The sequence below is a fragment of the Alosa pseudoharengus genome, unplaced genomic scaffold (genome assembly GCF_046254945.1).
Source record: "Alosa pseudoharengus isolate Yale_2024_CS ecotype anadromous, Long Island Sound unplaced genomic scaffold, YU_APseudo_1.1 YU_APseudo_1.1_scf_21, whole genome shotgun sequence".
In the NCBI taxonomy this organism is placed as follows: Eukaryota; Metazoa; Chordata; class Actinopteri; order Clupeiformes; family Clupeidae; genus Alosa; species Alosa pseudoharengus.
In genome coordinates this window covers 15,715,240-15,787,328 of record NW_027468674.1, presented here as the reverse complement: position 1 = coordinate 15,787,328, position 72,089 = coordinate 15,715,240, and the positions used below count along the sequence as shown (strand labels likewise).

General features: G+C 43.5%; 1 protein-coding gene and 3 long non-coding RNA genes across 5 annotated transcripts; 2 read left to right on the top strand and 2 right to left on the bottom strand.

The window, feature by feature from the left end:
* The first annotated feature begins 12,712 nt into the window (after positions 1–12,712).
* LOC143137710 (serine protease 33-like) lies at positions 12,713–24,126 on the top strand. Of its 2 annotated transcripts, none has more exons than XM_076298001.1 (4): positions 12,713–12,795; positions 15,430–15,450; positions 15,599–15,758; positions 22,582–24,126. In XM_076298001.1, the coding sequence occupies exons 1-4, from the start codon at positions 12,741–12,743 to the stop codon at positions 22,595–22,597; spliced, it is 252 nt and encodes an 83-aa protein (XP_076154116.1). In that variant the 5' UTR covers positions 12,713–12,740; the 3' UTR covers positions 22,598–24,126. The 2 variants fall into 2 exon arrangements, with proteins under 2 accessions (XP_076154116.1, XP_076154115.1); XM_076298000.1 differs by having other exon boundaries at positions 17,955–24,126.
* A 2,900-nt stretch (positions 24,127–27,026) lies between these two features.
* Positions 27,027–42,614, bottom strand: LOC143138457 (uncharacterized). The gene is made up of 3 exons (XR_012990223.1): positions 42,526–42,614; positions 28,567–28,878; positions 27,027–28,477 (listed from the first exon to the last, which is right to left on the bottom strand). It is a non-coding gene; the product is annotated as an uncharacterized LOC143138457 (long non-coding RNA).
* LOC143138455 (uncharacterized) lies at positions 38,207–40,425 on the top strand. The gene is made up of 2 exons (XR_012990222.1): positions 38,207–39,349; positions 39,860–40,425. It is a non-coding gene; the product is annotated as an uncharacterized LOC143138455 (long non-coding RNA).
* Positions 42,615–60,923: 18,309 nt separating the features above from the next.
* On the bottom strand, positions 60,924–61,546 carry LOC143137709 (uncharacterized). The gene is made up of 4 exons (XR_012990072.1): positions 61,478–61,546; positions 61,258–61,398; positions 61,094–61,163; positions 60,924–61,013 (listed from the first exon to the last, which is right to left on the bottom strand). It is a non-coding gene; the product is annotated as an uncharacterized LOC143137709 (long non-coding RNA).
* Between the last annotated feature and the right edge of the window lie 10,543 nt (positions 61,547–72,089).

The window sequence follows — 72,089 nt, the reverse complement described above, 5'->3', positions numbered from 1 at the left end:
CATGGTTCATGTCAGCCACTTATGATCTTGCTTATTAAAGGAATTTACCGATGAATAATGCCATATGGTGGCAGAGGATGCTGTGGTTTAGAATTCCATTGTGACACAGTGACTTCTGTAGCCACTTCCAATCCATTATGACACATTTTAGCTAAATCTGCCAGATGATGTAATGTTATGTAAATGGGATATGTCTTTTATTTTTCATAAATTTACAAAACACTCCATACACCTGCTTTTTTGTGGAGTGTTGGAGTAAAAATGAATTGAATCCATTTTAAGATGAGTCTGAAACATAACAAAATGTGGAAAACTTGAAACTTAGACACAACCACCACTTTGCTCCATCAGCATCTCTGCTCTCCCCATCACTCAGAGTCTGGTCTATTCTAATGAACAGTGGCCCAGCTTAACCGGTCCGGTTTAGCCTGTACCCAACATGATTCTGTCTCCGTTCATTTGAACGTATTAACTTTTTCATCTCACCTTGGAATTCAGTGGGATTTCCATCAGCAGGTGACCAGCTGTCGAAGTACGGCATTGTTTGTTTATGTCTTGGCCGCGTAGCGAGTCTGGTGTCTGTTGTCCAGCCACCGAGCCCTGTGACTTTGACACAGTTTCCCCTGAAGTCCTCCCTGATGTTATCCTCTTGGTCTGAACTGTAGACTCTTGGACCGCCGACGTTGGCATGGATCACACCACTGAGATTGCTGCCAGCGCAGAAGAGTTCAACACCTCCTGAGTTTCTTGCCATTGCTGTTTAGATAGACAAAGCAAGTTGTCAGCTTATCATCTCAAATCAGTCAATCAGTGCAGATCTGAAAAGGTAGATTTGTTTCTTTCTACTACATTTCCAAGGATGGTGAATCCACATAAGATGGGGCTAGAAAAATATAAGTCTATGCATTTATTTTTCAATTCCAATGGAATGTCCTTATTTTGTCCATAATTATTTTCTGTATGGAAGTTTCAGATTTGGTTCAGTATATAGTGTTAGCCAGGTTAAGGAAGGTGCCTCTGTCTGTACGGAAGTCTAGGTCCAACACTGTGTTGGATGAGAGGTGCATGTCGGTTGACGGCTTTGGTGACAGGCTATGGCCTCTCGCATTGCCTGAATGGTCTTTCTTGCTCATTGTCTGCTTCTTCAGCAGGGTCTGAGTTGTTAGTCCACTCACTGTCTGCAGCAGCAGCTGCAGCGGTCATAACGGCTAGTCTCGGTTGTTTGTTGAACTGTTCTATCGAATTAGAGTACTCCCTAAAACACTTTTTCTCAGCAAAGTCTCTCGAATAAGAGGGTGAGTCTGTGTCTCAGAGTGCCAGAGAGCCGCAGACAACACGCCAACAAACATGGGTATGCTATGGCTATTCAAAATGAGGTAAAAATGATGTAGACTAGGCCTACCAGAGATTGTTGAATCATATCGTTGCAAATTTTATACGATGATGCATCATTCCACAAAATGGTTTGTCTTCTCGATCAGGAAGTTATTCAATAAGCTTCACAATAAACATATAGCCTTAACTCAAAACAGGCTTATGCCATTTTGATCTGTAAAAATGTCACATACAGCCATGCATAAATTCTGCTTACTGCACACTAATTATAGGCTAATATATTATAATATTCAGTATTCATTATTGAATGCTTAGCTGGAATGATGGTTTTCCTTATCATCCTATTTTTAAAGCAGGCATACCTGCGGGCATGTAATTGGGCTACACGTTTTCCACAGGAATGGCATGTTTGAATGGGCACTGCACTAGTAGAATAAATAACCATTATGGTTTTGCATAGTTATTTCAGCATGCATAAGATGAGACAGTTCTTTTTGTTTTTATACACAAATTTCTCCTCTTTCACACACATTTCCTCCTCTTTCATTGGTGGGGATTTGTCAGTCTCCCTGAGATATGGCATCTCTTGATCACCTCTTGTTTCCGCCACACCCACTACCCGAAATCAAAATAGAATTCTCATTGTCCACCCCCACGCATGTGCTCAAATTGATATTTATCTTTCACATGTCCTCAGTGAAATTGTGCTGGGTCAGACTGACAAATGCATGGGACACTTTGGGGCCTTTATATCACTCTATCTCCCTCTCTCTCTCTTTCATACACATATGAAAGTGGATTTGGCTACCTTTGTGTGTGTGTGATAGTCAGGTTGTGTTTTCGTAGCCACCCCTCTCCCTTTAGTGATGTTTAGGCATTGATCCACTTTTTTTATAAGCTTTAAGTTTTTTAAAGGGACACCAGGCAAGCCTGATGCTTTTTCTCTACAAAACTCACCCTCGCTCGGTCTGAAGCTCTTTTCCTTTTCTTTGCATCTTCCGTTTTCGCTGCTTCTTTGCCGGCTCTGCCATTATACACACGTTTGCAACAATCTCTAGCGTTTCGTTAGCCTCCCTCTGTGCTGTGGATGCAGGATGGAAACTGAAACTGCTTCGGTCGCTGGGTACGATACACTGAACTTGCAAGCGGGATATTCTTCCTACAGGCAGTAGGGGCGGGCGAGAGAGTCTTCATTCGCCCTGTAATGAGTCATTTTAACCATATACCGACTTACGAAGATGAGTAATTAACACAAAAACGTTGCCTGATGTCCCTTTAAACTCTTTGTATAGGCTTTGGATTCTTGGCAGTCAGGTTTATGCATGACACCCTGACACTGCAATCCAATTTGTATATGATTTGGGTGTATTCACTTTTTATTTTATTCACCTTTTGACAGGCAGGTTGTGCTTATGACTCGGTGTCAGCACTTTATAGCTTCTGTCCCTTTTCAGGGCAGAGAGAAACAAAAGGGATTTTCGTTATCTCACACCGCCTTATAGTATGAGGAGGCATTCACAACGAATCCACTCCTTTCAGTCATGTTTCAACACATGTTTAGTGTGTTTATAGTCCAGGAAGAGGTTTACACAGCCACTCCACTCCTTCCTTTCAGCCATATTTAACACATGCTTAGCATGTTTATAGTTTTGGCATAGATATGGGAAGGGCTCACCTTCTGGGTATGTGACGAGATCTCCGTACTCTCGTAGGAATACTTATGTCAGAGATTGCTCACGTCTCTCTTTCAGCTGTGACTGCATTCACTTTGTGACAGTCTGGCTGTATTTTTTAGCTGAACTGCAGAGGAGGAGGACCTCACAAGGCCACTCTACTCCCTAAAGTTGATTCAGGCTTCAAGTTTTATTCACTCTTTGCCATCTGTTTATTTTATTACCGTGCATTTTGAGACTGTCAATTTATCTCAGTCACAGTACGCATGTATTTAGAGTTTTTCCATTATGTTTTATTCACCAAAAGTGTAAAGGCTTTGAGTTTACGCTATATCCACCATTTTAATGCATTTTCATAAAAATGTTTTTTTGAATCTTGTTTTCCAAGTGATTTCAGTGAAACTGTATTTGGGTCATTGTTATTTTCGATTTATCTTTACTCAATAAAAACACACAGTATTATTGATATTACCTGAAATACACAATTAAATCAACATGACTTATGTTTTCAAAAATGTATTTGTAGTGTTTTGGAAAAGAGCTCTTCATTTGCTCTCTGACATTCAGATCGAGCTCATCACATCACTTTTCCTTTTGCGTATGTGTCAGGCAGTTTGGTGCTTTCTGAATCGGTGTCAGCACCTGGCAGGTTCTGCCACTTTCTGCCCCTTTCCAGTGCAGAGAAAGAGAGACACAGGAGATGTTCCGTATCCCACAGCGTCTTGTTGACAAGAACAGACATTCTCAGGAAATGTACTCCTTATTATTAACACAGGGTTTTGTGGGTTTTAAGGTTTTTTGTCACAAGTACAGGTAGGACTCGCCTTCTCACGTCACTACCCAGAAAGCATTGAGACGTTCATAACCAGCCTACGAGTGAACGGGTTTTCTACATTTTTTAAATAAAAACTAATATAAGTACAGGACTCACCTTCTGGGTTTGGGAAGGTTACACTATAGCAGACTTCAGCAGTGATACAATGATGATACACAAAAGAGGGAAAAAAATATAAATGCAATCAGGAACACAACAAAAATCTAAATAGATTGGACTTTCTTTGCTCGATCATCACCAATCATCCAGCTTCATTAATATACAAAAAAGGTTAACTGTTACAAGCAAGCAAGCTAAGCGCTCTAATCAAAATCTTCTTCTGCTTCCCAATACACAATAGTTATACTGGTCATATATATATATATGCCTCCAAGGGGTAGGGCTAAGACACAGAGGCACCACACACCTGATAATCAACAACACACACACAGCAGTGACCTTGAAAACATGAAAATGCTTTTGGGTGTCTGAACTGGTTTAAAGCGGTATTCTCTTATCAACAGTCATGTAGCTGCAGAAATTCATGTGTCAAGATTTGTCTGGCTCCAGACAAAGACGACCTTTCATACATATTTTAGTAGTCAGGAGGCCATTCATCAGCCCATATATGCCCTCCATAGACAGCTGGTCCGGGTTGGGGGCGGTGATTGTGTAGTGGTTAAGGAGCCTGGCTAGATTGCAGTAGCCTGAAAAGTTGTGGGTTCAATACCGTAGTGCCCTTGAGCAAGATGTTGCTCAGGGGAACTTGCAATGTAATCCCTTGTAATATAGTTGACATAATATTCTATTATGCATTATGAATTAGGCAAGTCACTTTGGATAACAGTGTGCTAAATGAATAAATGTATATGTAAATCACCTGTGGGACAGCAGGGCCTCTGGACAGCGGCGGAGAAGTCCTTTGGGTGGGGATAATGATTGTGGTAACTCTGAGTGTGGTGGTTGGTTGCAACGGAGACTGTTTCCACGGGTCCTGCGTTTCTCCTCTGTTGTCTCCCCCCGCGGCGTTCCCGTTTATCTCTGGATCTGTTTCCCCTAGAGTTTCCACGTCTTGGTATCTTAACAGTATCAGTATGGGCAGGTTACTCCTGAGCAAACTTCAGCAGCGATGTAGCAGTGAGGCAGAAGATCAGGAAAAGGATAAAAATGCAATCAAGAACAGGATTAAAACAGACTAGAGTGGAATTTCTTTGCCCAATCTATTACAGATCCAGTTTTATTAGCACACAAGAAAAAGCAGTCCTCCGTTACAAGCTGGCAAGGGAAGAATCAAAAAGCTAAGCTGACCAACAATGTGCTCTCTAGTCGTGTATCATAGCAGGGCAGAAAGCAGCCCAGTGTCTCTGGTGTGGAAATTTACTGGTCGTGATGACTCTTCGCACATTCCAAGGTGCCACTGCCAACCTTCAGACCTTGGGAAGAGTTGTTGATGTCTTCGAGACTGGTTCAACGTGGCACTCTTATCAACAGATGGTGCAGCTGCAACAGATTCTTGTTGATCTGTCCTTCTGGTGGCTGTGGGACCCCAGCACCCCCCTGGCCCTGTACACTGCTGTCTGAATGTATGTTAAGCAGTGGGGCTCCAAACTATAAACTTATAATTAGTGTGGCTCTTACCTTGACAATTGGCGGATCCACCACAACATTAAATACATTGCAGGCACGCAGGGTTGCCAACTCTCACGCATCTGGCGTGACACGCTTTCAGCACCAATCTCACGCTCTCACGCACACGCAAGAAATGTCACGCCAAATCCATTTTTTTTTTTGCAATCCGTTCATTTTTTGTTGATGACTAGACTAGACCACAGCATTGTTTCTAAATAACAAGAGACGAGTTTAAGGCATACATATATGTCTTTAGACCAACAGCAGGTAGGTCTCAGCGCAGTTTTCTGTTGATTCGCTGACTATTTTAATCCGGTCTGCGACACACCAACACGTTGCTATTTAGACCTATGAGGCAGACGGATGCAAAGTGTGGCTGCCCATTCTTCTCTGTTGAACTACTCACAAAGTAGGCTAGCCTAGTCATCACACAGATATCATATTAAATAACTTTTATACGGTGCTATAGCCGCTATTTGCTGTGATAAACGGTTCGCGAGAAAATTAACTTTCAAGAAATAATCATCTACAACTCTGTGCTCATCTCAATTCATATAGGGTGGAATAGCCTATCTCACAAACTTTTCGTTCAACTACATGACAAACCGTAAACCAGAATAAACAGCAGAGCTTACCGAACACAAAGGTGTAGGCTAATGCAATCCCCTGTACAATAAACTGTTCCAGAGTAATCGGTTTTGAAATGGTAGCAAATTTCTATATGGTCTCCAACTTTGGGCTTTAAGTGTCTTAAAACTGAGCTGTGCTTAAATACCTATATATCTGTAAATATTAAAATCAGAGGATATACAGCTCATGACTAAGAGTTTGTCTATGTAGCCATATATTTTTTTTTCACAAAATGCTAAGCATGCATGTATTTAAGTGTCTTAAAAAAGTGTGCTTAAATTGGCCAATGCATGATTTCATAACAGGCCAAATAGAAAAAATAAATGTTAAATATAGCCTAGATATAATATTCAAATTAGATGATATAGGCTAGTATAGAGTTGGATGGCTCCAGAAAGTTGGATGGCTCCAGAACTCACACCAGTGGATTGTGTCTTAAAGGAGCCACACCACTTTTATGACACTAGGTGTTTTGTTGTCCTTTAGTTTTGTTGCTACTGGGCATGAAGGGCAGGCCAATTATGAGTTCTGTCCAACATTGATGGCATAGGTTTAGGAAAAAAGTCAGCACATTTTAATCATATCGCAATAATACCAATAACCGTGATCATTTTGGTCATGATTTTTCATCAAATACTGTATCTCTAGTGGCTGGTAAAAAAGTTGAGTGGCTGGTAGATTTTGGAATCCCCCAGCCACAATGGTAGGTGGATTTTTTTTTTTTATTTCCATCCCTGATACATACGTACACTCATACACACATTCATATTTGTAAGTCTCAATCAGTCCATTTCTTTCCACAAAACTCGCCAGAAGTCATCATTTAAGGGTTTTTTTTTTTTTTTCTACCGGGGGGGCATGCCCACGGACCCCCCTAGAATTGCTGAGCTACTACCTTTTTTCAGGTGGGCAGGGCGGCCCTTTTAATGTCTGTGCCCAGTGGCGCAGTGGCTCATAATCCTTCCATGCCACGGGGTAAAAACACTGGTCTTGTTTTCAAGTGTAATCAATAAATTAATTACATTTACATTAGTAAATGTACATTTTCAAAAGTACATTTGGAAGAAACTTTTCCATTCTATTAGTTTTTTTTAACATAGGCCTAAATCAGGGATTATACATAGCAAGAGTCAGGGAACAAACATTTTTTTAATTAGGTTTAGGGAAAAATGTAATGCACACGCACTATGACTTCACAAAATCTCACTCCAGCCAAACACCCAAAGTTGGCAACCCTGCAGGCACGTACCATACATGTCTGAATAATAGTATTGAATGACAGTATTATTTAGCTGGGTAGGTCATGGCATGGAGTAAAAACATTTCATTCAAAATATGCAGGGAGACCCACAAAGAACACAAAAGACAAAAAATGAAGCATGTAAACACTAGTAAATTCAGAGAGAGAGAGAGAGAGAGACCCACTGCAAATCAAGTTTCCCTCAGTTGGACAATTAAGACAACCTTGAACCTTGAGAGAGACATAGGCAGACAGTACTGAACTTACAGTATGTAGCGGTTCCCAATGTTGTATTTTTAGGTAATTCTGTAAACAGCCACAAGAGGGAGGACTAACACCAAATAAGTTTTTGTCATATTCAAATCAATGACTCATGAAGCAATGACTCCCTGACTTTTTGTACTATATCATGAAGTAAAAAAGATTATTTGAGTGCTGTGTCTCCTCATTACAAAGTCTCTAGGCTCATTCGACTTGATGCAGTGCTGCACAAACTTAACTTGATGCATGCCAGATTGAACGCAATACATGCTGGTTAGAAATGTTGTCTGACTTCCTCAGATGGGACAGGAAGTCACCATGATGTCACCATGTCACATGACCTTAAAATGTCACGGGAGCAAAGCACCTGCATTTAGTCTCTGCAGTTGCTCAGCACAAACTTCAAAAACTAGACCCCGCCCTCATCAGTGCATCTCTCTGATTCGCTGAATCTTCTGTAGCAGTGGTAAAGAAAAAAGATTGTATACAAAAAAATAAGTGACAGTCCAAGTCCAAACTAGATAGATAGTAAGATGCATAGATAGTGATACTTTATTTATCCAGAAGGAAATTAAGGTGTCCAATTGCTTATACACATCATACATACACGTAGGCAGACATGTGACATCCACGCACACATACATACTACAAAAATACAAAGGAAGATCAATAGTGTGCCATGCCATTACAGTAAAGTTAGATTGTACCGTGTGGAACGGTGTGGAATAAAATGCAGAAAGGTGCAGTGGTATCATAGTGGGAGTAGGAGGGTTAGCTGGGGGTGTAAGTGGAAGACTGTGGGGGGTACCCTGGGCTAGAAGGGAGTAGGATGGAGAGGTCGGAGAGTAGGAGGGCGAGGTGGGTGCGTAGCTGGGGGACGTTGGGTTGTAGGGGGGAGAGGTGGGTGCGTAGCTGGGGGACGTTGGGTTGTAGGGGGGAGAGGTGGGTGCGTAGCTCGGGGACGTCGAGCTGTAGGGGGGAGAGGTGGGTGCGTAGCTCGGGGACGTCGAGCTGTAGGGGGGAGAGGTGGGTGCGTAGCTCGGGGACGTCGGGCTGTAAGGGGGAGAGGTGGGGCGGTAGGGCGACGTCGGGCTGTAGCTCGGGGAAGTCGGGGAAGGTCCGTAAGCTTGGTTTCTTCTGGTCCACTGTTTTGTGAAACTGAAATAATATCTGGAGCGGGACCCATCAGAGTTGTCTTTGGAACGACTTCTGTGTCTTCTAAAACCACTCTTAGCATGTTGGTGTGGTCTTCCTCGGACTACCCCTCTCCATCTTCCTCTCCATCTTCCTCTCCCTCTGATTCTCCCTCTACCTCTGCCAACTTCGGCAGCTGGGACAGGTCGACGCCCAGATGACTCCATTACTGTCAATATAGTAGCCAAACATGAACTGTTAATTAAATATGTGTATAGTTATTAAATTAATTGTTTTAACTTGTATCTGGTTCACTAGAAAACCATGTGACTGTTTTGGTGTAAGCTATTTATATATCAAATAAGTTCCATTGTGATTATGTTGATATTGGAAAACATACTTACCTTTAGTTATGTCTTGTGGCTTTTCCAAATAAAATGGCTGTTCACCGCTGATTTGTGATAACATCCAACCTACAGTATACAAACACAAAACACTTAGTTAGAAATAACATGCAGTAGTTCATATTATGACTTGTCAGTTTGACAGTCTGATTTCAACTCTGCTTGACAGAACTGTCAGACTCTTATGTGTTATTGCTGTTAGGAATGACAGCTTTAATCCCAGATATGACAGCACATTGTCACATAGGACTCCACCCTCACCTCTGCCTACCCTGTTTTGCACTTTTTAACCCATGTGTGATGTTCAGGTCAAATTGACCCATTTCATAAGTTGATCAGGTGAAATTGATGTGAATGCACACAGACACACAGAAATACACAGCAACACGCACACCACACACACACAGATACACAGAAGAATCCTCACAGAGTCAGTAGAGCATTCCCACAGTCAGCCACTGGAGGAACCTCACAGAGAACCACTGAGGGAACCTCATAGCAAGCCACTGGAGGAACCTCACAGAGAACCACTGAAGGAACCTCATAGCAAGCCACTGGAGGAACCTCACAGAGAACCACTGAAGGAACCTCATAGCAAGTTGGTAGATGAACCCCAGCCTGGCAGCTATTGGCCAGTACCTTATTATATATATGCTATATTCTATATAATATTCTCAGCCATTGTACTGTATTTTCTGACCACAGTAACATGAAATTGTGCTGTTAAAAATCAATTTGCCATGAAAAATCCATATATTACTTATATATCATAGTACTGGCAAAATGTACAGCATAGCAGTGTACTATAGTACACATTTTACACCAGTGAACCCCACAGTGGAATACTGAGGCTGAGTGAGTGCCTAAAGAATAGCCTGATATTAAACAACTCAGTCTGAAAATGTCTAGTAATTCTTTGTATTAGTGCAAGTGTGAATCAACCTACCGCACAGTAATATGAACACTCTCTTGTGTCTTTGCACCTTGTCAGTGACTTCAGTGTGGAGTGTCTGTGTGTGTGTGTTGTGGCTTTAAAGGTGCTGCTTGTTCTCTCCACATCCATTGGTCTTTTATATCTCATGAGAAAAAATCAGCTGACATCTGTGGGCATGAAGCCTGATGCTTCCTCCAACTGTGTCCTTGTTCTTTGGGTATGCAAATCACACCAATGCAAATTGCAAAAATAGTGTGTGCTTGTGCCATTCAGTGGATGATTACTCAAAGTAACACACCCATACCATTGGTCATATTACAGGATATGGGTGTGTTATGATCAGAAATACATTCACAAATAATAGCTTGGTGTAGTGTCCTTGTCAGTTTTGTTTCTGAAAAAATGAAAGTGGTCACATAACACTATGTGTGTGCATTTTCCCATGATGTCATGATTCGGTCAATGATTTTATCCCAAGTCACCGTATTAACATTCTTCACACTTTTTTCCATAATCCAAATAATTAGTTAACATCTTTTAAAATATTCTAGGCTGTAGTACTTGAATGAAAGACGTGCATAGGATATAATCTTCTCTATTGCTTGTATACAGAACACTCAAAATCAATACAATATGCTAGATTTGGCAGTGAAATAAGGGCAGCATTCTACTTTATAGCATTGAGGTCCTTAAGTTTGTTTATTTTTATATCCAAATTAACACTATCACTCTGACTCCTGCATATACAGACATCCATAACTGCAGTCGCTCCCTGCTGGTGACTGCTGCTGGAGTGCTGGTGTCCAATGCCAGGCCGATGGCAGGGTACCTGGCTGATCTGTCCTCCTGGTGGCTGTAAGCCCCCACCACACCCCTGGCCCTGTACACGGCTGTGTAACTTCTTAACAACTCTTGTTAAAGTTGCAGTCAGCGATTGCACAGGAAGTCACATTTGTTTATTTTTATGTTTTTTTTAATTTAAATTTATTAGCAGATGCTTTTGTTTAAACCTTGTTCAATCGCTGACTGCACCTTTAAGCTGTGGGGCTCCAAACAATAAAGCCATAAGAACTTTGGGTCTTACCTCTTGGCTTTTATGTTTTGATGATAGTATTAATCAAACAAATACAGATTGTATGGTGCCTATTCAGGTGTGGTTTCAGTTACCTGGAAGGAAAACCATTTACTTTATCTAGGTACAGTAGGTCATGGCATGATGATGCTTCTTGGTACATGCAGTCGAGATCAGTTTCATTTCTGACTGATATGAAGTATGCACAGACCTGGACAGTACAGCCAGGAACACGCCCATGTAGGACAAGATTGGCATTTTCCTAAAGAATCTGTAAGAGCAAATTTGTAGAGCAAATATCAATTCAACTTCACAATTCACACTAAATGTAAGTATAACATTTCATTCAAAATGAGAAACACACAAAGAAGACAAAAGGAGAGTGTAAACACCAGTAAATTCAAAGATAGAGAGAGCCCCCTGCTACAAATCAAGTTTCCCTCGATGGGACAATAAAGACAACCTTGACCCTTGAGAGAGACAGCCAGACAGTATTGAACTTATATAGCAGTTCCCAATGTTGCATTTTTATGTCATTCTGTAATCAGCCACAAGAGGGAGGACTAACACTAAAAAATAAGCATATTTATACAAATAACTTTTTTGTCATAATTATGCAAATCAGTGCAATGACTTTCTGAGTTTTTGGTCTATTTCACGTTGTAAAAAAGTAGCCTATACTAACAACAATAACTCAGGCATGATTTTAAAAATGCCCCCAATAGGACTGTAGCTGCCTTGCTGCTGGCAGCAGCAATTCGAGCTAGGTGGCACCGATTTTCTTTTTTCATTTCGTACCGACAGTACTCTGTGACCTTGAGAAACAGAGATCTATGTGAAAAAACTCAGAAATTCTCCTTTAAGGTAGATCTTAAGGTATAACTCATGAAATAAGTATAGCATTAAGAAGGTTTCAGGAATCCAGGTCCTGACCCTGATCAGTAAGAAGATAATAGAAATAAAACACACACACACACTCACACTGAGGGCTCAAGCTAAGAACTGCACCTCGTGTGTGTGTGTGTGTGTGTGTGTGTGTTCTCCAAGGCTGGTCACTCACTGTGTTTGTCTCATATTCTGAAAGTGAAGATAGATGTTCTTACACTTACTTTTTACTGTTAGTAAGAAAAGTAGGACATAATCAGGAGAGTTGATATCCACACACTATCCTCACTCCAAAAAAACAAACAAACAAGACTTCAGAATAGTCAGTTTGTTGATTGCTTTGTTAGCAGGATTATGAATCAACTGGGCCGATTTTTGTGGAACTATGGAGAGGTGTGACATGGGCCACGGAAGAACCCTTTCACTTTCACTTCCATTGTGTGACGTGACATTATATAAACCTACAGTTTGAATGATGTATATTCATATTATTTATATGAATAGTGTTTTATTTAAACAACTGACATGTGATAATCTGTGATTAGTATAGGCCTGACTGTAATCATCTCTGGCTGGTTAATGAGGTGAAGTTGACTGGTAGGTGAGTGTGGAACTGGGACAGATAAAGTTTGATTACTGTACACAGACACCTGATACGTAGAACGATGACAGAAATAAAAAAAAAACACACACACTCACAATCCCAGACCCCAGACAGAGAGCAGCAAAATGAGTGTGTGGAGAGTTGTGGGTGTGGCCCTGGTTTTATTCTTCGAGGCTCAAGGTAAGAACTGCACCTCAGTTTTTGTGTTTATGTGTGAGGACAGATGTTGTTACTGTCATTACTATTGTGAGCAATATATACACAGTGACTGTGTATTGACATATGTAAGAATATGTGTAAGAAATATTTAAGTTGTGCATTATAAGCATTATAATCAAAACATATTCATCTTAGTGTATTTACTTTGTGTAAGATGCACCCGGCCCTAGAACAACGTAAGTTGAAATTGAATTGCCAATATGCTGAGGGCGTCCAATGTTACATAAAGAGTCGGCAATCACACAATTTAAAAACTGACTAAATAGAATACGCATGTTTACTGTGATTAATCATGATTCAATTATGTTTGTAGTGTAGTTGATGTGGTATTATAAACATAAAACTGAACAATTGCACTGCAGGGCAAATGTAGAGTAAAGACTGGAAATTAACTTCAGTAAGCCAGCCGTTCCAAACGGAATGCCAGCTCTCACTGGAAAATGGACCACATCAGACTTCACTGCGCAAGAGATTGCTGTGTTTATGTGTTTACCGAGACTTGGCTAAATAGAAACATCACCAATATTATAATCCAGCCAGCATGGATATCAGTGGGAGGGTAGGGAGAGGCGATGTGAATGTGTATGTAAACAAATGTGGGTGCCAGGATATTCAGGTGGTTTTCCAACTTATGACATACTGAGCCTTCTATGTACTGCAGGAGTTGGAAAGGAAAGGAACATAACACACATGTCTTTATTTAGACTGACTTAAAGAAGTCTCACATGTCAACACCCCTCCCCCACGTAGGCAATTCTGATCTGCTGACCATGTTATTGCCTGCCGAGAAATCAATGGTGAAACAGGCAAAACCAGTCCTCAGGGAAGTTAGGGCCCACAGGATGCCAGCTCCACTGTTTTGAATCAACACAGTGGGATGTGCTGAATATCATATGTCTATGACATTTAATCGTAAACAAAAATCACATTTGTGAAGTCACGGTTTGGTTAATTTTTGGTATAGCATGCCTGTATGTACTGCTAAACCTAAAATTCACTGACAATATTGCTGATGCAGAATGCGAATAGTATTTTGAAAAGGTGTCAAATGTTTTTTTTCTATGCATATCTATATTAATGTTGAGCATGTGTGGGATGTATAGTTTTAGTTTCACTTTCTGTTTCTGTGGATTTCAGTTTCTGCCGTTCCACTTGCAGTTCTTATGTTGTCATATACATAATGTGTTAACATTTCTGAGCCCACCAATAGCAAAAACTTACATACATACATACATGCATATAGGTATGCATACATACATACAAACATACTGTAAGGTTTACTTTGACACATGTGCTTGCTCTATTGGATTCCATTGTGTAGCCATTTTTCACTTAAAGATGGCATAGAGTGGAAAACTGTTTTTACCACAGCTTTGTTGAATAAGGAGAGTTCAGTGCATGGGCACAAAGCTAATGTGAACCAGAAACAAGGTTGTTTCCTCCTTCATGTGCAAATCTCGGACTTTGACAAAAACAAAGAACAAAGACAGACTGACGCAAATGAAGACTGTGACATAAACCATCCCTCTGATCACCCTCCACATGTTACATTACCCCTTCAAGTTGGAGATTCAGGAAGAAGTTACTGGAGCCTTGTGCAAGGCAGCCAATCAGCTTACAGCTCTCTTAATTATTCATGTGGGTGCCAGGCTTGTGCAAAATTCCAGAATTGATTTGAATCTTGGCTCTTAAATTCCAATTTAATTCTTGAATTTCACTTGCATTTCAATTGAGGTAGCAAACAGGAAGCAGAATTGCAATTTGAATTGTGCACAACCCTGGTGGGTGCCACAGAAGCATGATGGGTTGTTTTAAATAAAATAAAATGGGCTTGTAAAATAGCATCTAAGCATATTTTCTGACAGCTGCATACCTTCTATGTATGTAACATCAGAGAAGAAGGTGAAAATACTCCGTTCATCCATTCTATGGCTTAAGCAATTTTATGCAATATGGCGTGAGTGAGTGGGTTGGTAAAATATATGCCCACGACTTTGGTTTGGCCATAGGCACAAGTCCGGAGGCAGAGTGTGGGTGTGGGTATAGCCTTTACCAACACCACGATCACAAGTGCCATGTTCCACGTACAACTATAGTCAAATTTATATACATCAAATTGTTTATGTTTATGATTTTTTAGCGAATGCGTTTGTCCAAAGCGATTTACAATGGCATCAATAAACACTAGACATTAAAGTTAACAGTTTAAACTAAAGTCATACAGCCTAAATAAATAAATGCAATTTAACAGAATAATAAAAACAAACTAATTCGTTAAATAGTAGGTAATCTGATCAGTCTTTAGATGCTTCATAAAGATACCAAAATTATCGCTAGAACAAAGAGCAGAAGTAAAATAATTTCACTGATGAGAAATCACAGAAGAAAAGAGTCTTGAGTGTACCCTTACCCTACAGTCACATTAGCTGTACAACAGACCATGAAAACATTTAACTGCAGACCAGATTGTCATTTTGAGTGTGTTTAGCCAGTTTGCCTGAAACCTGCCTTAAGGCTGTTTCACCTTAATAATGTTACCTGTCTGTGAACATCTCTTGACACCATTGTTTAATGCTCTGAATTTCTCTCTTTCAGCTGTGTCAGCGCAGTTAGACGGTAAGATGCCTAAGTCACTGCCTGTCTGTTTGATGGACCCACAGACTTTTCAATCTGGATGGAGTTGACATGACTTTCTCAGACTATAAGATCAGTGGTCCATTTTTCAGACAACCCCCCTCTCCTCTCTCTCTCCCCCCTCCCTCAGTTTGTGGGCAAGCTCCCCTCAACACCCGCATAGGGGGTGGGCAGGACGCTCGGGCGGGAGCATGGCCATGGCAGGTCAGCCTACACCACGGTGACCACTCCTGTGGGGGGTCCCTCATCGCCAAGGACTGGGTGATTACTGCTGCACACTGCTTTCTCAGGTGAGCGTCCTAGTGTGTGACTTCAAGGAGTAGAAACACAAACTAAAATGCTAGATTTAATTCTAATGACTGAAATGCTAGGTATAATTCTGTTCTGAGACAGGGATTCTGTTCTGAGACTGGGATTCTGTTCATGTTGCACAGCACTTGTAATAGATAGTTATTTTAAAATCTTTTTCACACATTACTCCATGTTCCACAGCTAAGAATGACATTAATGACACATTGAGTCTGTTAAGAGGTGCAAACAGTCTAATAGCATAGCCCTGTAGCCACCTGGCTGCACTAGCCACTAGCAAAATAACTCAAGCTCTGGTTTGGTACGGAGCTGCAACAAACAATAGTTTATTTTTCCTATGAACCGGAGCGGGCGTGACATTCTACCATTCAGAGAGAAGCACGCTTAAAGCATGAGTCAATCATTGCCATGAGTAAACAAAACAAGTAAATTAGCAAAAAGTCTTGTTGCTACCATGGGACCACTGTCAAATCATTATCTCCAGTATGCATATCATTAACTCTTGTTTATGCATGCAACACCCTCTGTTGATGACGCATCCTTTGTTCCATTCAAAACTGGTGGAAATGTGGGCTGGTTCACTGGGCGGGACTAAGTTCGGAATGGCACCCAGGCTAAGAACATATAACTCAACACCCCCACTTGTTCTCATCATCTTAAGCCATGTACAATGTCATCACCAATATTTAGTTCCCAAACAGAAAACCTTTGAACTTTAGAATTTTAATTTTTGATATAGATTTTGTCAAAATGTCTGCCACCATGTCTTCTGTTGGGCAGTACACAATATGTATTCTTCCCTCACTGACAGCATCACGGATAAAGTGATATTTCACATCAATGTGCTTAGATCTTGATCTATTCACTGGATTTCTACTCCGTGCAATGGCCCCCTGATTATCACCATACATCGTGGTGCAAGTGTAAACACTACTGTCCATGCCATTTAGCAGTTGAGTCAGGTACATGCTTTCCTGAGTAGTGTTTGCTAGACCACTGTATTCAGCTTCGCAGGTTGACAGTGCCACTGTCGGCTGTTTCTTAGACTTCCATGAAATAGCAGGGCCTTGTTCTGTCAGGCTGAAACAGTATCCTGAAGTGCTATGCCTATCTTCTACAGAAGATGCCCAGTCAGAATCACTGAATGCTATTAGACTTAAAGTCTTGTCTGTTTTCTTGAAACACAGCTCATAGTCAGCCGTACCTTTTAGGTATCTCAGAACATGTTTAGCAGCTACTAAGCCATGTGTTTTAGGCTTTGCAAGGGTTTGTGACAGTTTACTAACTATCCAGCTAATGTCTGGTCTGGTACAGGTCATTGCATAGATCAAGCATCCAACAAGTTCACGGTATTCTTTGGGGTTCTCAATCTCATTATTGTTTTCTTCCTCATTTCTATTACACTCCACTTTTAACTCACATGGGGTAGCTTTTGGTTTACAGTTTGACATTCCAAACCTTTCAAGCATTTTGAGAATGTACCTTTTCTGATTCATTTTAATTTCTCCCTCTTTTTGCTCAAACTGAATCCCCAAAAAATAAGATATTTTCCCTAGATCCTTCATGTTAAATTTGGACTTCATTATTTCTTTAAAGCTGTTGAGCTGATCCTCACTGCTTGCTGCAATTATCAAATCATCTACCCAGATGATCACTATGATTGTCTCATTTTCAATCTGCTTTCTATACACACAGTGATCAGACTGATTTCTCTCAAAGTTGTTTTGTTCCAAACGATCATTTAAAAGTTCGTACCAGTTTCTTCCAGACTGTTTTAAGCCATACAGAGATTTCCTCAACTTGCATACTAACTTGTTTCCTGTGTCAGATGTCTCTTCAAAACCCTCTGGTTGTTCTAAGTATATGTCTTCCTCTATTGGAGCATGTAAATATGCTGTTTTTACGTCCATCTGATGAACCAAGAAGTTGTTCTGAGCGGCTATTTGCATTAATGCCCGTACTGAGGTGAGATTTGCTGTAGGAGCAAATGTCTCATGGTAGTCTATGCCTTCAGTTTGGTTGTATCCCTTTGCAACATACCTAGCCTTGAAGATTTTTCCTGTTTCTTTCTTTAAGGGCATATACCCATCTTCCCCCTACTGTCTTTCTGCCTTCTGGTAGAGTTGTCAATTCAAATGTGTCATTTTCTTTAAGTGAGTCCATCTCTTCCTTCATAGCATGTTCCCATCCGGGAGCCTCAGGTGACATAAGGGCCTCTCTATAGGTTTGGGGGACTCCACACACTGCCCTGTAACAATAATCAACACTCACATTGGTTACATCACCTTTGGAGTATGTCAGGTAATCTTGTAAGTACTTTGGGGCTCTCTTCTCTTTTCGAGTGGTAATGTTTTTGACTAGCCGTGGCTGTTGGACCTGTACTGTTTTTGTTGTCTTCTCTGTCTACTTTTTCCACAGTTCCATCATGTTCTGACACCTCTGTATTATCTGTATCAATACTCTCCATGTTTCCATCTAGGACCTGGTTCTCTGTGCTTTCCTCACTTTGTGGAGCATCATCACTGTTCTCACTATTATGTGTCCTGTCTCTGTAACCTTGGATTTCTAAATCATCTTCATCGGTTTGTGTCTGTTGTTCTGCACTGCTCTTCCTAATGAATTTCACCAATCTATGTTTTGACACCTTTCCTGTCTGTGGATTGTATACCAGATAAGCTGGGCTATTTTTACTATATCCCACAAATATTCCCTTCTCACATCTAGGGTCCAATTTCTTATGATTGTGTTTGTACGCATAGCATTCTGATCCAAAAACCCACATTTTAGAAAGGTTTGGCTTTCTTCCTGTCAACATGAAGTATGGAGTATTCTTAATTCTGTCATTATAGCATCTGTTTCGGATGTGAGTTGCAGTTTGAACAGCATAAGGCCACAGAACTTTTGGTAATCCCTTCTCAATTAACAGACACCTTCCCATTTCAAAGATGGTTCGCCATTGTCTCTCAGCTGTACCATTTTGATGAGGAGAGTACGGAGATGATGTGTCATGTCTTATACCCTTTTCTCGTAAAAGTGACTGAAATGCATTGCCTGTGTATTCTGTGCCATTGTCTGATCTTATGCATTTGACTCTACCGTATGGTGCACTGTCTGCAAGGAACTTCTCTGTCGCTAGAGTAGTGTCACTCTTGTTCTTAAGGAAGTAAACAGATACTGCCCCTGAAAAATCATCTGTGAATTAAATTGCGTACTTATAGCCATCTTGAGAAGTTGGTTCAATGGGACCTGCTAAGTCAGTGTGTACCAACTCTAGGGCCTCACCAGCTTTTGTGTCGCTATTTCTGCTGTTGATGAACTTTCCCTCAGTACAAACATTACAGTCTAGTTTGGTATTACCTGTGATTTCCATACCCTCTACCACTTCAGGTAACTTCAACACATCACTAACATTACAATGTCCCATGATCTCATGCCATGTTTTAACATCACAAGTTAGACTCACTTTGTCCCTGGACATCATATCAGTAACTGATGCATCAACACATTGTTTGTTGTTATTTACCGTTTTCAGATAGTACAGTCTCTCATGCTCTTCTATGCGGAACACAGCTCCATCCTTGCTTATCAGTTCATTCTGTCCTTCCTGGAAGATCACCTTGGCCCCATCTGTTGTAGCAGCCTGAACGGAGATTATGCTCTGTGGGTATGATGGTATGAACAAGGCCTTCTTTAGAGTGATCCTGACACATTTCCCTTCCACGTCCAGCAGCAACACCTCTGCGTCACCCCGCTTTAATGCTACGTTGTTCATCCTGGCTCCATCCGCCAGCTCCATGTAGTGTGACTTTGGGTCGAAACTCTCATCAAATTTCGTGAAATCGTTCTTCTCCGTTAAGATGTGGGATGTTGCTCCGCAGTCTACCATTAGTCCATTTCTCCTGATATTGTCTGGTAGAAATGTTTGGCTGACTTTGAACACAAATGTTTGTACTTTCTCCTCTTGTTTTTCTGCAGCCTGCTTTGCTTCATCTTTGTGCCCGTCCTTTCTCCTGCGGCATGTCTCGTCAGTGTGTGTTGAACTTTTATGGTAGCTGCACCACTTAGGTACGCCTTTTTGGCGGCAATCGCGGGCTATATGACCGCGGTTTCCACATCTGTAGCAGGTCATGGATGCTATGTGCACTTTCATCACATTGTCAGATTTGTGTTTATCATCACATTTTTCTGTCTCTTCATAGCTTCTTAGTTTGCTTTTGAACTGGGTGAAAGTCAATTCTTCACTACTCTGTGTAGTATGGATAGCGAAAGGTTTGTAGGAATCTGGCAGTCCCTTTAGAATCATAGCTATTATCAGTCCATCACTTATTACTTCTTTTGTGTTTCTTAGGGAAGTCGCTTTCTCGGCTCGGATAATGTAGTCTGTTATCGTCTCGTCACACTCCTTCTTTAACAAAGTCAGTTCAGTGTATAGGGCGATAATTCTAGGCTTACCCTGACTGGCGTAGTGACTTCGAAGTATTTGCAGAGCTTTCCTGCCGTCATCAGTCGCCTCTCGCATTACCAGCGACAGGCTTTTATCGTCAAGAAACTGGATTAGTTCTGCGTAGCACTCCTCATTCTTTTCCTTGTCTATATCCCCGGTAGACAGTATTGTTTCTTTTAAACCCATTATTCTCAGATGACCAAGAAATTTTACTTCCCATAGTTCATAGTTATTTTCGTCTCCGTCTAAGACTAGCCTCTGCCATCTTCCTCCTGTAGCATTGGCGCGCCTGGGCCCATAACCTGTTAAGGTTTCATTTCTATCCGCCATGATGTTCAATATATTGTTGTCATCCATCCATTAAAGAACAATTCAAGTATATCTTCTTTATATTATTTATTTGTTGGTTTAGCCTACATCTCATAGCACTGGCATAACATCAGTACCCGAGGGAGCGGTAACACATTCACAGTAAGAAGTTCTTACATTCACTTAACTCAAGTCAAAATAAAAGTCCCATTTGTTCACACATGCGCACAACGAACTCTTGCACATTTTGGCATACAACAGGCAGTAGCATAATATAAAATACAAAATAATAATAAGCAACATTTCATAATATACATTTTTATGATTAATGAGAACATATAACTCAACAATTAGGAATGTTCATTCTATGATAGAGTTTTGTAGTTACTGTTGTATCCACATAGTGTTTTTGGCGGAGTCTTTCATGTGCCGGATAATATTTCTCGCTGGGCTGCAACCTGCGTGCGCTTTACAGCGCTAATCAGACAGGAGATTAATGATCAGGGCACAGCGTTTTGAATTGCCAGAGGGAATCAAGCGCAGTTTTCAGACTGGCCGAGAATGCAGCTCAGTTTGAAGTGTGAAATGTCATTTATGTTATACGCGTCACAAGTTGGGTAACACAATTTGTTTTAATGTTAACATCTCAAGTAGCCTACCAGTAACATCTTGTTGGATATCTAGCTTTTCCTTTTAACATCTAACATAACTAACACAATGTTCAGTAAAAGGAACAGGGCCTGTGCCAGCCAGATCCCTACAACTGAGAAAGGTGGGATGGCACCGCCCCAAGTTAGCGAAGATGAAATAGTTACAACGGTGAGAGATTTTTTGAACGGTCATCTCAGGATGGAGGAGACCAAGAATAGGATTGAAATGAAATATGGCATTGTGAATGATGATGATAATCTGTGGCCTATGTCCGATTTGCAGCGAGCATGGGGGAAAATGCAACGTCTATCCGATAGAAATAAGCTGCCATTGTCTTTAGTCATTTTGAATCAAGCCATGCTTAGGCGCGAGGCTGCCGAGAAGAAGGAGGCGGCAGAAAGGGTTGATGCGCTCAAGAGAGAATTGTCTGAGCTTAAGGCTGAAATATCTGCTTTAGCAGAGAAGGAGAAGTCGCTAAAGGTGGACAAGGCTCAGGATGAAATAAGGAGTGCCCAATGTGCGAGATCTGAGCCGATGCCAACTTGTTTAAATGAACAAATTCTGCCGGTTACAAACCACATCCAATCTGTTTGTGATGTTGAAGGCGAGGAAATTATCTTTAACAAGATACAACATGTGACCACTTCTGTTGAGCCTGCTAAAATGTGGATTGGGCAAGCATGTCAGACGCTGCCTAAAATGGATAGCCTGGGTTTTACTGCAGCTGTTTGTGCAGAGGTTGGCAGGGTGCTGGGCACCCAATGGTCGTCCCATGGTTTTCATCACCCACAATCCTTTACAGGAGTTGAGAGAATTAATCATTTTTTGAAGGAAAGTTATGATAAAGGCCAACAGGAAGGTTTTCCTTGGTTTGTGCCATTGCCACCGGTCGTGTGCAGTGTGAGTCCTACCAACAACAAAGAGACAGGGCTTGGCCCGCTTGAAGTCGTGACTGGAAAACCTATGTCTGCACTTGTTTTGTGTACTGCGATTGTACATTTGGGATCAGATGCTTTGAGTGCATATTGTTCTGAATTGGCTGAAACATTCAAAACAGCAGGCCATCAGTTGACAATGGAGTGTCACAAGCATCTTGACGGGGGACACTCCCTACCTGGCCATTGGGCGATGATTAACGACCCACTCAGAGTAGTCTTTGAAGCTCATTGGGAAGGGCCATTCCACACGTTGTTAGTAACTGATGCAGTCTCAGACGACCATGGCTAAACCTTGAGTCCTGTCCTAGAAATTACATGATGCTGAACCTTAGGCTATTTGATGAAATGATATGACCCTTTTATAATTTGATAGATTCTTGTTTTCAACTTAATTTGCATGTTTTTTTTCCAATTTTCTGTGAGCATTAGTATACTGCCGCTCTTTTTTGTTTGTCATTTCAGAAACTACTGTCCGTGACCACAACCCCCAAACAGCCGTTTGATGACGACACCAGCAGTGATCATAACGACATGGGAGTGACCCCAGGATGCACAGAGTGGATGACAACCGTGATCCTGACAATGATGGCTTTCATATCAGACGTCCTCCCACTGCCAGACCACAACCAGATGTTGGATGTCAAGATGGGCATGAATGGGACTATATTTGTTTGCGGGAAACATGCATACCCATGTTTGCCCTCAAACAGGGAAGGGAGTTGTTATGCCGCTCCGACCCAACATTTCTTAACGAATACAGAGTTACCTTCTGTTATGGACAAGATTGCCAATGATGCTATAGAAGCCCTATCCGCAATTAATGAAGGATTATATGCCATTCACAAAGTAGCCTTACAGAACAATATGGCTCTGGACATTATACTGGCGGATAAGGGTAGCACATGTGAAATTCTGACACAAGAATGTTGTTTATTGGGAATCATTCAGATTTTAATGGCAACCTTTGTTCCTACTCTGTCCATTTATACAATTTTCAGGATTTGAATATCAGTTACCTGATTGACATTAAGTTGATAACTGAAAACTCAGTAAAATATGAGTAGAAAGGATGCAAGTTGCCCCTCTGGCTTGTGGAATGCAAGTGCTGCTGCAATTTGCAGGGTAGTAGGTGAATTTTTACCTCATTTGTTTTTTCCCTCTGCAATTGGTAAAATCAGAGGTTGTTTTACAAATAGGTTTTTCGCGCCTACCAATGAGTTCAGGAACTTGGCATCCTAATTGTAAAAGACTCTACAATATAGAAATATTTTTGGTATTTTTGTAACTTCTTACATTTGAGATTCTGATTTACTTTACCACTACACTAAAGGAAAGGTTTGATTGATAACAATCTAAGCCTTGTTTGAGTTGTTTTATCGTTTGGCGATTATAAACATTTTTAGAGAGATTTTGAGAGAGATTTTCTTGACCACTACACTATAGGAACGATTTGATTGTTTACGATCTAAGAAACATTTTTAGTTTTTCTTGACCACTACACTACAGGAAATGTTTGATTGTTAACAATCTTAAGTGTTATTTTAAATTGTTTGATGATTTTTATTTGTTTGTATTTGCCTTTATTGTGATCATATATGTAGTTGATTTATGATCAGACGGGGGGATTGTTAGATTTTAGTGGTTTTCTGTATATCATTCTTTTGGTTATTTGTTTAATACTACAGAAACTGCGGGGACAGGATGTTTATTGTAAGCAGACAGAATGTTGTCACCTTACAATAGCAAATGGTGTACCTAACTAATTGTTCCCCCACAAGACATCTTAATTGAATAAGGCTATATCACTGCCTGTTTCCCCCCCCTCCAATTTGACCCCAGACGTGAATGTATATTCTGGTATTATAATTATCCAGGAGTTTCCCAGATATTTGCTTCAGTTCATTACCTTGGTTTCACCTTGCAACACTGTGCTGTGCTGTGCGTACAACAGGGTTACTAGAACTCTGTTGTTACATCCAGAATAAAGAACTATTCTTTCGCAAGCCAGCCTCAAGTTTTACCTGCTCTTAACTACACTGGAATCTACTCGATCAACTGTGTCTCCATTTGGGATTAAGGAGACAATTTCAATAGCATTCTTCACATTCTATATATGAGTATAGCACCTGCATTCAGTCTGCAGTTGCTCACCACAAACTGCAAAAACTAGAACCCACCCTCATGACATCAACACATCTCTGATTCGCTGAATCTTCTGTAGCAGTGGTAAAGAACTTTTTGATATGTTTGCTTTATGCTGTAGGATAGACTGATGACTCATGCACAGAAAACACTTCATGTTGATTGTGTGTGCTACAATGACGACCTGTCAAATGTATGCCAACATGGTTTATTAAAAAAAACCCATCATAGTCATTTATTTAGTCAGATTATGTTCATTTTAATAATGAAAAGGAAGGAAACTTAAACTGCATTCAATGCAAACATTGCAATACAATGCAAACAAAATTCTGCGTTATTTCGCATCACGTGAGTCACGTCAGGTAGACTGCAGCCGGTGTGTCCGGGGAAGTCTGCTGTCTTTTCTGGCTCCTGACACCGGCAGATCTCGTTGACGTATAAAGTCAGGCACAGTCCCGAATGAGCCTACTGACTCTAGATCAGTGTTTCTCAAGTGCGCAAGCCAGGCTTGGAATTTCACCATTCTGGGGGCAAGGCCACTTGGCCTTCAGTTGGGCATATTTGGTGGGGGGCACAAAGGCCACATGTCAGGGCACCAAGGCCAAAGTTAACTGTACAGTAGTAGGCAATAAAAGTGATCAAAGTTGTATTTAGCCTATTCACTGCTGTAGACCTGCATCACTGTATGAAACATTACAAAAACATGAAACATGACATATTACATATAACTGTAAATCATCTGATCATCTAATATTTACAGATATCTAGGCTATATTTAACATTTATTTTATATTTGGCCTGTTATGAAATCATGTATTGAACAATTTAAGCACAGCTCGGCTTTAAGAAACTCAAATAGCCTAGATGCATGCTTAGCATTTTGTGATCATTAAGGCTACTTTCACAAGCTCTTAGTCAGCTGTCCTCTGATTTACCGATATCAAGGCGACATTTGTAATATTTATTTTGTATTTGGCCCGTTATGAAATAATGTGGAACAATTTAAACACAGTGTAAAAATGTGGAGACATCCATGTATATTGAAATTTACTGCAAATTCAAAACGGGATTACTCTGGAACGGCTAACTGTACAGGGGACTGCTTTACACCTTTGTGGTCGGTACGGTCTGCTGTTTATTTTGATATATGGTTTGTCATGTGTTAAACGAGGGGTTCGTGAAGTATTCCACCGAGATAAATGGGTAGGGAGATGGGCGCAAAACCTTCAGTAGAATTTATGATTAAATTGAATGATATTATTTACTTTTCTCGCGAACCGTTCACCACAGAAATTAGCGGCTAACATCGTTTAAAAGCTGAGAAAAAGCTCTTTAATGTGATACTTCTGAAGTCTGTGTGATGAGTAGGCTACTTCGCGAGTAGTTCAACTGAGAAGAATGGGTGAATTTGGACGCACTTTCTTTCTTGCGCTGTCACTTTCTCCACTGCGTAATTTGCGCTGTGAATGCTAAGATTGTTTTGACAGGCCATAGGCTAAATATATATCGCTATTAGTAGGACGCAAAGCAGAATATTGAAAGAAGGGGCCACCAAGGCCACCGTGGCCTGTGAACCTCTGATTTTCAAAGGGGCGTCACGGCCAACGCAAGGGGCTACGACGGCCATGGCCGCCGTGACCGCCGTGAAATTCCTACCCTGGCGCAAGCTATCCCAATTGGTCCGCGAGCAGACGTAGTAAAATATTATATAGGTGAGTTGTTTGCAATATTGAACCAACTTGTAAATCCAAACAGTTCTGCAACACTGCCTATGTAAGCTACGCCACTTTAAATCATATGAATCCTCTGACACAATAAGCAAGGTACAAAGACAATAAGTAAGTTTAGTGAGTCGGCCTATTGTGTAATATACTGTTGAAGTAGGTATACTGTTTTTTTTTCATCTGTTTTTTTTTATATTGGTTAGGTGGTCCTTGGTCTGAAAAAGTTTGAGAAACATTGCTCTAGATACTAAATACCATGCCAGGGCCCACCTACCCCCAATGTTAAATAAACATGTAAGATAAGTGATGGGTTTAAATCAGTAGCCAACACTAAAATAACAGTAACACATAACACATTCATAGCAGCTGTCATAAACTGCACATAAAGCATTCATGACTGTTTCATGAGACATGACTCAACATTCATACCAAACCTTTCATGAATGTGGAAGACAGAACGATGAGAGCTTGTCAAAATAAAAGTTCAAAGTCGCAAAGCAACATTGATGTTTTTGGTCCAAACCTCTTACCTGATCATGTCACATCTGAGTCAATGGGCTACTCCAGTGCCAAAAAGACAGAACATGGTCAAGCAAATAATTTTTGTTTCATAAAAATATATTTGTTTTATGATGTAACCTTTGCAGATGATTTCTCATCTTTTGCTACTGGGAGTGTCCAACCGTTCCAGGTTACACAAATACGGGTCAGCTGAATGTAGGCTAGTTTACCTCCCAGTGTTAAACTCAGTGATTACAAATACTTCACAACTTGTATAGTAAAGTGACATTCGATGTAGACTTCATAAGATATTCATGAAATATTTACAAAGATACACAAATACGATGTTGGACTTTTATTTTGACAAGTTGTTGTCGTTCTGTCTTCCACATTCATGAAAGGTTTGGTATGAATGTTGAATCATGTCTCATGAAACAGTCATGAATGCTTTACGTGCAATTTATGACAGCTGCTATGAATGTGCTATGAACTCACCCGTCAAGTAAAGTGTTACCAAAATAACAATGATTGACTTTCAAGTTTTGAAGGTATAATTTGACTTGCAAGATTCATGTCTGATCTGCTTTCATCAGGAAAATTAGTTTAATCCAGAGTGAGGTTGGCCTGGAGAAACAACATGAGGTCGACATGTTCCGGCTCCAAGCAATTGCGTCTTATGATTGCCATTCTGGAATGTTCCGGCTGGAAGGCGCGTTCCACCGGAAGTGCAGTGGAGACAACTGTAAGATACTTGCGGGCAAGCGGGGCTAGATCCTGAAAAGGCTTTTCAAATCTCCAGAAGGATAATGGGTTACCAGCCCTGGGTCTTTTCTCATCTCTGAGATATATGTCTAAGTCTTGTTTGTGGTCGTATTTGGACTCTTGTGGTGATATGCCAGCATTTAGTTTTCTTATTTCTGTCAACAAATCTTGTTTTGTGCTTTGGATTTTATCTTGACAGTATATGGCTTTGCATCTCGGGTCTAGCACCGTGCTACCAATTAGCCAAGCGTTCCGTTTCATCCGACACATTTGTTCCTCGCACTGCCTCGCAATCTCAGCAGCTGCTTCGCTCCGGTTTTCTGTCAGTTTGTCGTGAATATCTACTAGATGAGGGATGGTCTCTGAAATGCAGTGGTAGCCATTCTCCATCTGTTTCACAGCCTCTTTGAAGGGCCAAAGCACTCCTAGGACACTTTTGATTAGCATCTCATCTTCTTCGCCAAGAATATTATCAAGTTGTTTGAGCTCAGTAAGTGTGTTATTAATAGGCTGCCGTTGCTCAAGAACCTTTTCCAGCATTTGCACAATTGACAACCACTTCTGGTCACGAGAAATGAACAGGGTGCACTGAGGCAAATTTAACTTTGCCTGATTATCTCTGAATCTTTGCAGAACTCTGTCATGGTTGTTAAATTGCAGTGCGATATTCTTGCATTTCTGCACCAGGGGTTCCCAGCGAGTGCTTATAACCTTCTTGGTAATAGATTCTAGAACAGAGGCAAAACAGGGCAATTCTCCCCATTTCTTTTGCTGGCATGGCTTATTCATGTTGGCCACATTGGAGACTACCACCGTAATCTTCTTCTCAATTTCCCAAGAACTCGCAATCCTAGCTATCTCTTCAACTATGGTGTCGGGATGGGTTCCATTTGTTAAGCATGTTGTTTCAAGAACGTATTGCCGCCGCTTCCATAACTCATCAATGAAGTGGCAGCTCACTGTGAGATGGGTTTCCGACAATCTCGTCCACATTTCAGCTGTCAATGCCACACAGTTGACGCTATTTAATATTTGAATCAATTTTGTCTTTGTGTCATCGTACTTCTTGAGGAGTTCAGCTCGAACCGAGTAGGCAATGAATGCCATGTCACATGTTGGATTAAGTGCCTTTACAAAGGATACGAATCCAGCTTCTTCAACAATGTGTGGTGGATGGAGGTCCTTTGCAATCATTTTTATGAGTTCATTTCTCAAATGTCCAAGGTCATCTGGGAAAATGTAGAAAAAGTACAGGTTACTAATCATAACTTCAAATAAGGAAGAAATAAGCAAAACAATCATATTGTCTAATATTCACCTCTGTCTCGACTGACAGGAGGTCCTTGAGCACCGTGGATGTTGAATGAGGCTTCTCTTGATGGTCTGACAATGGTACCAAGGCCATTCTGTTGCTGGACATTAGCTTGGTTTCTTCCAGTCCTGGAGAGGAACCCATCAGAGTTGTCTTTGGAACGACTTCTGTATCTTCTAAAACCACTCTCAGCTTTTTGGTGTGGTGACTCAGGTCTTCCTCGGACTATTCCTCTCCCTCTCCCTCTCCCTCTGATTCTCCCTCTACCTCTGTCAACTCCGGAAGCTGGGACAGGTTGACGCCCGGATGACTCCATTACTGTCAATATAGTGACCAAAACTGTTAATTAAATATGTGTATAGTCATTAAATAAATTATTTTAACTTGTACCTGGTTCAATAGAAAAACATGTGGCTGTTGGTGTGAGATATTTATGATATATATATGAATGCCTGATCTTTTTCACCAAAAATCTCAACGTAGCCCCTTGTTTTAGTGTTAACGTTTACTTTGAGAAGTTCACCAGGTCCCATTGTTTGAAAAACACCCAAATACATTTCTTTTTTTTTTTTTTTTTAAAGTATATTTTTTGGGCTTTTTATGCCTTTAATTAGATAGGATAGTGGAGATTGACAGGAAGCGAGTGGGAGAGAGAGTCGGGGTGGGATCCGGAAAGGACCACGGGGTGGGAATCGAACCCGGGTCGCCGGCGTACGGTGCAGGTGCCCCAGCCAGTCGCGCCACTGCTGGGGCCAACCCAAATACATTTCTATAGATATTCTCCACATTGTGGATCAGGGGCGGAGTGGCAATCGGGATGATCAGGTATTTCTCAGATATTTACCCTTTTAACGTTCAGGAAGTTCAACCAATATTTATACCACTCGCTCACTGTCTATATGTCATTCATGGTTACCCTGTACACTCATCTCTCCTATGCTGATTTTTGTGTAGGCTAGCCTTAATTTGTTATCTTAATTCATTTTTGTCTTATTAAGGCGTTACAGAACTTTCATCACAAATAAAAAAACGACAATTTAATTTGTTTGTTTGTACTTAAATTAACGTAAGCCTAAGCTAGAATGGAGCAAAGCCTCCTGGGAATGGGGAATGTGTTTCTGGTTTATCCAATGAACCGATTGCAGGTCAAGTCTATTTACAGAAATGTAGGGGGATAAATGAGCAGCCCCTCGTCTAATGGCATGACCCTACAAACGATCAAGTTCGAGGAAAACTACAGGAGTTTTGACAGTCAATGGTTCTTTTTCTAACTTCGTTTCGGTGTTTCACTATGGGAATCGCTTCGGTCGTGACCATCTACTGAAGCTCCAATGACATCACGTCTGTCAGTGACAGACAGGTCGACCTAAAACTGGGCTCCGCCCCTCTGCCCTTAAATACTGGTCGGCCTCCCTGCTCAGGCATTCACGCTTTCTTCCCGTCAAGACTACAAGCTCCTTCAGCACTACAGATAAGGCTGTGCTCGCTTAACTGTTCATAGGTGGACCGTCAAGGAACCCGCCGCTGAACGTGACTACAGTAATATCCACACAGTGCTGAACAAGTCTTCGTCAAGAAGTGCTTATTTTACTGTTAATTCAGTTCATAGCTGTCGAGGAGAGTGTCCGCGTCAAGGCGAACTTTTCTCTGACAAACTTGCTAGTCATTAGCGAGTAGCGACCCGTGTCGTTCTAGCGTTAGTTTTAGCATTCGGTTGCTTAAACTAGCGTTTTTTCACTACAGTGTGCTTCTACCTAGCTTTCAGTTGCTAGGCTTGTAGCACACCGGTTGTTTAGTCAACTGATATTACGAGGACAGCGTTCATGTTGAGGCGTGCTGTTCTCGCTCTGAAGACGGGTACTTTGAGCACCTGAGGTGCTTCAGCCCACCTACAGCCGCAGTAGCCTCACGGCGGTTTAGCCACGGCTAAAAGTTTAGCTAGGCTACTACACTAACTTTGTATCTAAGGCTAACGGGTTGTGACGAGCCTAAACTTTAAGTTAGTAACTGTTCTCTCCCCTCTCCTCCCAGTTACGATGTCTTCGGCGACTACCCCCGCCAAAGGGAAGGATCCAGACTCCGGGGAGACCTCTTCCTGCCCATGCCCAGCGTCATGCGGGGCTACGGTGTCGGGGAGGGACCCCCATCCTCTGTGCATCATGTGTATGGGTGTCAAACATGCACAAGCGGCCCTGGTGGACCCACAGACCTGTGCCCACACTGCAAAAACTGCTTATCTAACAAAATCTAACCAAGTGTTATTAACTTATATCAAGATAAAAAAAAATAGTTGGTATTGTTTTCAGTATAAAGAGACTTACCTAGCTCTTACTTGTGAAATCATTTGACTTAATTTAAAAAACATTTGACTTATTTTAAGACATCTCCTCTTGAAAACAAGCAAATTTGTCTGCCAGTGCGTTGAGCAAATTTGTCTTGATAAGACTCCTTAAAATAAGTTAAAGTCTTCTTAAATTAAGTCAAAATGATCTTTTGAGAGGGCGCTAGGTAAGTCTTTTCATACTAAAAACAATACCAAATAGATTTTTTAATCTTAATATAAGATCAATAACACTTGGTTAGAATTCATTTTTTGCAGTGCACTGCGCCACGATGCCGCAGAAGATAAGGGAAAGGAGGATGAGAGTGGCGGTAGCCAACGAGCAGGACCCCTGCATCTCCGAGGCTACCGCTAATCCGGTCACCCTGCAACCGCGAGCTTCAAAGAGCTGGGCGGACATGATAGACGAAGACTCCCAGGTCCTGCCTCCGCTGTTCGAGTATCTCCCCGCACTGATGGTGGAGGAACCGGAGGAGCAGGAGACGGAGGGCGACGACCTCCTCAACATTGTCGATGAGGATGATGAGGAGGACTCCATGCTCCCCCCATATCAGCCTAGACCCACCTCGGTCACTGACTCGGCAGGTCAGGCCGACTCTAACCTGTATGATGTCTGCAGACGCGCAGCGGCCAAGCTCTCCATCCCCTGGCCAGCTGCCCAAGATCCGGAGGGTATGGAGAGGGACCTTTACGACGGTAAAAGACTCCTCCCTGCCCTAACCCCAGCGAGGCAGCTCCTGCCCGTGGTACCAGCCTGCATGAAGGAGATGTCGCGGTTTTGGGCTAGTCCCTTCAAGAGCAAGCTCTCGACCAAGGGCTACGCGAGGCTTGAGATACAAGGGATGGGGGAACTGGGGTTGTCCGGACCCCCAGCAGTTGAATCCTCGGTGGCCTACCACCTCCACCCTAATCGCCGCTCTATTTCCGCCTCCTCCAACATCCCTTTGCCCAGCAGGATGGACCGCCTGACAGCGTCCACCTTCCAGCGCATGTACAAATACGCAGCCCAATCGGTCTGCGCACTGAATGCTGTCACACTCCTGTCAGCCTACCAGGCTGAGATCCTGGAGGAGATGGGGGGCCAGATCGACTCAGAGTCCCCAAACCCAGCACTCTGGGATGAGATCTGCGTCGTAAACGGCTTACTCCTCCGCTCCTCTCGCGGTGCCGTTCAGGGCTGCGGCCGGGTGATGGGCCTCGCAGTGACGGGTGAAAGAGCCCTGTGGCAGCGATGCCCAGAAGTCGGAGATCATGGATGACCCCACCAAGGGTCTGTTTGGTCCGGCGCTGGAGAGAATGAGGGAGACAAGCTCCCTCAGGAAACAGGAGGACGAGGCATTCAACCTCTGCCTGCCTCGAAAACCGACGCCACGCCCCCCCCAGGCGACTCAGCCTGGCTTCTCAGCAGCGGCGGCGAGAGCTAAACAGGGAGGTGCCAGACCACAACGACCAGCCCCTCCAGCTCAGCAGTCAAACCAGCGGCCTAGGGCCAACACTGGTTCGTGGGGAAAGCCTTCCTTCGCGGCGGCCAAAAACCGTCCACCACAACCCACTGAGAACAAAAAGAAGCGGTCAGCCTGACCTCAGCTGCCCCTCCCCAACTCCCCCCGCTCTCCAGAAAGAGGAGAAAGCTGGGGGAGTCACAAAGCTGGGGGAGTCACAAAGCCCCGCCTGTTCGCTCAGAGTATCCACCCTCTCTCTCCCTTTAGTTCCCAGAGAGGAGATGTTGGGGCCTTTGTCTCAAGAATGTCAGTGTCACCAAACACGTGTTTCAAAACTAAAGTTTCCCCAATCGCAGCCAGGCCTTGGGCCAAGGGCGATTTTCTCTGTTGGCCTCAAAACACACTCAAACCAGTGTTTTCCCTGCCCTCAGCCACCAGAGGGAGCTCACGCTCCCTCTCAGGCAATGAACACCGCTGTGAACCCCCTTCACGTAGAATTTCACGCGGTGGACGTGACGTCATCAATATGCGTCACGAGAGGCTCGTTCTCGGCCAGAGTGGAACAGTGGCACAACAACACAACAAGCCCGTGGGTTTTAGCCATGATAACTCGAGGTTACAGGCTACAATTTGCCATGAGACCTCCCAGGTTCCACGGAGTATTAGTTTCAGTGGCCAAAGGGGATTCAGCTTGTGTTTTAAGGGAAGAGATCGTATCTCTTCTAAACAAACGAGCAATCAGAGTTGTACCGGAGGAGGAGAGCAAGCAGGGTTTTTACTCCCGGTACTTCGTCATTCCAAAGAAAGGGAGCTCGGCTCTCCGGCCCATCTTGGACCTCCGTGTGTAAAACAAGCACCTACGAAAATACACGTTCAGGATGCTATCACACAAAGTGTTATGTCAATCAATCCGCCCCCACGATTGGTTCGTGACGATAGACGCGGCGGACGCGTTCTATCATATCGATGTGTTCCCCGCACACAGAACATTTCTGAGGTTCGCCTTCGAGGGCAAAGCCTACGAGTTCCTAACTATCCCATTTGGGTTAGCATTAGCGCCCCGCTGTTTCAGCAAATGTATGGAAGCTGCGCTAGCCCCGTTAAGGAACAAGGGCATCAGAATTCTCTCTTATTTAGACGATTTTCTGCGTTGCGCCCACTCGAGAGACCAAGCCCTCATAGATTCCAAAATAGTGTTAGATCACCTGAGGAATTCAGGTCTCAATATCAACTGGAAAAAGAGTCGATTAGAGCCCTCACAATGCACAGATTACCTGGGGCTACACATAGACTCCCTATACTATCGAATCAGACTCTCGGACGCGAGAATCGCGTCTTTCACCCAGTGTTTGAACCACTTCAAACCACAGCGGACGGTCTCATTCAGACTGTGCCTGAGTTTGCTAGGCCTCATGGCGTCTGCAATCTCAGTAGTGAAATGGGGACTTTTAATGATGAGGGACTTTCAACGATGGGTCTCGTCTCTCCGCTTATGCTCGCGCCGGCACCTCAGACGTTTGATAGCCCTGGAGAAATCCCTCAGTTTTGAGGACGGGAATTCCTCTGGGGGGCGTGTCCACGAGAATGACGTTAACGACAGACGCCTCTCTACTAGGCTGGGGTGCGACGCTGGGGGGCAGAGCTGTGAATGGCGTTTGGTCCCCCCAGCTGAAAAAGGAACACATAAATTATTTAGAACTCCTTGCAGTGTTCTTAGCTCTGAGAGACTTCAACGGAATTCTAAAGGGCCAGCATGTGTTAGTGAAAACAGACAACTCCACAGTCGTGGCCTATATCAATCGCCAAGGCGGCACCCGCTCCTTGAAACTACACAGGCTGGCAAGGAGACTACTCCTGTGGTGCAGCACCCAGTTTCTCTCAGTCCGCGCGACACACGTACCGGGGGTCTTGAACAGGGGGGCAGATCTCATGTCACGGGGAAATCCCCTATACGGGGATTGGAAACTCCATCCACAAGTAGTGGCTCAGTTGTGGCGGAGGAACGGGAGAGCCACCGTAGATCTCTTCGCCTCGCAGGAAAACGCTCAGTGTCCTCTTTACTTCTCCCTAACAGACGTAAATGCACCGCTGGGTGTGGATGCATTAGCCCACACGTGGCCAAGCGCCCTACTATACGCATTCCCACCCCTGAGCTTAATCTCCCCACTCTAGCCAGGGTGAGGGAACAGGGCCTGTCACTGATCCTAATTGCTCCACTTTGGCCATCCAAACATTGGGTGGCAGAAATAGTGCAGCTGCTAAAGGGCCAGCCGTGGCCCCTCCCAATACGGAGGGACCTGTTGTCACAGGCGAGAGGGGAAATCTACCATCCCCACCCAGACAGGATGGCTCTCTGGGCCTGGCCCGTGAGCGGTGGAATTTAAATGCTGCAGGCCTACCCCAGACAGTCATTGACACGATTCAGAGTGCCCGAGCCGGCTCTACGTATTATACTCTATGTATTATATGGTCATACATTTTTTGAAGAGTGGTGTGCTGGAAAGAACATAATTTCTTTTCAATGCTCAGTGATAGAACTCCTCTGCTTTCTACAAGACCTGTTGGATAGAGGCAAGGCGTTTTCAACTATCAAGGTCTATTTAGCCGCCATCTCAGCTTGTCATGTGGGTTTTTAGGGACAAACCTGCAGTTCAGCACCCCCTAGTCTGTCGGTTCATGAAGGGGGTTCATCGCCTACGCCCGGTCTCCAGGCTTCTGGTCCCTCGCTGGGACTTAGCCCTGGTTTTGGACTCTCTCTGTCATCATCCATTTGAACCATTAGAGGGAATAGGGTTAAAGTTCCTGTCTTTGAAGAAAGCTTTGCTCTTGGCTCTGACCACAGCAAAGAGAGTGAGTGATTTGCAGGCTCTCTCCATCCGCCACTCTACTAGAGTCATGGCTACATCCTGGGCCCTGTTTAGAGGTGTTTCGGTACAGGACCTCTGTGCAGCGGCCAGTTGGGCCTCAGGGAACACTTTTGTGCGGTTCTACAAGCTGGATGTGTCGGGTCCATCCCTAGCTCACTCTGTGCTGGGAACAGGAGACTCGGTCTCGATGTAGGGGCCTGGGCCTAAGTCATTGGTAGGTGACTGTGCAATCCGGGAGTTGGCTATATCTCCCATAGTGAAACACCGAAACGAAGTTAGAAAAAGAACGTTAGGTTACTTAACGTAACCCTGGTTCTTTGATAACAGAGTGAGGTGTTTCACCAACACTCCCCTCCTTGCAGAAGGACGGGAAGAAACCGTTCTGAACGCCTGAGCAGGGAGGCCGACCAGTATTTAAGGGCAGAGGGGCGGAGCCCAGTTTTAGGTCGACCTGTCTGTCACTGACAGACGTGATGTCATTGGAGCTTCCGTAGATGGTCACGACCGAAGCGATTCCCATAGTGAAACACCTCACTCTGTTATCAAAGAACCAGGGTTACGTTAAGTAACCTAACGATTTGCGTGGTGGCTTGCTGTTTTACATATGGTTGGAAGGCAGAGAGAAAGGTTAGCGGAGCTAAAGCATTGACGTTATTGAAACTAGCACAAGCTAGTCTTATGTTGATATGTAGCCTAGGCCTAGCCTAATGACTAATTAGTGGGCCACTCAGGCTGATAAATGGTTTGTGGAACTTGTTGGAACTGTCATGTAAGCCTATATAGGCCTTTAATTGTTCTCGTACAAACCTATTCAAAGTTACAGAGCCCCGGATATGTCATGGGGAAAAAAATAATAAGTTGTGGCCACGAAATAGCAATTCGTTCCCACAAAATAATAAGTTGTGGCCACAAAATAGCTATTCGTTCCCACAAAGTACTAATTTGTGGCCACAAAATATTAATTCGTTCCCACGAAATAGTAATTCGTTTCCACGAAATAGGTAATTTGTGGCCACGAAATATTAATTCGTTCCCACGAAATAGACGATTTATACAGACAGTATCTTCACGAAGTTTAGCGTTTGCAGCCATCTTGAATTTAGTCACGATAAGTCGAGCGACGAGTAAGAATGAACAGGTATGATAAGGGATCAGATTCCAAAAATAATTCAGTGGAAATGCATGGATTCCAGTTGCTGCTACAATCTGTATAAATCGTCTTGTAAGTAAACTACCAGTGCTTTTTCAAAGTTCTCAATGTCTCGTTTTAAATGTCAGGGCCCTCGGAAGTCTACCAATGAAGTGTGGAGATACATTGAGCCTCGTTAATGGTGTAAAACAGTGATTTATTTGCATGGCTAGCCCGATGCCGAAGCACCACAATTGAAAAAGCTGTTGGTAGCATCGGCTAACTAGCGCCAGATTTTGGAGTGCAGGGGACAAGCCGAGATGGGCTATGAGATATACGTTCACACTCGGTATCATGTTTCAATACACTTTAGGTCAATATCACACCGGAATTCTCCTTTAATTACTCATCTTCGTAAGTCGGTATATGGTTAAATGGCTCATTACAGGGCGAATGAAGACTCTCTCGCCCGCCCCTACTGCCTGTAGGAAGAATATCCCGCTTGCAAGTTCAGTGTATCGAACCGAAGCAGGATCAGTTTACATCCTGCATCCACAGCACAGAGGCAGGCTAACGAAACACTAGTGATTGTTGCAAACGTGTGTATAATGGCAGAGCTGGCAAAGAAGCAGCGAAAACCCTTGACGGAAGATGCAAAGAAAAGGAAAAGAGCTTCAGACTGAGCAAGGGGGAGTTTCGTAGAGAAAAAGCATCAGGCTTGCCTGGTGTCCCTTTTTGGTAGAATAGCTTCAGTATGTTAATAGTATTAGTTAGACTTGTTATTTAAAATGTTATAACAGGGTGTCCGCGCGGTAGTAAAAGGTAGTAAATAGAATCTACCAAAATTAAGGCCCTTGAAAGGTAGTAAAAGGTAATAAATGCAATTTGACTTGGTAGTAAATTTTTCATCACCACCTCAATATTTGAGTTTACATTTTTTGCTTAATATTTGTGTCTACATGTTTTAACTTCATCTTGCCTAATTAAAAAATATATACGTGCTAACAGGACCTGAGTGAGTCGGAGTCGATAGCAATGACGTAGAAGTAAACTGTGTAGCGTTCCGTGGTTGACAGCCTATCAGCGACGCCAACAAACAACATTTTCGCCTTTTTGCTTCAGTTGATATTACAGGGATACAAAAACACGCTTTTCGGTGTCTCCTTCACGTTGCTTTGGGCGACTTATATGAATCGTGCAGATCCGAAGAGTTTTTTAGGGGCCAGGGATGCAGGGATGCTTTTCGGCGACTCTCGCATTTTTCACGTCATCTAGGCCCTACCGCAGGCTACCAGAGCAGCGTTTATCATATGGGCCTGCTGGTCCGGTGTCCGGTGCTTCTGTCACTCATCTAATAATATTTGTTCATGTAGCAAAGGAGCGGTAGATGTAGGCCTAGGCTAGCCTATCACTCTTATAGCAGCTAAAAAAATATAGGCTACACTCACTCCGTTAGGAGGCAACTCTCTCAGTTTACACTAGGCTACTTCAGCTGGAAGTTTTAACAACTGGACTTGACTAGTGTAAACTTTCGTTCAGCTGACGGTAGCGCTGCCATCTGACTGTGATCATCCAGAACCGTGCAATAAAATTCCACCTATCCCATCAGTAACAAAGTTCGAACTAGTCACTGACATAGTAACCGACAAATTTTTTTTAACGTAGCCTAGACCTAGTATCTAATGTTACGGAATTGCAAGAAAACGAGTGAAAACAATTCCTTACTTTTAACCACGCAAGTGCGTGTGTCATTTATTAAAACGGTAGAAAACTGAATCAAAGACGGCACTGTCCATCAACAAAAACAGCATGCAATTTAAAAGTTCCGTTATTTAAAGTCCTAGACATTTAAAGGGACAGCGATCACTCAAGACCAGGGGCGGTTCTAGGGGCGGGGCCACAGGGGCCCTGGCCCCACCTGAAATTTCATTGGCCCCTGAATGGCCCCTGTACCGTCAATCATCAATAAATGTCAAACTTGTTGAGAACGATGATCAGAGATGCAATTCCATTCCCAAACAACTGGTGGCAGTAATGCACCTTTTGAAGCTTGAAAGCTAAAGCACACAACGAACTGCTTAGGTCTGTGCACGAAAGAAAGAATACATTTGGCTAACCAGAGAACTCTCGGCTAATGTGAAGAACTGATACATTTGGGTAAGGAAAGTATCAGCTGGCGTGAAGAACCGATCAATGGCAGCATTTCATCCTCCACAGAAGTTTCTTGGTGAGTCACAAATCTAGGCTATGTGAGTTATCATTAATATGTGAAAAGGACGTTTATTTGTTGCTGTTAGGTTTGTCAATTAAATTATGAAGCAGCAGCAAGCTGCTAACGTTACTTAGTCAGTGAACTGTTAACATTAAGTTAACGTTAGGTTAGCTGAGTTCAGGTTTGAATTCATTGTTGGCATGCTGATAGATTTTATGCATGGTAAGGTAACATTAATGAGTCAGGTTAACATTAATGTATGACATTTTTGAATGGCGTTTTATGAAATGGCACTGCAGAGAAATGGACATCCTGTTTGTTTGGGGTCCAACATTAATATGCGCCAGTGCGTTTGATTTTTCGCTTGAGGAAAAGGTTTAGCAGCTGCTAACATTAATGTTAAATCTCATGAGAATGCAAGCCTAATTGAGGGGTAATGTTAGCTAAGCTAACACTACATTTTGTAGAGTTAATGTGAGCTATCATTGCAAAGTTATTAACCACTATTCTGAGTTTATTTGATTCATGGACTTCGCATGAATTCTGTCTCAAAGTAGAGTTTCATTGAGATAAATTGGTTAAATGTTCTACCCTATTCACTCAAGCTTTATATGATTTTTTTAAAAATAATAACTGGTTTTACAGTTGCTAGACGACATGCTGAATACAAGTATGGATTTTGTGACACACATTTGTGTTTCACCTACAGACTGGGATGGCGTAGGCTCAGATTGGAGCTGGTGACTTCAACCCACAGTCTTCAGAACCACCCGTCACCGAGCATAGCTGCTCCTAATGGTACGATGCTATTTCCTGTTGCCACTACAGTGAGCATATTTTGTCATTCATTTTAGAAACGCCATGTTGACAGTGCTGTTTAGATTATATGGGCTAAGCCCCGAATGTTTTCAACTGCTGGCGCCACCCCTGCTTCTAGCCATCAGTAAGCTCACGTCATGTTTGCTTGTCAAGTGCTCACCAGAAATGAACATTGCATGACACTCCTGCGATTCAAGACAGGTTTTCTTCAAGTTGTTTGTTTTTTCAATATTTATTTTAATTAATCAAACAGCAAACATCCTGACTTACATCCTCATATGCACACCTCATTTCCAAATAATATCCTACAGACAAGGACACAAGTCACTCTCCTTCTTAAAGTGAAAGGCACCTAGACTTACACACCACTAATATAATGTAATCATGACATTAAAGGTAGTTGTTAAAAAAGTAAAAAGGTTGACAGTGGGTTATGAAAGTTAATAACAATTAAGTTACTCAAACTTGTTTCATTTTCTTTCTCTCCAGACATTTCCCGTTATAGAGCAGCTGGTTCTGTGCAACCTCTCCTAAAGGTATTCCGCAAGATACAGCATGGAAATAGGAAGAGGCCACTAAATGACTTCTGATACAAAAACTTCAAATGGTTATAGTATTCCATATTTAGTGTTTTGCTACCCCTTCCATAATTGTTTCGCTTCCAAATTCCCCATCGTCTGTCTTCAAATCAGAATAAGACTTTTCTAACTGGAAGCAAGACGGTGATTCAAAGACCATTCCAAATCAGACCATTGTAAAAATAATTGTTGAAAAAATATGATGTAGTTGTTGCTCACATGCTGTGTGTGTGTGTGTGTGTTTGTTTGTTTGTTTACATGTATGCAAACTGGCAGTGAAGGTGGTTTCTCTTATAAACAAAAGGGGAAAGAGTTGAAGTAAAACTTGTCCAATTGAACAAAAATGAATATGATTGTACAAATATGATGTATGATTTCTGTTTAAAATATCAATGCATTTCCACTGAAGTGTCTATATTTTAGTTTTATATATTGTGTTTTCAATGCACATTATAAAATAAATGGGAAAAAGATTTATATTGGCTTTTTAGTTTTTTAGCAAAAGTATTAGCAAGGTGAGACTGGTGAAATATATGCACCTTACTGCTGTGGTGTGTATACTGTGATCAACCCCAAATGTTAATACCTTTCCTTGCCTATTTTAAGTGGGTATACTGAGATGGTGATGCTTTTTAAGTGGGTATACTGCATAGTCCTGCATATCACGTAGACTACACCACTGACTTACTGAACAAGGGATTTTCTGTGCATGGATGTTGACTGGTTCTTGGCCCCTCAGTGTATGATGTGGCCCCTGTCTCAGAAAAATCCTAGAACCGCCACTGCTCAAGACAGACCTACACCACAACTGAGTGATGAACGTGAAATTCTTTGAATAGCCTACAAAACACTGCATTTAGATGACAACTGCGTAAAGAACCACGCTAATCTAGTTAATGGCGAATTAAGTTTATGGCATTCACATTTAAATCATTCAATAGCCTATGAAAACTTGATCAGTTAAATTGTTCTCATAAAAGGAACAGCAGGCCTACAAAATATTCCAAATAGGCTAGTTTTATTGCAGTGAAAACTGCAACATATGAGTTTAAAACCATGTTAAATTTGAAAGCATCTAGCTAGTGACAGGAGGTTTTAGGGGGGGAAAGAAACTCTGTAACCTACTTGATTCCACAGTCAATGTTCAGTATTTGGCCTATAATTTAGCCTATAATATTGGCATTTGAATCCATGAAAACTATCATTTCCTATCGACAACAGACCAGTAACGCATCGAATCGCATTGCTACACATTTTGAAGTATTGAAAATAATCAAATCATTGGCTTAAAGAATCTATATTTTATCAAATTGTGATTAAACTTGATTTGCACTCCTAAATGGCATCCTTACCTACCTACCTAACTGTTGTTTTGGAAAATATTTATCATGCAAGCATCGTGCATCCATGCTGAGTAATGCAATGAAATCATAGTTTTCAATTTTGCATTAGTAAAGCGGTCCACTGATGTGCATGTTTTTACGGACTGCTTTGTGTCAAATGTGCAACAACAATACCATACCAATAATAATGGCTTTATATATCCATATAAATAGATTTCTGGGCCTATCCTTAGACTGGAGTTTTTTTTTCTTTTGGGGGGGGGGGGGTAGTCGGTGGTGTTTGTTCTTCATTTTTCACCACACATGTTTGGTGTTTTAGCGTCATTTGTGCCAAGGTTATCATTCACCTTATTAGGGCTAAGGGCTGGTTAGGATAACTCAAGGGCTAGGGTTAAGGTAAGGACAACTGAAACTGAACTCCTCGACACTACAAAAAACATTGTCATTGACAATGACCATACTTAATGATCACAATTAGAAATTATTAGTGTACCTAATATTTATGATTTATACCTTATAGCAAGTAGTAAGTGGTACCCCCCCCCCCCCCCCCCCAAAAAAAAAAGGGCTGCTGCTTGATGTCGTGTTGGTAGTAAAAAATATTGTGGAGGTAGTAAAAAAGGTAGTAAAAAGTAGTAAATTCAACTCTATGATTCCTGCATATACCCTGTATAAGAGTATTATGGTTAGGAATAACTTCAGTGTATTACTTGATTATGATTAAGGTTATATGAATACACGCTTTACAGTTTCAAACTCTCTCTCAATGATGTCTACAACCCATAGGATAATTTTATACAACAACACACACACACACACAGAAGAATCCTCACAGAGAGAGCAACCCCACAGTGAGCCATTGAAGGAACCTCACAGAGAACCACTGAAGGAAGCTAACAGTGAGCAGATGAACCCCCGCCTGGCAGCTATTGGCCAGTAACTTATAATATTATATATTCTATATTCTATATATATAATATTCTCAGCCATTGTACTGTATTTTATGGCCACAGTAACATGAAATTGTGCTGTAAAAACCAATAGCCATGAAAAATGCATCATGTTACTGGCGAAATGTACAGCATAGCAGTGTACTATAGTACACATTTTACACCAGTGAACCCCACAGCGAAATACTGAGGCTGAGTGAGTGCATAAAGAACAGCCTGATATTAAACAACAACTGAAAATGTCTAGTAATTCTTTGTATTAGTGCAAGTGTGAATCAACCTACCGCACAGTAGTCTATGAACACTCTCTTGTGTCTTCGCACCTTGTCAGTGACTTCAGTGTGGAGTGTCTGTGTGTGTTGCGGCTTTAAAGGTGCTGAAATGAAGCTGTTCATTCTCTCCACACCCACTGGCCGTTTTTTGTCTCATGGAAAAAAATAAAAATCAGCTGACATCTGTGGGCATGAAACCTGATGCTTCCTCCAACTGTTTCCTTGTTCTTTGGATATGAACTGCAAATCACACCAATGCAAATTGTAAAAATGTGTGTGCATGTGCCATTCAGTTGATGATATGATACTCATATAACACACCCATGGTCATATTACAGGATATGGGTGTGTTATGATCAGAAATACATTCACAAATTCTAGCTTGGTGTAGTGTCCTTGTCAGTTTTGTTTCTGAAAAAATGAAAGTGGTCTGGAACATTTCACATAAAACTATGTGTGTGCATTTTCCCATGATGTCATGATTCGGTCAATGATTTTATCCCAAGTCACCGTAACATTCTTCACACTTTTTTCCATAATCCAAATAATTAGTTCATCTTTTAAAATATTCTAGGCTGTAGTACTTGAATGAAAGACATGCATAGGATATCATCTTCTCTATTGCTTGTATTCAGAACACTCAAAAATCAATACAATATGCTAGATTAGGCAGTGAAATAAGGGCAGCATTCTACTTTATAGCATTGAGGTCCTTAAGTTTGTTTATTTTTATATCCAAATCAACATTATCACTCTGACTCCTGCATATACAGACATCCATAACAGCAGTCGCCCCCTGTTGGTGACTGCTGCTGGAGTGCTGGTGTCCAATGCCAGGCAGGGTACCTGGCTGATCTGTCCTCCTGGTCGCTGTAAGCCCCCACCTACCCCCTGGCCCTGTACACCGCTGTGTACAACTCTTTAACAACTCTTGTTAAAGGTGCAGTCAGCGATTGCACAGGAAATCACATTTGTTTATGTTTATGTTTTTTTTTTTATTTAAATTTATTAGCAGACGCTTTTGTTCAAACCTTGTACAATTGCTGACTGCACCTTTAAGCTGTGGGGCTCCAAAAAATAAAGCCATAAGAACTTTGGCTCTTACCTTGACATTTGGTGCAGGCTTACTCATAACATTAAATACATTGCATGCACATACCATACATGTCTGAATATGCCCATATGTTTTGATGATAATATTACTCAAACGAATACAGATTGTATGGTGCCTAAGTCAGGTGTGGTTTCAGTTACCTGGATGGAAAACCATTTACTTTAACTAGGTAGGTCATAGCATGATGATGCTTCTTGGTACATGCAGCCAAGATCAGTTTCATTTCTGACTAATATGAAGTACGCACAGACAGTACAGCCAGGAACACGCCCATGTAGGACAAGATTGGCATTTTCCTAAAGAATGTGTAAGAGCAAATTTGTAAAGCAAACATCAATTCAACTTCAAAATTCACACTAAATGTAAGAACAACATTTCATTCAAAATGAGAAAAAACAAAGAAGACAAAAGAGTGTAAACACCAGTAAATTCAAAGATAGAGAGAGTCCCCTGCTGCAAATCAAGTTTCCCTCGATGGGACAATAAAGACAACCTTGACCCTTGAGAGAGACAGGCAGACAGTATTGAACTTATATAGCAGTTCCCGATGTTGCATTTTTATGTCATTCTGTAATCAGCCACAAGAGGGAGGACTAACACTAAAAAATAAGCATATTTATACGATAAACTTTTTTGTCATAATTATGCAAATCAGTGCAATGACTTTCAGAGTTTTTGGCCTATTATCACGTTGTAAAAAAGTAGCCTATACTAACAACAGTAACTCGGGCATGATTTTAAAGATGCCCCCTAGTGTAGCACTGTAGCTGCCTTGCTGCTCTAGCTGTTGGCAGCAGCAACTCGAGCTAGGTAGCACTGATTTTCTTTTTTCATTTTATTTCGACAGTACTCAGTGACCTTGAGAAACAGAGATCTATGTGAAAAATTACCAGAATTCTCCTTTAACACAAGGTGTTTGGGTCTGTGGGACCCGTTTTCAATGTTTGCTTAAAAATATGCTATTTAGTATTTTTTATAACTCAAACTCATTGGCCTTGGCTCATTTTCTGTGAACATAAAAAATAACTTATTTTCAATGACTGCACACGGTGCAATCCCCCTACACATAACTATTACATATGAGGTGTCCGGGTCTACTTGACCCGAGTGTAATAATTGTAGATGCTATGTACCTTAATTGTGTCCTCCTCCTAAATGGGCCTGCTGTGTGTGTGTGTGTCTGTGTGTGTCTGTGCATCTGTATGTGTGCGTGTCTGAGTATAGGTGTCTGTGTGCGGGAATGTTGTCTTTCTACACTTGCTATTCCCACACAGTTACAAAAATTGTAACATTCCAGTAGCAGCAACTGGAATCCATGCATTTCCACAGAATTATTTTTGGAATCTGATCCCTTATCATACCCATTCATACTCGTCGCTCGACATATCGTGAATAAATTCAAGATGGTGGCAAACGGTAAACTCCCTCAAGGTACAGTCTGTATAAATTGTCTTGTAAATAAACTACTAGTGCTTTTTCAAAGTTCTCAATGTCTCATTTTAAATGTCAAGGCCCTCGGAAGTCTACCAATGAAGTGTGGAGCTACTTTGAGCTGTAAATGGTGTAAAACGGTGATTTATTTGCATGGCTAGGCCAAGGCCCGAGGCACCCCCATCGAAAAACTGTTGGTAGCATCGGCTAACTAGCGCCAGATTTCTGAGTGCAGGGGACAAGCCGAGATGAGCTATGAGACATACGTTCACACTCAGTATCATGTTTCAACACACTTTAGGTCAATATCACACCGGAATTCTCCTTTAAGATAACTCATGAAATAAGTATAAGAAGGTTTCAGGAATCCAGGTCCTGACCCTGATCAGTAAGAAGATAATAGAAATAAAACACACACACACACACTCACACTGAGGGCTCAAGGTTAGACCTGCACCTCACGTGTGTGTGTGTGTGTGTGTGTGTGTGTGTGTCTGTGTGTGTTCTCGTATTCTGAAAATCAAGATAGATGTTAGTTACTTTTTACTATTAATAAGAAAAGTAGGACGCAATCAGGAGAGTTGATATCCACACACTATTCTCACTCCAAACAAAAAAAACTATTATGCATAAATTATAAAATTATAGTTTGTTGTCAGTGTAGCAGGGCGAGGTTTTCGAAGAGGGAAAGCGGCACTAACAGCCAATCACTGTAGCCAGACTACGCCACCCTGGGCCTAGCACCCAGAGAATGAGTTAAGAGAACACATAATTGCACACAGGTTCATATACACGAGGCAGAGACGTGAATTCCAGGGAAAACATGACCAAGTTTATTGAACTGGAGCCAGGGAAAAAGGGGGATAGCTGCAAAAAGACAAGACTAATCTGAGTTAGGAAAGTACAAAAATATTTATTATGTTGTCTTGTTGCTCTTTTACTTTAAAATTGATCACAACTAACATATTCCATAGGGGAGGCACGATGGAGCAGGATGAGCAAGGCAGGGGCTTACCTGGGGGAGGCAGACTACTGATAATGTGCCCTAGAGCCCACACACATGCACACGCACAGCAAGAAAGCTCAAATAGTAACACCGCAGACCACAGCAAACATTCTGATACTTCACACAAAAATGTGCATCTTAACTGCACCCCCACTAAGTGACTGACTAGCCTCCCGCCAGCGAGAACCCTGCCTGCCAAATTAACAAACAATTGAAAGTTGTTGCTCCCAGACTCTATGGATAGACAGACACTTGATAACTAAGATAAAAAGTACAATGCAGGCAGTTGCCAAGTGCAAGCAAAGCTAAACAGAAACCAAACAAAACTAAGACAAGACAATACAGCAGCACGACCTACGCTGAGGGCAACGCGGATGGAATAGCCATGCTACCTGGAAGACAAACAAAATACATCAAACCTGATACCATTTCCCCAAACATCCATTTATTTTAGAGCTATACATACCCATATTCTTCTCTACACCAATTTTCCCACTGACAGCAGATGAGGATAGCATATCCATCCCTCTACAGGGCTACAGAGAAATGGAGTTTAGCTAAACCAAGCACATTTTAGTCTACAGCATTAGGGCAGCAACATACCTGATGGTCGGTAGACCCCAGTGCTTAGCCGAGGGACAAACAGTGGAACCTAACGAGCTTCTTGCTGTAGAGCTCCTAAAGTAGCACATGGTGGGCCTAATTGAATGATTGGCCCCACCCACTCATTAGCAGAGGGGCCAGGAGAGACCAGGAGGAAAGAGCAAGCAAGCAGACAAGGTCTGCCTGCTACATCAGTTTTTTGATTGGTTTGTTAGCAGGATTACACACCTACTGGGCCGATTTTTGTGGAATATGGAGAGGTGTGACATGGCCACGGAAGAACCCTTTTACTTTCACTTCCATTGTGTGATGTGGCATTATACAAACCTACCGTTTGAGTTATGTATATTTAATCATGTATATTTAAATAATATATGAATACTATTTTATCTAAACAACTGACGTGATAATCTGTGATTAGTATTGAGATCATAGGCCTAACTGTAATCATCTCTGGCAGGTTAATGAGGTGAAGCTGACATGTGAGTGGGTGTCACTGGGGGCGCGTAAGGTTTGATTACAGATAGACCAAAACCTAAGAAGGTGTGGCAGGGAAGAGGTAATTTTGAGAAATTGTTGCATCGACTACGCCACCTAGGGGACGGGAGGTCGGCCCCTAGGACAAGGAACTAAACTAGATTAACCCCTGAGGGTAATTGGAGCACACAGGTTCGTCATGCGTTGCATCAATAATATTTATTCAAACAGGACACATTAATTATTACAGTTGCACAGTAAAACACAACCACACAATTGACACTCTGACTGACTGAAATGTCCCACCAACACAGTGACCAGGGGGCTACTATATGAGCACTGTAGCTATGTGGTTAACTAGCACCTTGCTATTGGGCAAGTGACCTGGTCTCAGTGGGATGGGTAACTAGAGCAGGGCAGATGCTTACCACAGCGAGCCGGACTACTGCAGGACAGAGGGGAGGGGGTCCAGAAAATATACACCATGCATGAGAGAAACACTGCAATCCAAGCAAAAGACACCCAATGTGCACACAGCAAGGGAAAGTGAAGGCCTCCACCACAAACTCAGTCCTCCGCTCACGTGGGCCACACTGCTCCTGTCTGACAGAGGGGAAGAGGAGACACAAGGCCCTTTCACACTGGCAAAATTGCCGCGATTTTATGTACCAGAATCGCGGAACGAGTGTCCCTTTCACATAGACCGAGGCGGAACGGCGGGACAAAGGGTCTCGCCAAATTTACTACCAAGCCCCCTAGACATTTTGCCGAGTTTTTTCGTTCCGCCACCAGTGTGAATGGGTCAAGGCGGAAAGGGGGAACGTGGGCGAGGGAAGGGGACGTGGGCGGGGGTGTCTAGTGACGCTACCTATGCAACTCACCACCGGGAGATTTAAAAACACACACAGCTGATCAGAACGAAGAAGAACAACAACAACAAGGAGAAAGAAAACATGGCACACTGGGGAGACCAAGAAATTCGGACGCTCCTTGCCCTTAGGGGAGAAGATGAGGTGAGGCGCCACATGAACGGGACAGTAAAGGATGGTCCTATATTGGAAAGACTGGCCGGAAAACTCTGTGACCTCGGCTATGCACGGGACAAGATGCAGGTCACCAGCAAATTAAAAAGCCTGCGCAAAAAATTCAACAGCGTCAATGACCACAACGGCCAACCCTGTCGCTCTTCAGAGCAGCATGGAGGCGACACCTGCATCCCCAGCATCCAGTGTCTGTTCTGGCGCCGACACCAGCACCAGCGATTCCAACACCGAAAGCCAACAATCAGCCACCGATAACCAACCAGGTAAATTCGTAGGCCTACTCATTTTCGCAATTGCAGGCCATAGCATTCCCCTGTGTGTTTCACCGATTTGTTTGCCTATGAAACAACCCGACTAAGTATGTTATATTATGTTATCTAGAACCTCCAGCGAAAAGGCGAAAAAAAGCCACCAAAACCCAGGTCGTGGTGAAGGAGATCCAAGACCTGATCTTGGCCTTGGATCAAAAAGACAAGGAGGAAGAGCGCATTCGTTCAGAAAACCAACGCGCGCATGAAGACCAGCTCCGGAGAGAGGCGCAGGAGGCAGAGAGAGTGGCACGGGAGGCCGACAGGCGGGAGAGGGCAGAGCAGATGGGGTTGTTGGCTAACATGTTTAAGGACATCCAAAGGGACATGCAGTCGCAGTCTTCCCTTATGCGGGACATGATTGCAAGAATACCAGCTCCTGTACCAGAGCACAGCACCCCACGCCACTACCGTGCACCTGCTGCAGCGTCCTACCACCCTCCTATGCCACCATTCCCCAGCTTCCACATGGACGAGTCACACAACGGGCCGTCTGCGTCTTATCAGCAGCTGGACTGATCATATTAAAAAGTTAATTTTGCGATTTTTTAAAAACATTTTTTAGCACTGCATATTTTGCAGTTATAGGGCTCTATTTTTGGTATGGATGGTCTTTTTTGTATGTTTGTAAATAGTTATAATACACTGTTGCACTGATGTTTCATTTTGCACTTGTAAATAGTTCATGTTTGTAAATAGTTATAATATGCCTACAGTACATTGCACTGTTGGATGTTTCATTTTGCACTTGTAAATAGTTCAAGCACATTTCTTTCTATTAAAACATTTATAGTTTAATCTTCCTGAGTACTTCACTCATTTACATTCGCCAGACTTCACAAATACAGCCTAAGTCCGCGGTTATTCAAATGTGGACGTCTAATCGGTGAAATCACACTTCTTATTGTAATGCTTAATGCATTGCACCGATTGCTTTGGTAACTGCACCTGTTTAGAATATTGTGGACTTTAATGCTAGGAATGCCTGCTGTATTGTTCAAGGACAGGCGATAATGCTCTTGAACAAGAGTAGGTATTGTAATGCTTAATGCATTATATACCGATTGCTTTGGTAACTGCACCTGTTTAGAATATTGTGGACTTGAATGCTAGGAATGCCTGCTGTATTGTTCGAGGACAGGCGACAGGCATGTATAGGCTGTATGTGCTGACGTGTAAATAGCTACATTGCATAGGCCTATCTGCTAATATAGCCTAAAGACCTTCACTCAGGAATCATCACGTAGGCCTAGGTCTGTATCATCAATGTCTTTATTTACAATCACAATCACAGCAATATTTAATTCTAAAGCATCACACACAAATGCAAACATTTACAGAATTGACATAATTGCTTCCCGGATAACCTGTGCATTTGGAATTCACGCCGCCATTCATCATCATCAAAATTGTTCAGGACATGTGACCAAAACACTGGCCCCTGTGGCCTGCCGAGGCTCCACATCTTTCTTTCACATCCCAAAGCAAATTGACCAAGAAGAGCCAAACGTCTTCGTCTACAACGTTGAAGATCTTTGTGTCTTCGAACTTCGAACTGCTCCCTGCTTCTCTTCAATTTCTCATCCAAATTACTTTTTATTGTCCGAAGACGTTGCTCGCAAGATGAATCCGATGCTATCAAAGCATAGCACTGCACGATGATGCAAAGCAACTTCAATTGCATCTGCAAGGTACTAAAGATGTGGGCAGCAGCTAGCCAAAGTGTTGTCGGTTCTCCCGCCATGGTTTTGAAAATTACACACCTGCTGCATCTGAAGGGTGCATAAGGCCCACGCATATCAGTCTACACACCCCTATTGCACGTCACGTTTAAATTTGCTAGCTGGTCCCGCCCATAGGTCCTGCCTCCTGGCTCCCCAAATCGCCGGGACTTGTGAACAGATCAGCAGGCTGGCAAATTTTCACCTCGTTTTCAGACACACGTTGCGGCAAAAAGACGTCTCTTCCCGCAAATTTTGCGTAATCTCTGTGTGAAAGGGCCTACAAGCACTGAATAACAGAGTAATTGATCTTACAAGCCAGGTATGCTAGCAGTACTACAAATGGCTACTTATCTTAAGCGGCAGGTTTGGTGCTCCAGCTCAGCACGGATCAATGGTCAAATGGGACTGCAACCCTGGTCACAGCATTGGGATTGTAAACCGGCATGTATACACACCCACGCACATACACACAAACATGCACATGCACAGCAAGCAGGGTAGCAACACAGACAGACTGGGGGTTATCCCAAGCCGGGGCAGAACAGCAATCCTGGTCACAGCATTGGGATTGTAAACCACCATGCACACACACACTCACACACAAACATGCACATGCACAGTAAGTGGAGTAGCAACACAGGCGGTACAAAGACGTGCATGCAGGTTAGGCCAGAGAAACAGCGACATAGCACTGCATAGCCCAAGCATGCCTTGGAAACAGAACAAAAGTCCTAGCACCAGCCAGAGCCAGTGCCTACAGTAGCAAGATCACAGACTAAATAAATATCCTAACTAGATGTACCGCAGAGCGGTACAAAATATGACCGCCGCCCAGTCCAGCACATTTTTTCCACAAAAAGAAATCACGCTGAAAGGCCTATATGATTCTAACTGTCTCACTAAATTGCATTATCCACACTCAATTCTCACTGGTATCTGCTAGACAACAAGTACCAAAACATGATTAGTTCATAGATTTCACATGTAAAATTCATTTTATACAACCCCACCTCCATCTTGCCTGTTCATAATTCTGAGAAATTCTTGATTGTTTGTGTTATGTTTATGTTATGTGTGTGGGTGTGTGTGTGTGTGAGTTTGTGTGTGTGTGTGGGTGTATGTGTGTATGTGTGCGTGCTTGTGTGTGTGCCTGCGTATGTGCCTGTGCATGCAAGCGTACATATGTCTACTGTGTGAGTATGTGTCATACATATGATTACTGTGAATGTATGTGTGTGTGTGTGTGTGTGTGTGTATCTGTTTGTGCACATGTGTGCACATGAAATGGGTTAACATGACCCCTGGAGGCAAACATACGGAAAAAAATGGTCATCCTAGGCCCTACAGTTCTCAAGATATTCACAGAAAACTGTGTCTGCCCTACCCTCCTTTCGGGGGGTCCAGTCCAGCGGGGGGGCTACAGATCAAAACGAAAAACGATGGTTCCATGCTATCCATGAGGGGTTACATGCCCACCAAGTTTCGTGTACCCCGGTCTTTCAGTGTCCCGGGACTCATTGACGGAAATTTGGGCATGCGAAAAAAAAAAAAAAAAAAGAAAAAAAAAAATTCTGACTAAACCTGCGCTGCGCGGCGGTCATAATAATTGGGCATGACATTACGAAAGTAATAATGACAAGACAAACACTAAAAGGAGACAAAGCAGCAGTCTCTTAGGACGTGGGAACAGCCGATGAGTATAGCCAGCATATAGGCCAATCTTGAAGCTGGCGATCCTATGCTCCACTTACAGGTACGAGGAGGAGAGACAACGCACTCACCACTCTACTGCTGATAACTAACACCAACAAGTTTCTCACGTTGCGGTCCACTGGACGTAATGCATGCGAGTTTCCAAAGCAAATACCAACCACACTGTTGAGCCAGCGGTTTCACCTACATGCACACAAAGCTACCGGTATCCCACGTCACTAACCAGGAAGTCCTTTCACTGACTGAACGACGTACCTGTCAGTCGAGAGCAACTTCCTTAAATACCAATCCAGGGCACGCCCCTTAATCAATAACCTGTCAGTCAAGATGACTCAAGGGGGAAACCCATTTCACCACAAAGGCATTGTAGTAAATATCTAAAATTCTGATTGGATTGTTACATATGGAAACAGTAGGACTTTTGACCCCTTTGTGAGGATAAAGGATGAAGCACGACAGCTCCAGTCTCAGAGAGAGAGAATACTACACAGATAGAAGAAAGAGAGCAAGCGCTCAAAAACCCCTTTGAACTTATACATAATTCACTGGAAGTGAGTTGTTCCAGTTAGCCTATAACTCTGTTTTAACTACAGGCTACGTGTCAGACTGGGTTATTGCATGCAGAGAAGAGAAGGGAGAGTATCCTCTTAACTAACTGTGGGGTAGACGGCAAATGAGCGGATTTTCCAAAAAAGTTGCCGTGTTCCTAAACACATAACACTGGATAACTGCACTGCGAGGCAAATGTGAAGGAGTACAAACTGGCTATTCCAACCAGAATGGCAGCCAATATTTTCTCACTTGTAAATGGACACATCAGACTTCACTGAGAAAGAAATGGCTGTGTTTATGTGCTTATCAGGACATGCCGAATAGAAACATCCCAAATATTATGATCTAACAGAGATGGCTATCACTTCACAGAGTGGAAAAATTGTCTCCACGTAGACAATTGGGACATGACATGTCATGCATGATATGAAACCAAGGGGGCAACAGGCAAAACCAGTCCTCAGGGAAGCCAGGGTATGCTATACTGTTTTGAATAAACACAGTGGGATGTGTTGAATATCATATCATTGATATTATGAATCATGATATCAATCATGTCATTGATATTACCCCCCACTTCACATTAGGTTTTTTGGTAACACTTTACTTGACGGGTGAGTTCATAAAACATTCATAGCAGCTGTCATAAACTGCTCATAGAGCATTCAGGACTGTTTCATGAGACATGACTCAACATTCATAGCAAACCTTTCATGAATGTGGAAGACAGAACGACGACAACATGCCAAAATAAAAGACCAACATCGTATGTGTGTAACCTGGATACCTTTAATTTGATCTCTCCATCCTTTGTAAATATTTCATGAATATCTTATGAGGACTACATTGAATGTCACTTTACTATACAAGTTGTGAAGTATTCATAATCACTGAGTTTAACACTGGGAGGTAAACTAGCCTACATTCAGCTTTATTTGTGTAACCTGGAATGGTTGGACATTCCCAGTAGCAAAAGATGAGAAATCATCTGCAAAGGTTACATCAATGAACAAATACATTTTTTATGAAACAAAAATTATTTGCTTGACCATGTTCTGTCTTTTTGGCGGAGGAGTAGCCCATTGACTCAGATGTGACGTGATCAAGAGGTTTGGACCAAAAACGGCAATACTGCTTTGCGACTTTGGACTTTTATTTTGACAAGTTCTCGTCGTTCTGTCTTCCACATTCATGAAAGGTTTGGTATGAATGTTGAGTCATGTCTCATGAAACAGTCATGAATGCTTTATGTGCAGTTTATGACAGCTGCTATGAATGTGTTATGAACTCACCCGTCAAGTGTTACCGGTTTTTGTGGTGTGTGTGTGTGTGTGTTTGTGAAGGGGGAGTAAAAATGTGACCAGCCGTAAGAAAAGCAACCACATGTCTCCCCAGAGACATTTTGAGTTATTCACATATTCTGAAAGTGTAGTTTCAAAGCTATCCAATGACGTCTCACTCATGGAGATCTGATCATATTTGAATAAGTTGTGGTCATTTGAATGTATACCCCTCTGAAAACCTTTTACTGAGAAAACTGGCCTGATAGATTTGCAAATTGTAACCGCACCTGAGTCAAAGGAAAGACAATTGTGCTCATTTGCATCTCATTGAGCTAAACCTTCCTCTACAGATGTCACACTGTCATCACACTGTCATCAGTCATCACTGTCAATATGAATCCAAAAGAAAAATAAGAAAAAAGATCCTATACACTAGACAATAACAGTAAAGATACTATGAAAAAGATACTAAATAACAAACAAGGTCCACATGAATGTGCTGAGGCTGTGTGATAAGTGTGATAAGGGTGACAGGGTAGGGACTGACCCTGTGGTACAGGAGAGTTCAGGTATTATTTGGTAAAGTGCAAAAAAGTAAGGCAAGACAGTGCAGTTTTAAGTCAGTAGACTTTTAAGTCAGTAGACTTTGGAGGCAACACAATAAGTCAGAACTAGAGTTAAGTGAATTTAGTCCAGGCTGTTGGAGGGAGGGAGAGGCTGTGCATAACGTCCAATTATTTCTTCAATTATATCCTCATATGAGGGAACTGGATACTCTCCTTATTTCCTTGTCTTTGGCAGGCCACCACGCTTGCCAGTTGATTTACTTTTCAACCTTAACACAGCAAATCATGTTGAACTTTTGTGCAGAAATTCCAGCTCCACTTCAACCTGGTGATATGGTTCTTGTAAGGAATCTGTCAGAGAAGAGTGGCCCTGGTAAGCTCCGCAGCTATTGGGAAAGGAGTGTGCATCGAGTTATGAGTAGAGTGGGAGATTCAGGCAGTGTGGTGTATAAGCTCCAAGCAGAGAATGGTGAGAAAACCAGGGGCGGACTGGGATCAAAAATCGGCCCTGGCATATTTGGCCCAAGCGGCCCTCAAATTGGTCGGGCACACCTAATTAAATACAAAATCTTTGCATTACCCTTAAATATGCATATATTTTCAACTGCATGGAGCACTGAAAGTGATGTAGGCCTCATGGCTATCACTCTGACTGATCAGTGGTAGCCATGGAGCACATGATCTCCATATTCAAGTAGCCTAGGCCAGGGGTCCCCAACCTTTTATGTACCATGGACCGGTTTGGAAGTGATGGAAGACAGTGACACCCTCAGTGTGTTTGAAATGTCCAGTCGATTGCGCAATTTGGTCTTAGTTGCAGTCATTGCAGAAAACCCGGCCTCGCATAGATACGTGGTGGGAAATGGTAGCAACGTTTTCAGCGCTTTTACGGCTATCTCGGGATATTCTGCTTTGGTTTTGATCCAAAAACCCGCCAGAGAGGTTTCCTCATACACACTCTTAAGACCACCGTCATTTGCAATTCCGATCAACTGATCTTCCTCCTGCGCTGACAAGTTAGGACCAATCGGGATATTGACAAATGGGTTGCGGATCCACTCATTGGTTTGCCGTGGATCTTTGGAGGATGGGAAGTAGCCTAACGCTCAGACTCATTTGAAAGCGCAACAAGGTGATCGCGCACCAGCTGCGAGAGAAAGGGCCCTGCCTCAGTCTCTCCCAAAACCCCCACTACTGTTTGGAACATATCAAATACACCCCGTCCCCATTCATCCCCACAAATCAAGCTTGGCTTTAAATGCAGCGACTTTATCTGCCAGTTTAAAGACAGTCGTCATTCTCCCCTGGAGTGACAGGTTGAGGTCATTAAGCTACCCGAAAATGCCACAGAGGTAAGCACTAAAATGTGCAGCTAATGGTGACTTTTTTTCTGTAAGAAATCTCTGCAGCGGCTCTCGCAACTCAAACACTCTGGCCAGTGACCTGCTAAAGATGGTTGTTTTTTGTTGCTCATTCTAGCAGTTTAGCTAACTTTTTTAAACTCATGTCGTAGGCTACGGCCCGGTTAGGAATGTACTGGGCCGCGGCCCGGTGGTTGGGGACCGCTGGTAGAGTACAGAGGTGGCTGCACTAGTTAACCACTACTCTAAATGCAATCGCACCTCCTGCTGGTGGAGGTTTGCCGGCTGGGATGGATTACTGCACGGGCCTACCGGGCCCAGGCCCAGGGGCCCAAGGGGTCAGGGGGCCCTGAAGCCCAAGCTTTTGAATGGAATCATTGCCTAAATATCAACAAATCAGGATGTAGGCTATGAATCTGATTGAATTTAGTATTGGACATCCCCAAAATGTACCAGAATACAGGAAATCACATCAAATAAATTATTTTTTTCTGGGGGAGGACCCCCAAACCCCTCCTCCCACACATACGACATAAGTGGGGAGCTCTTAATACATGTGGGCCTGGCCCAGGGGCCCAAAAGTTCATAATCCGCCCATGTTTGCCGGTATGGTTGTTTTGGGGGTTTATCTTTGCTGCTCTCCCTGCCTTAGGCTTTTCATGTTTGCACATGGAAGGGCAGGAGGCTCCCAGAATCGAGCACACCGCCAAATGTAATATTATGCAAATAGTAAAAAAAGCTATTTCTTTGACAAAGTGGTCCGGACTGAAATGCCGTCTATTTACCATTTACCATCTTAGGCACTGTTGCTCAATGCTCTGTGTTTCTCTCTTTCAGTGTCTGTGTCATTCCTCCAGCCCCCTCATGATCCTGATATGCCATTCCCAAATCCTCGCCCACCCCCCTCTTCTCTCTCTCTCCCCCCTCCCTCAGTTTGTGGGCAAGCTCCCCTCAACACCCGCATAGGGGGTGGGCAGGACGCTCGGGCGGGAGCATGGCCATGGCAGGTCAGTCTACACCGCGGTGACCACTCCTGTGGGGGATCCCTCATCACCAAGGACTGGGTGATTACTGCTGCACACTGCTTTTCCAGGTGAGCTTCCTAGTATGTGAGCAGATGTATGTGTGTGAGCCCGACTCCCCCTCCCCAGTGTTTAGTTAGTTCTGCAGTGATTCACTAATCATGAAGTGTCATACACTACAAACATTAGTAGTCACAATTTGTTATGACCGCCGCGCAGCAAATTTTTTTCCATTTTTTTTTGTATATTGATCTCAAAGGGCTATGTCAACCCATTCCATAACCACTCATTTCATGTATAGCGCCACCTAGTTAAACACAAAAAAGTAAAAATGAGGTGTTGTAATTGCAGGTATCTGTGACCTAACATGGTCAAAATGCACGAAATTGGAAGTGTAGGATCATTATGACACCCTCTGAATGCACGCCAAGTTTCGTGGACTTCCGTTCATGGGGGGCCACACAATAAATTAATTTATGTTACTATACACCAACTGGCCTGTAGGTGGCCTGAGACAGTTTTCTGTGAATATCTCGAGAACCGTAGGGCCTAGGAGGTCCCCCTTTTTTTTGTATGTTGGTCTTAAGGGGGCATGTCAACCTATCCCATTACCACTTATTTCATGTATAGCGCCACCTAGTTAAAAAATTAAAAAGCAAAACAAATTAGGTGTTTTCATCACAATATCTCTGGCTGACATGGTCAAAACTGCACGAAATTAAAAGTGTAGGATCATTATGACACCCTCCAAATGCATGCCAAGTTTTGTGGACTTTCGTTCATGGGGGGCCTTACAATGAAATAATTTATGTGTACATTTAGTGATCGTACACCAACAAGGATTCCCGGGACACTGAAAGACCGGGGTACCCTTGGTGGGCATGTAACCCCACATGGATAGCATGGAACCATCGTTTTTCGTTTTGATCTGTAGCCCCCCCCCCCCCCCCCCCCCCGCTGGACTGGACCCCCTGAAATGAGGGTAGGGCAGACACAGTTTTCTGTGAATATCTTTTGCGTATGTGCATAAACAGATACACACGCACACACATACATTCACAGTAATCATACGTATGACACATACTCACACAGTAGACATATGTACGCATGCATGCACATGCACAAACACAGGCACATACGCAGGCACACACACAAGCACGCACACACACACACACACACACACCCACACACATAACATAAACATGTACACGCACACATGCACACAAGAATTTCTCAGAATTATGAACAGGCAAGATGGGGGTGGGGTTGTATAAAATGAATTTTACATGTGAAATCTATGAACTAATCATGTTTTGGTACTGTAGCATCCGCCACATAAATGGCCATATTATAATATAAGACAAGTCTTTTTTTATTTTTGTAAAACATAACAGATTTGTTAACTGTTTCTTCATGTGGAGTAGGCCTAACTTTCTTACTATAAAAGTGCCTTTCCTTTATAATGTACTATTTAAAAACCTGGCCAGGTAGTATTGAGCTCTATAAGCTCTGTTTCTCTCTAACCATCTTTATAGTTTGCTAGCTATCTTGATGACTATGGGCGTAAGTCAGTGATCGAGGGCGAGTATAGTCAAACAGACGATAGGGTATGGAACTGTCACTCACCCTTCCACGCTCACTCTCACCCACTTTTCCTGTTCTGGCCCTGGCTGCGCTCTCGGAGAATCACATGTTGCGTTTTAAATGGGACGCGGAAAGAAAGCCGGAAAGAAGAATGAATGAATGGACAGGGGTAGAAGGCGATCGGCGCTTCTGATAACCTCCTTTAGCCTACTTTTCACACTGGATTTATCCTCGTCTTTACGCCCGACATAAGGAATAATTGACTGGTTTTTCCGCGTATCCTGGAGATGATTTCGAGGTGAGATCTATCCTTTTCCTATTTTTGTTTCAAAGACTGTCTTGACACCCTCGGACTTATGGATTATTATTGCCGTGGATTACTTTCATTTTTGGACTGATTGAGATTAAAAATACAGAGGTTTTTCAGTTACCTTTTTCGCTCTGTTTAATGGACTGAAACAGCGCTGGTTGCGCGTTGTTTCTCCTTTTTTGTTGTGCCACGTCGGCGGTGTTTGGACAATTAAACTCTGGTTTAATGGGCCTATCTCTCTCTCTCTTTCACGTTCTCACCCTCACCAAAGCACTTCAATAAATCTAAGCATGCTAGAGATTATCTGTGAATGTGCGTTTTTATGAACCGATGACGTTAATTTGGTGACAACTCGAGCTGAGCTTGTTACAGTACTTGTTGTCTAGCAGATACCAGTGAGAATTGAGTGTGCATAATGCAATACAGTGAGACAGTTAGAATCATATAGGCCTTTCAGCGTGATTTATTTTTGTGGAAAAAATGTGCTGGACTGGGCGGCGGTCATATTTTGTACCGCTCTGCGGTACATCTAGTTATTATTATTATAGTGGATGGAATCCACTGTCTTGAAATCTCCTGGCTTCTTCTTATTATTATGGTGGATGGAATCCACTATCTTGAAATCTCCTGGCTTCTTCTTATAACCTCTTCTTTTTACCTTTTCAAGAGTGAATGCGACTCTAACCGCTTCAGGTACAGACATGTTGATACAACCGTTCTGAAGGTCTGGAGTGGGGCAAGACAGTTATTATTTCAGATTTATTTTAAAGTTTATACTTTTTGAGAAGTAGGGGATTACAAATTTTAAAAAGCTCATTTTCCCCCCATAGATTTGAATGGATGTGATGTCATAATGGCCTAAAGCCAGCTGTGCTCGTTAAACTCCCAGAGTAGTTCCCGGGCTAATCAGAACACTGGCACAGGTGTCACCTGTGAATCCAACTGTCTCAGCTTCTAATGCATACAATCTGGCGCTCCCTAAAAATACACATCCTGTTTAAGTGTTTCCTGTGTGTCAAAATAAAAGTCACAGCCATATCTCATGCTTTGCGCATTATATATCCAGAACGGCTTGACGCATATGCTTCAAATTTGGCACAAGTGTGTGTATGGACTCAACGATGAAGTGAGTTGATGTTGGAGGTCAAAGGTCAAGTCCATGAATACTCTGAGCGCGATATCTCAAGAATGCCTTGACATACATGCCTGAAATTTGGTATGAGTGTTTGTATGGACTTGTGGCAGATTCAAAAAGGAAATTATAGCTGACTACGCCACCTAGAGTATGGTTACCCCTAGGATACTATTACCAATTCACCAACTCAAGTAATTGGCAACACAGGTTCGATACACATAGGGCAGAGACGTGAATGATGCAATACATATGTTTATTAGTAGCAAAAGGACAAATGCATAATTAGCTTAATAAAACACAGCAGTCACAGCGATGGACAAGCTCTCCCGTTAAAGTGGAAGGGAGGCCGGGGGTATGGCGAGGACGTGACCCTAAAGATGGAGATGTCCAATTGACAATGTAATTAATCTCTATTACTACCATAGACAGGACTGACGGCTAAGCACTGGCAGGAGGCAGAAAAAGAGAGAGAGAGAATATCTTGCACACACTCTCACACACAAAACTCACACTGCAACCAGGTGACGACACTGCAACGTCAGACACACCACGTGGAAGTAGGGAGGCTAGTGAGGAAGACCACCACCCGGAGACTGCGAACCACCAGTGTAGGCCAGCTATTCCTGTCGAGGAGGGAGAGAGAGATATCAGCTACATGCATATAAGGGTGGAGTTGCCACCCAATAGATAATGAATTGTTTATTAGCTCTGATATGAAGAGGGTACTTAGCTTGTGGCACAATGCTAGGAGAGGCCCAGAGCCCTGCTATAAGGACCACGTCGGTTAAGACCCCAGGCGTCCACCACTACAGGGTAGCAGAAGTTAGGCACATAGGACCATATGCACACACAACCATAAACACACAAACACACACACACACACACACACACACACACACACACACACACACACACACACCACACACACACACACACACACAAAATATAGAGTAATACAAAAGAAAAGAAAGCAACACACAGATGATACAAACTCTCACCAGCAGTACGTAACAATCATCGTAACAAAGCAAGCTGTAGACAAAGCAAGCTGTAGATAAGCAGCAGCGTGAGGTAAACAACCAAGCCCCATCAACCAAAGCTAGCAGCCCCCGCTAGGATGACCAGAGTATGGAGAGATTGATTAAACAAATCACAAAAACGAAACAAAATGGACAAGACAAAATGGACAAGACAAAACAGCAGCCCCTTGTGAGAGCGGACACTCGCCTGGTGGCCAATCTCGTCTTTGCCGGTGAAACATGCAGTCTCTATAAATGTAAACGTTACAGTTACTCTATGTGATTTACTATTGCATACATTAACTATGGCAGTGCTTGCGTATACGTACCGACTCACAAAGTGCAGCTATCTTAGCAGTAGAGTAAGCCAAAGGATGGACCAGAGGTCATAACCACCACCTAAACACAGACAAACCGGCAGATAAACAACTATGCGTTAAATAGGAATAGTGCTATATCGCACCACAATAGTGAGCATTAGTAATGAGCTTACCTTTGGACCACAGGACCCACGCTTGCCTTGTAGTAGTAGAACCCACGAAGACAAGGGAAAGAAACACCAGCTCCACTGCACTGGAGTAGAACCTTAGCTCAACTGTAAGCTACTCGCACCAAGCCGCAATGAGCCACACCACTGTAAGGCAAGGCATAAACTAAGGCTACAGCGATAGTTTTAAACTCCATTAAAACAAGCAAAAGATCGAATCGCTCACCTTGCTTGGAATATGTTCACCGCTCAAGAGAACAAGCTAGCCCGACCAGCTTGCGTGCCACGCCACAACAGAGACCAAATCCCCGGAAGAAGAAAGGTAGACGCGTAACCCCAGGAACTGCCACTGTCACTATATACGTGCACCTAATTGTGAAACGCCCATTCATCAGGTCTAGACTTCGGAACACGTAACACTCAGTAGAGGCACAGCCTGCTACATTCTGCCCCCCTCTTTTGTGTCGTCGCCCCGACGATACAGTGACGGGGAAGGTTGCATGATTATGGCCTGATTTGATTATCCAGAGTGATAGATGGAACTCCAGTGGTGGAAGTTGATGGACCCGTACCCTTGTGGTCCACCCGGCCACTTGACCGCGGAAGGCGATGAACATTTGAATGTTGGCCAGCTGTCGGACGGGCTGTTCGACGTAGAACAGATGGATTAGGGCTAAGCTGAGCCGGTAAGGCTATAGAGGACACAGAATCTGTGGTCAGAGAGAACTCTGAAGTCAGGTGAGGATCCAAAGTAGTTTCAGGCTCTACTATAGGGGGAGGGCCAAGGTTGTTTTGTTGGGGTAGTGTGGCAGTGGTCACCGACGGTGCGGTTCCTGGAACCAGCAAGACGAGATCATAATTCGGCGCCGAGATTGCCTCGTCATCCCTAACTGGAAGTGAGGGTGGTCGAGGTGGTGACGCAACGAATGCAGTTGGGACCTGAGCTTTTAACATGTCACGATGCACGGTCTTTACCCTACTCAAATCATCCACCGGAGCAATGGTGTAAACAACTCCATCTCCAGAAGGGGGCTTCACAATTCGATAGACTACTGAGCTCCACAGATCGTGAATCTTGTGGCGACCCCTAACGCTCAAGTCTCGGATGTATACCAACTGACCTATTTGCAGAGGTGATGGCTGAATGTGTTGGTCATGCTTTTCCTTGCGCCGACTGGCTGCCGCCAGCAGCCGATCACGAGCACCCTCAAAAGCCACCTGAAGGCGGGCCTGATGTTCCACCACCCAATCCTCTACCTTTCCAGCTACAGGCTCCTGAACACGACCCAGAAGAAAATCAACAGGAAGCCTTGGCTCTTGGCCAAACATCAAAAAGAATGGCGACTCGCCAGTGCCTTGATGTAACGTGGTGTTATAACAAAACAGGACGTGCGGCAGGCATGCCGTCCAGTCTCGCTTCTGTGAGGTTGGTAAAGTGCGGAGCAGATTGTGGAGAGTTCGGTTAAAACGCTCGCACTGCCCATTCCCTGCCGGGTGATATGGGGTAGTGCGAGATTTGCCTACTCCATACAGGCAGCATAGCTGGTGGAGTAAAGCACTCTCGAAGCTCCTACCCTGGTCCGAGTGGATGCGAGTTGGAACTCCAAACTTGAAGAACCACTCGTTCAGGAGGACATGCGCCACCGTAGCTGCCCTCTGGTCTCGGGTGGGGACAGCCTGTGTAAATTTGCTAAAGACATCTGTCATAACCAGAACATGCTCAACCCCACTTCGAGATGGTTCTAGTGTGGTAAAATCTATGGCCAAGATCTCGTTTGGCCTAGATGCAAGAAGATGTCCCATAAAACTATGGGAGACAGGCCTAGCGTCTTTTGCCACCTGGCAACGCTCACACTCCTGACACCATTTACTTATGTCTAACGACATGCCTGGCCAGTAACACCGGAGCCGCACTAGTTCGGAGGTTCGCTCAATGCCCTGGTGGCCATGTTCATGATGCAATTTCTGCAAGACATCTTTCTTAAGAGCTGCAGGTAGTAGAAGTTGGAAGTGTTCCTCTCCCTCATCAGGGCGGAAGACTCGGCGATGCAACACCCCCTCCCTCTCCGCCAGACGGTCCCATTGGCGCAACAGTGACATAGCCTGTTTGGAGACTTGTCGTCTCTCCTCTGCGGTAGGGCCGGACTGGCGTCTCCAAAACTTTAGCACCTCCCGCAGGAGTGGGTCCGCCTGTTGCAAGGCGGAAAGATCAGAGGGGGATTGACAAGGCAAGACCGAAACCGTGGACTGGGTTACCAAGGTCCTTTGGTCTAACACCGGGACTTGCTGAAGAGTTGCTGGGACCAGGGTACCGCGAGGGACATACGCAGCTAGACTAGCACTTGACACATATTGCCGTGAGAGTGCGTCAGCATTCCCATTGCTGCGGCCTGATCGATACTTGATTTCGAAATCAAATGTGGCGAGTTGGGCTGCCCACCGGTGTTCAGTAGCTCCCAGTTTAGCTGACTGAAGGTAGCTCAGGGGGTTATTGTCAGTGTAAACTACACACTGGTGCCCCAACAAATACTCCCGAAACTTCTCGGTCATGGCCCACTTGAGCGCAAGCAGTTCCAGTTTCATGGAACTATAGTTGTCCATGTTGCGCTCAGTGGGCCGTAGACCGCGGCTGGCATAAGCTACAGGTCGCACACTCCCATCCCTCTGTTGAGAGAGAACTGCCCCAAGTCCACTGTGACTGGCATCAATCTCTAAGATAAACGGGAGTGAGAAATCCGCATACGCCAACACCGGAGCAGAAACCAACCTTGCCTTAAGTGTCTCAAAACCCTGTTCACACTGGGGAGTCCATGCCATATCAATAACCTGTCCTGACCCTCGCTTGGACCTAGTGCCTGCCAAGTCTGCAACCAGTTTATGCAAAGGGGCGGCCAACTTGGCAAAACCCGGCACGAAGCGGCGGTAGTAGCTAGCAAACCCTAAAAACGACCGTAGCTCAGACACGTGACGCGGGCATTGCCAATTGGCCACTGCATCAATCTTTGCAGGGTCGGTGGAGACCCCTTCACTGGAAATTACATGCCCCAAATAGCTCACCTTCTGTTGGAAAAAGGCACACTTTTGGAGTTTGACCTTCAACCCCTCCCGCTGCAGCCGGCTAAGAAGAAGATGAGGAGAAAATAATAATGTCATCCAGGTACAACAACAAAGATTGATACTGTTGATCGCCAAACATCCTTTGCATCAGCCGTTGAAAGGTGCTAGGGGCGTTACATAATCCGAAAGGCATCCTGTTCCATTCGAACAAGCCAAATGGTGTACAAAATGCCGTCTTCGGTCGGTCCTGCTCTGAAACAGGCACCTGGTTGTACCCACTGGCTAGATCTAGAGTAGAAAACCAGTGGGCTCCAGAGAGAGCATCCAAACTTTCCTCGATGCGGGGAAGGGGAAAAGCGTCTTTTCTCGTCTTACTATTGAGTAAACGGTAATCGACACACATCCGCAAACTCCCGTCCTTCTTTTTAACAAGGACAATTGGAGATGCATAGGGACTACAGCTCTCCCTAATCACCTGGGCTTCGAGGAGTTGGTTGATGTGAGTCTTTACTACTTCGTACTCTGACGGCGGGATACGCCGATACCGCTGGCGGACTGGAATATCATCTAGCAGCGGAATCTCATGGGAGAGGAGGTCTGTACACCCCAGGTCCCCATCATGAGTAGAGAAGAGGCAGTTATACTTGTGCAAGAGGCTCTTAACCTCCAATTGCTCAGCCTCAGATATAGCTGACAAATCCACTGCTTCTAACCCTTCTTGTCCAGTGCCGGAGGCCACCTGAGAGGACACGGTCGCAGTCACGGGTCTTACTTCAGTGACACCCGTCGGTAAACTAATTACATCAACACTGCACAACGAGCCTAAACTGGTACGGGGGTAGAGACGAACCTCAGATGTCCCCACATTGATAATGGGGACATAGGCAGTGCCCCGAACAACCTTCACCAGACAGGGGGATGCTAACAGTCCAGCTGGCAACCCAGATTCTGGGGGTTCAAAGAGTGCTGAGGACCCCTCAAGCTGTTGGGAACAGGTACCAGTCACCAATTTGATCACCCCAGCAGGGACACAAACGGCCCGCGCTCCCCGCACTCGAACAGTCCCAGTATGTTTCCTATGAACCCGCACCGCAGAATGATGGCACTGTTGTAGAGCCTCAAGGACTGGACCAGGGGCATGGGAGACAGCAGGAGAATCAAACAGGGCCGGGCCATGTGTTCCAAAAAGTTCCCTATAACATCGGCTAATCACATTCATCCCCAAAACCCCAGGGGCAGCAGGAGAAATACCTACTGGATCCCTCACTACCAAAATTCCACAGCGTGGTATAGTCTTACCACAAAGAGTGACATCCAGCTCCAGATAACCCACATAGGGGATTGCAAGCCCATTAGCGGCCCGAAGCTGTAGCCACTGGCACGACTGAAGGCGCTCATTACCCCACGGTCTATACTGCTGTAGAAAGAAAGTCTCCGTCACAGTGGACACCATGGAACCGGTGTCTAACAAACAGGAAACGGTGACCCCACCAATGGATACATCAATGTTAGGACAAGACGACATTAACCTTGACATGGAATCAACAGAGGAGCCAATACAGGCCCCACCTGAGCTGTGGCTCTGCAGCTCAGTGGGCTTCAGTTTCCCTGGTGCTGAGTTGGGGAAGATCTAGCTGTTCTAATGGGCGGGCCGGTGAAAGGACGAGCACCTGGGCGAGACGGGACTCGTTCCCCGTCACACTCCGAGGCAAAATGCCCTGGTTGTTGGCACCGCCTGCAAATCAACGGCGCATTGTGTGATGGCCTACTAGGTAACGGGGGGTTCTGCAATGATGCCACAGTTTGAGTGAGCCGGTCAAGTTGCTCTTGTTGGCGTTTGAAAAGCTCCTTCAACTCACCTAACTCTGATGGCGATGCTGCTGGTGGAGGAGTAACACAAGAACGCCCTTGAACCCCATACTGCATACCATGCACCGAGGGGAGAGAATAGCTACGTGCTCGGGCCGCCCCTGAAACTCCCTCCCGTTCCCACCTAATAGCCTCACTGCGTACTTCCAGCAGAGTGGCCAGAGGTTGACGACGGATGAACTGCTTTAACTCTCTGCGAAGAGCACCATCCAGGACATGTTCTACAAACTGGTCTCGCAGAAGAACCTCAGCATTAGGAATCCTGTCTAAGGCCTGCCGTTTCACTTTTTCCATCAGGGCCATTAAGGCCAATGAAAACTCAGTCAGTGTTTCTCCCTCTTGCTGCTGTCTGGAAAAGAAGGTTTGTTGGAGGGTAACATAAGACTGACTACAGCTGTACAATTCCTTTAAGATAGCCAGGACTTTAGCTGGATCCTCCCGCTCTATGCTAGGACGGTACTTAATTTCCTCCTTTGCTTCCCCTTCCAGATGGTCGAAAATAAAGAAGGCCTGATCTGCTTGGGAAAGATGGCGGGCACGCATACAAGCCTGTACTTCCTCTACCCACTCAGTTACTTCCATGCCAGTCTTACCATTAAAAATAGAACACTTGCGATCTCTGGGGATGACTACCAACCGCTCTGTGACCGCAGGTCGTGAGGGCCCAGGGACGGGGTCATTGGGAGGCTGTGGTCCTTGACGAAGGCGATCATTGTCTGCCTGAAGTTGTGCAATCAAATCTCGCAGCTGCTGCATTTCCTCCGCCATACTGACAAAAGAAAGCTGCACTACAAGAGAAAAATATATGTATGTATACGCACACACCACCTACCTAAGAAAAGATGGTTTAGGGAAACCTGATGCAGAGGCTGCTGTTTTGTCTTTCCTATTGACCACAAACACCAATCCTAATTGTCTTTTGCAAACAAAACACAACAACTATTCCTAGGCACCACAAGGAAAGCAAACATAACATACACGTCTCTGCCTTAATGGAATGTGATCCTGCCGACTATACGCCAAAATGTGGCAGATTCAAAAAGGAAATTATAGCTGACTACGCCACCTAGAGTATGGTTACCCCTAGGACACTATTACCAATTCACCAACTCAAGTAATTGGCAACACAGGTTCGATACACATAGGGCAGAGACGTGAATGATGCAATACATATGTTTATTAGTAGCAAAAGGACAAATGCATAATTAGCTTAATAAAACACAGCAGTCACAGCGATGGACAAGCTCTCCCGTTAAAGTGGAAGGGAGGCCGGGGGTATGGCGAGGACGTGACCCTAAAGATGGAGATGTCCAATTGACAATGTAATTAATCTCTATTACTACCATAGACAGGACTGACGGCTAAGCACTGGCAGGAGGCAGAAAAAGAGAGAGAGAGAATATCTTGCACACACTCTCACACACACACACACAAAACTCACACTGCAACCAGGTGACGACACTGCAACGTCAGACACACCACGTGGAAGTAGGGAGGCTAGTGAGGAAGACCACCACCCGGAGACTGCGAACCACCAGTGTAGGCCAGCTATTCCTGTCGAGGAGGGAGAGAGAGATATCAGCTACATGCATATAAGGGTGGAGTTGCCACCCAATAGATAATGAATTGTTTATTAGCTCTGATATGAAGAGGGTACTTAGCTTGTGGCACAATGCTAGGAGAGGCCCAGAGCCCTGCTATAAGGACCACGTCGGTTAAGACCCCAGGCGTCCACCACTACAGGGTAGCAGAAGTTAGGCACATAGGACCATATGCACACACAACCATAAACACACACACACACACACACACACACACACACACACACACACACACACACACACACACAAAATATAGAGTAATACAAAAGAAAAGAAAGCAACACACAGATGATACAAACTCTCACCAGCAGTACGTAACAATCATCGTAACAAAGCAAGCTGTAGACAAAGCAAGCTGTAGATAAGCAGCAGCGTGAGGTAAACAACCAAGCCCCATCAACCAAAGCTAGCAGCCCCCGCTAGGATGACCAGAGTATGGAGAGATTGATTAAACAAATCACAAAAACGAAACAAAATGGACAAGACAAAATGGACAAGACAAAACAGCAGCCCCTTGTGAGAGCGGACACTCGCCTGGTGGCCAATCTCGTCTTTGCCGGTGAAACATGCAGTCTCTATAAATGTAAATGTTACAGTTACTCTATGTGAATTACTATTGCATACATTAACTATGGCAGTGCTTGCGTATACGTACCGACTCACAAAGTGCAGCTATCTTAGCAGTAGAGTAAGCCAATAGATGGACCAGAGGTCATAACCACCACCTAAACACAGACAAACCGGCAGATAAACAACTATGCGTTAAATAGGAATAGTGCTATATCGCACCACAATAGTGAGCATTAGTAATGAGCTTACCTTTGGACCACAGGACCCACGCTTGCCTTGTAGTAGTAGAACCCACGAAGACAAGGGAAAGAAACACCAGCTCCACTGCACTGGAGTAGAACCTTAGCTCAACTGTAAGCTACTCGCACCAAGCCGCAATGAGCCACACCACTGTAAGGCAAGGCATAAACTAAGGCTACAGCGATAGTTTTAAACTCCATTAAAACAAGCAAAAGATCGAATCGCTCACCTTGCTTGGAATATGTTCACCGCTCAAGAGAACAAGCTAGCCCGACCAGCTTGCGTGCCACGCCACAATAGAGACCAAATCCCCGGAAGAAGAAAGGTAGACGCGTAACCCCAGGAACTGCCACTGTCACTATATACGTGCACCTAATTGTGAAACGCCCATTCATCAGGTCTAGACTTCGGAACACGTAACACTCAGTAGAGGCACAGCCTGCTACAGACTCAAAGATGAAGTGAATTGATGTTGATTGATGTTGAACAACACCTTGAGTGTTATATCTCCAAAATAAGATAACCAAAATTATTTTCTGTCTGCTGTTCAGACCCTGAAGGGATTTGTTTTCTGTTCATTGTTTTTTGTGAGAGTGTTTCTACTTATCTCAGTAAGGAAAATAAATCAAGAGCCTATGTTGAGTACAAATATGTCCTCTGAAGGCTTAAACAGAGCCCAGCCAAAAACTCCAATAACATTTGTATCAACTTTGAGGGACAGCTATGACCATGCAGGATTACCCAGACCAAACGTGACGATTTTGCTACATACTATTCCTATTTATGTACCAGCATGCAAAATTTGAGCCTCCTACATGGTTTAGTTCTTGCGCTGTGGGCTTGTGAACTTTGACAAAAAAAAGAGGGCGAACAAAATCGACACCCCCCTCCCCCTGTAAAACTGCCTGTATCTTGGAAAGTATTGATCTTACATAAGAGTAATTTTACAGTGTGTCTCCTGGGTAACATAGGTACACCTGGTAATTTTTTCAGAATTTTTTGAGACCTAAGTGCGTGGGCCCTGGTTGAATTGACGTGGAATGACCCTATTGTGATTCCTCTGGCATTACATTTCTAGTTTATTTTAATTTCCGCCACCCTTTACTCAAATCCGAAGACATAGCCAATCATAATAAACCCATTTCTGGTAAGCACTGATGCAGAGCGGAGGACAACAACAGAGTGACAGGATATCTAACCAATCATCAGGAATCCCCAACACACACACAAAAAACACACACACTTACATCATCACTGTCATCACCTCACATACATACGGCACACTGCTTGCTACAGTAAGCCTCCTCTACATACTTGCTGCACACTGCCCCCCCCTCCCCACATACACAGCACATTGTCTTCAGGATCTTCTCCAACACACATCCTCTAAATACTTACAGCACACTGCCCCCACCTACCCACACACACACACAATCACTGCTTCACTCCCCTCCCGCCCACACACACATCTTCACTGTCATCACTCACATAAATCATACATACAGTACTCTGCTTGCAATAGTAAGTCCCTTCACCATACTTGCAGTACACTGCCCCCCCCCCCCCCCTCCCCTACATACACAGCACATTATTTCATCAGGAAGCTTCTCCATCACACATCCCCAACATACTTACAGCACACTGCCCCCCCCCCAATACACAGCACATTGTCTAATGAGGAAGCTTCCCCAACACACATATTGCACACTGCCCTCTCCCCACATACACAGCACACTATCCCATCTCCCCTGTCATCCCCCCAACACACACACCAAGACCCCTGGCAGTTGGGTTAGCCCCTTGAGCCGTGGATCTGCCCAAGGTTTCTTCCTTGGTAAGGGAGTTTTTCCTTGCCCCTGTTGCTCTTGGGTGCTTCTTGTTGGTGCCCCCCCCCCCCCCAATCCTCCCCCACCTTGCTTATGCAGCCCTTGCCACTTAATCTACTAAACCCCTCTTATACTGCACTTTTCACCCCCCCCCCCCCCCCCCATAAATGCACAAATAGGCTGACACCAGACATAATTTCACTGCATTTCTTACTTCCAGTAACTATATGCATGTGACAATAAACTTCCTTGCTTGCTTGCTTGCTGCTGCTTGCTCATATCAGTTTGTCACAATACACACTCACAGGGATTTATATCTCTTGAAACTCCTTTGGTAAATTAGCTTTTAAGTTTTTTGCACCTAATAAATGGGACAAATTTCCACGATTAAAATTGGGTATTTGTAAACTCAGAGAATTGCTGTAAAAGAGCTTAAAGTGTAACTCGGGAGTAAAAGCAAACTAGCCAATGGTTTGTTGCTTTTATTTGCCAGCACAAATAATCCCAGATAAATAGCACACAATGAAGAACAAAACATATAATGTAATATAACATCTCATGACATGATATGTCTGAGAGAAATATGGTGATGATCAGTGTTTTGGAACATTAAATTATATTGAGTTTGTTTTTTTTCGCATTAAGCATTTTAGAATGTCCCTGTAACATTGGCTGTGCCCTCATGTCCCGACCTCTTCAGAGATATGCTTCTGACAGACACTAATGTAACATTAACCTTCAGGCACGCAGCTCAGTTAACCTCACTTCATGATGCAATATGAGATCTGCTAGCAATAAATACAAACACTCATAGCTTCAAAGGGAATCCACTTCCCATGCCAAGAGTTAGAAGTGAAGTATGTTTCTATCCTCTTTATCTGCAGCACCAGCACCTCTGACCTGGTCGTCTACTTGGGCTAACAGTCTGAGGAGGGCAGCAACCCTAATGAAGTTTCTAAGACCGTCTCTCAAATCATCATACATCCCCGATACAACAGCTTAACCAACGATAATGACATCGCCCTCCTCCACCTCTCCTCTTCTGTCACCTTCTCCAACTACATCCGCCCCGTCTGCCTGGCAGCAGCCAACAGCACCTTCAACAATGACACCAAAACATGGATCACCGGCTGGGGCACCATCGGATTTAAAGGTGATGACGTCATATTGTGATGGAGTAACTTTCTTGATAGTAGAGTTCTGTGTGGATGGAGTAACCTTGCTGATGAGATTGTTCAGATGGATTAACTGGATGTGGCATTTTCTATGCTGCTATTTTTGTGTGTGTAATGGCGCTGTAAGTGTAATAGTATTTTATCTGCAATAGTGGTGAGTTTGTGTGTGGTTGTGTGTTTGTGTGTGTGTGTCCAGACCTCCCGGCCTCTCCTCAGATACTGCAGGAGGCAGAGGTTCAGGTGGTACTGAATACTGACTGCCAGGAGGCCTATGAGAATGTCAGTGAGACTTCCCACTTCAGTGTCACTTCCAACATGATGTGTGTTGGACTACTAGGACAGGACGGAAAGAATGCCTGCTATGTAAATAAACTCATGTGCCTGCAGAAACAAAATGGACACAGAAATATATATTCTCTTAAATTATACAGAAGCATTTTAAAATGACCGTTTCTCTCTGTCTCTCTCTCTCTGTGTGTGTGTGTGTGTGTGTGTGTGTG

Coding starts and splice junctions, on each gene's coding strand:
- LOC143137710 (XM_076298000.1), top strand. CDS start 12,741: ATGAGTGTGTGGAGAGTTGTGGGTGTGGCCCTGGTTTTATTCTTCGAG. Junction 15,451..15,598: donor TGTGTCAGCGCAGTTAGACG/GTAAGATGCCTA, acceptor CCCCTCCCTCAG/TTTGTGGGCAAGCTCCCCTC. Junction 15,759..17,954: donor GCTGCACACTGCTTTCTCAG/GTGAGCGTCCTA, acceptor CTTCCTTCATAG/CATGTTCCCATCCGGGAGCC.